General features: G+C 36.8%; 2 protein-coding genes across 2 annotated transcripts; one reads left to right on the forward strand and one right to left on the reverse strand.

Moving 5' to 3' along the window:
* The first annotated feature begins 20,632 nt into the window (after nucleotides 1-20,632).
* LOC113334776 (RAP domain-containing protein, chloroplastic-like) lies at nucleotides 20,633-24,135 on the forward strand. The gene is made up of 4 exons (XM_026580977.1): nucleotides 20,633-22,849; nucleotides 22,938-23,020; nucleotides 23,135-23,297; nucleotides 23,599-24,135. Exons 1-3 carry the CDS (start codon nucleotides 20,989-20,991, stop codon nucleotides 23,219-23,221), a joined length of 2,031 nt encoding a protein of 676 aa, XP_026436762.1. The 5' UTR covers nucleotides 20,633-20,988; the 3' UTR covers nucleotides 23,222-23,297; nucleotides 23,599-24,135.
* Nucleotides 24,136-25,104: 969 nt separating this feature from the next.
* LOC113335011 lies at nucleotides 25,105-32,855 on the reverse strand. Its single transcript, XM_026581235.1, has 6 exons — nucleotides 32,569-32,855; nucleotides 32,431-32,462; nucleotides 26,410-26,559; nucleotides 26,064-26,114; nucleotides 25,445-25,515; nucleotides 25,105-25,360 (listed from the first exon to the last, which is right to left on the reverse strand). Exons 1-6 carry the CDS (start codon nucleotides 32,640-32,642, stop codon nucleotides 25,307-25,309), a joined length of 432 nt encoding a protein of 143 aa, XP_026437020.1. The 5' UTR covers nucleotides 32,643-32,855; the 3' UTR covers nucleotides 25,105-25,306.
* Nucleotides 32,856-72,089: the final 39,234 nt, after the last annotated feature.

The raw sequence follows: 72,089 nt of genomic DNA on the forward strand, positions 1-72,089 counted from the left end.
CAGCATCAGTTATTGCATGGATTGTTGGAAAAAATTGGGTTTCACAAAGGATGAATGAATCAGAGAAGAAAGTGTTGCACTCCAAAACTTTCAAGGCTTGTATAAATTTCTTTTAGACAAATATTTCTACCCTCCCAATAACAATTGGCGATTACAACAGGTATGCGAAATATTGCCTTCAGGATACAATGAAAGCCCTGCAACGAAAACTGAATTCAAGGTTTGTACCCCTTGATTCAATCAAGAACACACAAAGAGATTTCTGATTTCTGATGATGCTTTTTGAAACAGAGAAAACAGATTGATTTTTCTTATATTTTTAAACGAAACTGGGAGAAGCTATTTATAAAGGGTTTTGCACCTGTTGGGAATAGGTTTTTATTCGCCAACAGGTTTCTATTCACGAAACGTCGGGTTCCTTCATCAACAGACATCAATGGTGTCTTTTGGATTCGAAATTTTCGAACAGGCTTTTATCGGCCAAATAAAACCGTCAGTTCGGTGTTGAAAATATTCCAACATGGATTGAGTCGGGAGAGCATCATCGTGAATGGAGCATTTCGTGTTTCTCAAGCAGCTGTCGTTCTTTTAAGTTTCGTTCTTAGTCAATGGACTTGATTAAATGGAATGGGATTGAGTTTGTCTGGGAGATTTCCTACGAGCTGTAGCCGAGATGGAGATGAATTGACAATAATGGGTTGAATACTCTCGGATTGGTGTTGTTTGGAGTTGATGGAGATCAACAGAAGCAGCCCTTGGCTCGATAACATCAACAACAAATATGGAGTTAGAGGAAGGTGTTACTGTCCATGGTTGGTTTTAATGGTTGCTGCTCTTGAGACAAGGATATGTTGGTGTTTCGATTTTTAACTCATTGGTGCTGATTGGAGTTGAGAGAAATCGATAAAAGTTCAGGCACTAGGCACTGTAGCTGAGACGGAGGATGGTTATGATGGTTGAAGTTTTGGTGGCACTGGTGATCTTTTTAGCAACTGGTAACCGGTGGTTCACTGGAGTTGGACGGACGGACAAAGAAGAAAAAGGAAAACTGGTGATATGGCATGAGTTTGAGAAGAGAACGATTATGTGGTTAGATTTGAAAGTGGTCTGGACGTTAGATACTGGCAATTGGCGTTGGGTGTTAGAATTGGGCCGGGCCTTGGTACCTACTTGCTAGGTGCAGAGTGATACTTCTACAGTCCAATTAGAGGACTTCGTGGCACATATATGTTCAGAGATTTAGAACAGAAAGAGGGGGGTTCCGAGAGGAGGCCGCCTGGAGTTGGGTGCTGCTGCTACAGAGTTATTTGACAGAGACTAGGGTTTGAAGTTTAATTTCTTTCATTTCGTTTTTGCTTAGCTAGTGTGGATTTTAATTTGTTTACGGCTTTTAAGAAAGCCATGTCTAGCTTGAGATATGTTAGGTTTTAGATAGAAGCCATATTTAATCTTACAAACTCTTCAATGATATTTCTAATAATGATTTGATTGATTATTAAATTATCTTTATAGCTTGGTATTCAATTATTAATTGTGATTTTCTTGATTACTTATGTTTTTCAATTGATATTCCACACTTTGGTTAAATCCCTTGACGTGATATGTTTTAGGATTGATAGGTAATGCTTTAGAATCACTACCCACGAAGCGAAGGAAATTATATCGGAACAACAATATTTTAGAATTTAATATACCATCTTCCGAGACATGAGATTGAGTTCGATATTTGTCTTGAATAATAAATAGAAATTAGTAGAGTTTTATATGATTAACTTGGTGGAGATCGAAAACCCTAATAACCCACTTCCTATTTTGTTTATTGTTAAGAACTATTTTACTTTGTTCTGAATTTCTAAAAAATCGTTAAAACATTATATTTTTGATTAGTCATTTTTGATATTAGTTAGTAGCAGTATTTTCACACTCATCGTGGGAACGACCTGTACTTGCCATTGTTCTACTCGTTAGACACTATGTACTTGCAGTAATTTATTGTAGGTTTCCGAGCCTACCAAGTTTTTGGCGCCGCTGCCGAGGAGTGGTTGCAGAATACTCTCTAGTTGATTTTTTTTGTACATAACTTATTTTTATTTTTTGTACATGATTTATTTTTATTTATTTTTAGATTTCTTTTAGTTCTCTTTATGCAGTTTGTTTGATTTTTTTAGGTACTTTAATCTGAAGTGCGGGCGAAAAGAATGTATGTACTCGCAAGATTTTTGCAAGAACAACTTGGAGGATCCATTAGAGGTTTGCTTAGCTCATTTTGGGTGTGATTTTGATGATGATAGTGTTATTTGTGAAGTCAATTCCTTGTTAGACTCCACATCGCTGCTAGACACTAATAAATGGAAGCCCAAACTAGAACTTCTAGTTATGCCCGAGTCTCGACCAGTTCCATCAGTCGAGAAAGCTCCGACCATGACCTTTACGCCATTAAGTTCTGAACTTTTTCGTCTTGATGATATTAATAATGAAACTTTTTTAGATGATAATGGGTCTATGAGACGTGATATTATTGCACCGTTGAGATCTGGTTCTGCGGATGAATTTGAACCAATATCAGTTGCGGAAGTTATTTCTACTGATTTAGAGCCTGATTTAGGACATGCATCTCAAAAAGAAGTTGTTGAACAATTTTTACCTCTTTGTGTGAATGAATTACTTATCCCGACAACGCATGGCTTGATTACTAAGGATTGTTTTGTATGGGGAATGGATTCACATATATGTTTGGATGATTATAGTGTTTGCAGGTGCATATCTTCAACTGACCGGGTTAGTTGGGTTGATCCCCAACTCTTCAGGCTCTCTATATATGATTCGCAGATTACCTTGGGGTACCAACCCCACATTGTTTGAGAACATGCTACTGGCAAGTAGAGAAACAAATATTTTTCTCTTCATGGGAGTTAACCCATCAGATTTGTTCCCCACCAAATCACTTAGAAACATATTTAAAAGAAAATAAAATAAAAAAAGAAGGTGAAAAGGATTCAGCGAGATATGGCGAAACTACCATGTTTTTTTTTTCCTAACACCTGAGATCTGTGCTTTTATGAATAGACTCTTTAGATGTTTCCATCTAATCAGATTGGTTCCTCAACTCCTACAACCAAGATGCTTCCATCCACTTAGATAGGTTACTGTCATCCTTAATAAGCGTGAATTTCTAGGCTCTGGAGTTTAATTATGCAACTAAAAAGTTTCACTCATACCCCCAAACTTAAATCTAATATTGTCCTCAATGTTCTAAAGATAAAATTAAAAGCATGAACAAGGAGAAATTGTTACCATTTGAAGCAAAAGAGTAAAGGAAAGATATTATCGTGTTCCATGAGCATGGGTTACCTCCCAAGAAGTGCTAAATTTAATGTCTTCAGCCAGACTAAGAAAGAATTAATCACCTCGAATCATATAGAAATAATCGAAACAATTGTGGATCATCTGCATCAAAAAGTGTTACCACGGATAAAAGGAAACTGCAACAAACCAAGAAAGTGAATAAACATAGCACACCCTTGCCTAGTTTCCTGTTTAAAACAACTACACCTAGTTGTGGTTCAGGTTCAGGTTCTATAACTAGGTCCAAATAAAATATTTTCATCGGTTGCATTGCCGCGTAGCTAAGATCCGATTCAGGTAGTAAAGTCTGCAAAAATTTAGAAGCACATAATAATAACCTGAATAATTGAGGATCCTCAAATTCAATCATATTTGACTCAAACAGTTGACCACAATGAAAGTGATGGTCATTCTTAAGCAGATGTGTCGTTTCTATTTTCCTAAAGTGTTTAGGTTTAGTCTCAGAACTTAATAACTGACACATTTCAAATTCAAACGGTCCCAAAATTGGAAAAAAAAAAAATTGGTGGGAAAACAAAATCAAACTGGGTATCATAGCCTGGGAAAACCACATAGCCCAGAGGATGGGTTTCTAACAACTAAACTTCCTTATGGACATCACTAGGTACAGGAAAATGTGTCTGAAGATGATTTTTTAAAATGGTAGAGGTACATATGTCAATATGAGATAAAGGTAAGGCACATGGAGAATGATAATCACCCCCAAACTTAGAGTTTTGGGTGTCTCTAGATAGACTAGCTACAATTTCCCTAATTTCTAGATCGTCAGAATCCTGAAAATAGTCAATTGCTTCTTCTAAGTTATACTCAGGTGATGCATCCTCACACAAATTTAAAAGCTCTACGAGTTCATCTTCTTTGTCTAAGACTATAGTTTTTAAATCATTGGACTCTAAAACAATATTCTCATAATAAACTCGTTCCTTTAAACGATCATCGGCTTCGTAATCAAAAAGAAATACTACATCGTCTAAAACGGGGGTATCTCTAGTCAAATCCCCGTCCTTTTGAATAGGTGAATAATCATTAAAATTATTTGGATTTGAACTAGAAATATCATTATCGTTATAAAGCTTAATTGGAGTAACAAATTCCTGATCATTATGCCTACATATTTCAAATTCTTCATCAACACTCTCCTCATCATAATCATCATTATAATAGCATGAAAATGGTTGAACCTCATCTAAACATGTAGTGTTATCAATTCTAACCTTGTCATCTTGATTATGTGAATAACTATCTTCATTTTCAAGGGTAATATTGGAAACACCATATTGGAAATTAAGCTTATTTCGAGCAATTCTTTCGTTCCTCTCTATCGCAAACCTATTTGTATTTTCAGCTAGTATCTTGAGAGACTCTTCTAGAGGAAGGATATGACCAGAATGATCCGCTATTATCTTGAGAGACTCTTCTAGAGGAAGAATAGGAACATAATGATCATAAGGACTAGTCTTTAACTTTTTAATTAAGTCTTCCAAAGACGAGGAGCTAGTACTATGATATTTCTTATTTTCTTGCTCGTAAGACCGGTACGCGTGCAGATAGTAATTGGTCTCACCATGGTATGGGCCATAACCTTGAATAGGTCGGTGCTCCCAATCAGTATTTACACTACGGTCAAAGTAATGTCCATTATGAAAATCAGTAGGATATTCATTGTATTGGCTATTGTAATACCAGTTCGACATAATTTTGTGTACGTGCAAATGTAGGGTCGACTAAAATCTTCTTCTTCATTATCGTAACTGTCGTCCTTCCCTGCAAACAGTTTTATTTAAATTTTTTTAACCCTTCCTTAGGGTTTAATAATAATGTCCAATTCCAAAATAAAGTCCAAAAAGATGTCCAAAAATAAAAAGAAAAATTACAACAAACCAAACCCTAATACAGTTTCCAAAAATAAAAAGAAATAAAATAATTATGTACAAAATCTTCTTCTTCATTCCTTTCGGATTCCTCTTTTCTTTCCTTTCTTTGGCGATGCTCTCCTTTTATAGCACTTTTTCTTTCCTTGTAGCTTCACTCCAAATCTGAAAAGAATCAAAAAATACCAAAGGCGTAAAAGAGAACAAAAAAAATCTAAATAATAAAATAAATCTAAAACCTAATACAAATCCGCGTTGGGGGCGCCAAAAACTGATGTAGTTTTGAAAGTGATAAGTAGAAGCTCGTTCAAAGACTTGTAAAGATTTGATTTCAGACTTAATTTTGATTTCACTTAATGTTACGAGAGACTGGGACTCAAGATTCCACCAATAAATTCATTCATGTGATTCATATATTTATTCTAGACAATTATAGCTCAAACAGAATATTGATTCTGTTTCTTTGCCAAGGTAGATTTTTGAAAAGAAACGACTGTAAATCTAAATCATGGGATATCAAAAGACTTAACCTAAGTATAACCCATTAATTGAAATCACATCCATTCAATAAAAACCATAAAACAATTAATAATCCATGCAAAAAGTCATGAAAGAATTAAATATAATTACCACACACATGAAATATGGCTTCCTCCATCATCCCAGTGTTGGGGTTTAGCTCCTCATATTATTCACGTGCTCAAAATAGTTGTTCATAGCTCAAATAGGTGGAAAACAAGAGAAAACTAATAAAGCAGATAGTTTGCAACGCTGTAACGGCATTACAAACAGCTATTACAACGGGTGTTGAACTGTTACAGAGAAAAGATGACAAGCTTATGATATATGTGATGTATTATTGTTGAACAGCGATACTTCTGTTGTGTTGTTTGAATAAGACTGCCTCTACGACTGTCCTCGCCTGTCCAATGTTCTTCAGCTTCTCTTCTTCACCAGCAGCAGGTGAATATTCCTACAACTTCACCTGCGCTTCTCTGCTCCGATTCTATCGACCCCAAACTCCCGATTCCTTCTCTGGGGTCTCTACAACTCTATATATGACCAACAGGTCCCGTAAAACTCAAGTTAATCCCAAAAATAACTCCTTTTTCTCCCTCGACCAAGTCACGAGAATAACTCTCTCTGTAACTTCTTTACGCGTCTTCTCACTTTACTAAACTCGTCCAAACTTGATAAATATGAGTCATAACAGAATATACTCTCGTCTCTCTCATGGAATTTCCAAATAAACCCAACTCCGATATACTTTTCTGTGGCCCCTCTTTTACAAGAAATCGATGCTAATTTCTTCTTTTACGTGACTCGTTCAGCTACCTTCCCTGTTTCACCCAAACGAGCCCAATCCAATCCAACTGGTCGAGAAAATCCGATTATATTTCTCCTAAAATATTTCCAGGAACTCACCCAAAAACCTAATACCCTGTTTTACTTCAACTCGAGTTTCTAACCAAATCCAGTCCAATAAAACACCCAAACCATTGTCGTATATCCATAACACGTCCAATCCATGAGAATCAGCGATTGAATCTCGTCAAATCACGTCCAACTTCCGAACCCTAAATCTGGCACTGTGAAAGAATTTTTCCCGCCAAATTGAATTTTCAAAAGTTGGGGGATGAGTGCCCCTTATCCAGACCATGGGTGTGAATAGAAGGTGGTCTCCCCTTAGTAATTTGGTTACCCCTTATCCACTGTTGGGGTCCCTTTAGAAATTTTTTTTGGGATGTCAATATAAATTTTCAGGGGCGTCTCCAACATACTTCCGGGGTTCCTGTAGTATTCTTTTAGGACCACGTTTCGAACCAATTTTGCCGCGAAAGCTTATTTCTCGAAAAACACCTACAGAACAATAAAATAACCAAATAAGTATAAAATCGAGCCTTATAAATACGTAGAATTGAGATCAAATCAGACACAAAAATGTGGCTATCAAATACCCCCAAACTTATTATTTGCTCGTCCTCGAGTAAATCAAATCTAGAAAATAAAAATCCTAACTCACTATCGCAGGCATCGTCGATTGCATTTAGCGTATGCAATAAGCCATTAAACTCCTAGGTGGCCCTAGTGGACGAGTTATAGTCTCGGGAGGGCTTACCAGAGATATACCCACAAAACCTTTACGCCAGACCCTAGCTATCTACGCGGAACCTTGGAAGGCACTAAAGAATCTCCTTGGTTGGCATACTTATTGATTACAGGAGGAAGTACCCTGATGCGAAATTCCAATTGTTGTACACGAGTTTGTACTCAAGCATACTAAAATTCATATATAAGTGACAGAGCTCTACTCTGATAGTTTCTGAACATCATAACCGGAGTCAACCAATCATATGGATATATTAAGAAGATGGATGTAGAGAAAAAAGTAGATGGTTTTGATGTTGACTAAGGTGAACGGTGTTTCCCATATCTGTCTGAAGGCCACTGCCAAAACGAACCTATCCTAATGGACTGAGATACTGGTCTGGACTAATATCAACACACTGGCATATACAAGGGAACCAGTGGTCGATAATCCTAACTCTAGGTCAACTCAACTGACATATACAAGGGTACCAGTGGTCGACTTTATTGACTTTATTCTGGTTGGCCTGATGGTTTGGTCTCAATTTCTTTTTTCTTTTTTTTTTTTTTTAATTTTTTTTTTTTTTGTATCTCGGTCACTCTACTTCATCTTAGCAGTGGTAACAACTTGATTCGTGTGCTCCACCAAATCAGATAACCAGCTTATTTGGTTATTTTATTGCTGACTCAGATAACCAGTTTTGGACGGAAAAAGTAACGAGGGAAGGTTTCAATAATTTTATTCTTGTAGGGGAGATAACGCTAATTATAATCTTGATCAGGGGAGGCTTCACAAATTACCCCATTTTATTTTTTATTTTTTAGTACATCATTAATCAGTGATTTTCTCTTCTTTTATATTGTCTTTTCGTAGTCCATGAAATGAATTTTGATCGAGCACCGAAAAAAAACAAAGAATTTTTTTAATCCTATATAAGTACAGACTATATAAAATCTCATCCCTAGCTTGTTAGGTGGTTTTATCGAGGTTGCTATAATGAGGGTACCAATTACGTCCCAAGAATTTTCACTTTTGTTATAGGGAGGAGGAGTTCTTGTCAAGGGAGTGGAAGAATCAGATTTAACTCACTGATTCATAAATGAGTTAGAAATTAACTCATTTGTGACAAAAATGCCCTTCAAACTTGACTCGGCTAACTAATTACCATTTAACCTAGTTTTAACTACTCTCAGCAACCAAAACATAAACGCTAAAAACCCAATTATGCATAGAGCTACTTTGTAAAATCATCAAGGTTTTACGCACTTTATCACTTTATCAAGACTGTGAAGGCGGGGAAGATGACACTTCGATTTCCGATTCCAAACATAAGAGAATCAACTAAAATAATGTTTGAATCTTATCCCTAAATTTCCCTGAGTTTAATCAAAACAGAGGATCTTTCATTATCATAAGAGCATGATTATCTTGTTTTACGTAGTATAGAACTACAGATGAAAAAGATCGGTATGCATGACCTTGGTTCGTTTGGATCAAAGGTAGTGAAAAGATGCATTCACATGCACATTTCAAAACATGAATGCTTGATATCTTTACCAGGTTAGTGGAGGTGAAAACTAACAGTTCATTTCCACCCAAGTTACAGCAAAACAAAAACATTTCACTTCCAGTCAAGTAATGGTGAAATACAATATTTCATTGTTGTTTTATTTCCGTCAAGGTTCTTCCATTTGCAATTCTCTCTGGCAATGAATAAAATCATCATATGCCCTTGCAACCAATTGCATTTCCAATCTATAGCACCACCAACATTCAAAAGGTGAAAGTACTGGAAGAGCACAGGGTGTTAAGTCTAAAAAGCAACTTGTAAAATTCATGTTAAGGGTGAAATGCTACCACATGAGCCATTTTTCTATGATCATGTTGAAAAAGTTGCGGCAACTATGGAGTGATATCAGTAAACGGAGAGGAGAAAAAGGAACCATGAAATTCCAGCAGCCGAAAACAAAGACGAGGAGAGACTTGGACAACGAGTGGTGGTGTTGCGTAACTAATATGTTCACCGTCACTTGAGTGGCAGTGAAATGCTCTATTTCACGGGTAGTCAAGTGGTAGAGAAATATTATGTTTTACCTTAACTACATGCTTGAAAAATTTGGTATTCAAATTCTGTATTGTAAACGAGAATGTTCCGTTTCTCTTCAACTAATATGACCGAACCAAGAGTTAATGGACTTTTAAAAAAATTAAAAAAAAATCATGATACAATTACTTGGGTACCTAAAATTTATCGTTTCCAACAAATAATAGGTGTTTAAAACACCTGATTTTATATCTAGTATTTATGCTTTCTTTGTTATTATCCTTGTGAATTGCATATCTTATGTTTGTTTTTGAGAGTTTAGGTACGTTGGAGTCATTAGGAGCAAAAGAAGAGGAAATTGTCCACTTGGAGCATAAAATGCAAAAAGATCAATTCACAGACGAGTGATACATGGAGCCGGCTAAGGTCGCAAAAAAGAGTGAAGAATTAGGCTGTCGGTTATCCACAACCAACAAGCCAAATAATTTCTGGAGGCCCTTATCCAAAGCTGGGGAGTGTAAATCAAGTTTCCTACAAAGTACCAACTTTCAGTGAAGAAATCATTTTTCTCCTTCTGCTTGAAATGAGATGGCGGCTCAGAGAGGTTGCTGTTGTCGAAGTGAAGTCAGGGATGATTCTGCTGCTGGTGGAAGAAATTCAGAGGTTGGAAATGATTTTACCGACAGAAAAGAAGAAGATGATGCTGGATTGAAGTACAAACGAGATATGTTGCTGTTGAAATAAAGATGAGCAATTTGAAATCCAGATCCAGACGGGGTTAGGAGTGAATCTGAGTTGAGCAATGAAGAACATGAAATTGCAGATTTATATGAATGATTAGGACATTGGTTATCTCATATTTGAACTCAAAGCGAAGTTATGGTGCTGATGATTTAGAAAGTTAAGCCTGTAGGGGTTTGTGTGGATGTTAGGGTTTGAGATGGTGTAGCCATGAATGAGCAGAGATCGTTGGGGTGTTAATGAGATTTGGGTTGGTGTTTGAGCTCATGGGGGAGATGGGTTGATTTGATGCTGGTGATAACTGAGTTTTGAGGCTGAAAAAGGGTTTGATGTCGAGAACAAGATGCTGCTGCTATGAGCTGACGAATGACTGCAATGGAAGAAGTGATGAGGATTTGGAGTCCAAGGGTATGTTCAAGGAATTGGACATGAAGAGAATCAGTTGCTGTCACCTAATTTGGGTTTTATTGTGGTTCATTGAGATGATGGCGATGCTGCTTCAAGGAACTGGAATGGGCTGAGATGCAAAGGAATGGTGTTGCAATTCGGAGATGGAAGTCAGTCTGTTAAGCTATGTTGCAGGTGGTGCAAACTGGTGATTGTTGCAGCAGAAACTGTGATGATTTGCTGCCAGAACAAGGAAGAGATGAATTTGTGCTTCAATATAGATTCAGGTTCTTGAACATAGTGAGAAGTTGGAGCTGCTGCTACCAGTTTAAGAGATTTGTTTGAGCTACAGATTGAAGATGGGTGCTTACAGTGAGAAATGGAGAAGGAACTGATGTTGTATTGTGATGCAGTTGTTGTGGCTCGAATGAAGGAATGAAAGCTTTGCAGGTTATGGGACTGGTGCTGGTCATGACAGTGTGGAGAAGAATTTCATTGGAGGAAGTTTGTGTTGCTGCTTCCAGTTGTTGCTGCTGCAATGGCAGAATTGGAAATAATGGTCGATACAGTCACAGAAGTGAACTGAAACAAGGTGATGCAGGTGCCGGTGATTGCAAATGAGCTGGTTTTAGAAGGCTTGAAACGGGTTAGTTGTTTGAGTTTTGGGATGTGTTTACAAGGAGTCTGATGTTTGCATTTGGGTGCGAAAGAATTGGAAAATGGGTGAAGTCTGGAATGGAGAAGACCGTGACATTGGTTTAGCCGAGAGACTGGCCTGAGATTGAGCAAGATCAGAAGGGAAGGTTGAAATGAATATATTAGATGAATGTTTAGGACAGATTGCTTTTGCCGTGACTCGGCTGTAGAAGAAAATGAAAGTTACTGATGGAGGAAACAACTAGAGAGTTGCAAGTCTTAATGCACAGAAATGTAGGGCATAGCAGGATGGTTGCAGTTGAAACAGTGTTAGAATGGAACCACATGAGATGATTCTTGCTGTGAGCTAATGGGTTTGAGGCGCTGGTGATGCTTCGATGAGATGAACTACGGAGGGGATCCCAGTTTGACTGAGAGTAGGAGCAGGTCTGAGTTTGCAGGGAGTGTGGGAGAAGTATGACATGAAGGCGATGCTCGTAGGGACTGAATTGGCGCAATTGAGCTGAGAACTGAGGTCAAAACACTGGAGTTGCAGTCGTGTAACAAAGGCAGTGGTGGAATTGGAGCTACAAGGAAGTGATGCAGTTGAAATGGCACAATTGAGTGAATGGGTTGAGCTGAAAAGATAGGTGTATGCTAGGAATGTAATTGTGCAGGGAATAAGTGAAAGAATGACCAGAAAATTGGGTCGGAAACTTAACAAAAGCAACCACAACTCGGCTGGGTTCCCATTCAGGCGAGTTGACCCGCAGATTCAGATGAGCTGACTCGGATGGACTTGGACCTATTTTGGATGGGCTTCACTCATGGGCTGGTTCAGACGACACAAGGCGAAGGCAGAAGAGTATAAAAAAAAAAAAAGAGTCTCTGATCTTTATCTTTACTTCTACTTTTGTTTTAGGATTTTACAACATGAAAGCTTTTCTTTTTCTTCTTGTTATGAGCTCCATGAACATGAGCTAGATTATTATTATTGGTTATGGAATAATTGGATTTCACATGATATTTTTTTTGATATGATAAATTAGTTTTGTCTCCATATTATCGATTATAATTCACTATTTATATTGTTACATCATTTGAATGCTTGTTTGACCGAGTCGCGAATCGGTTGAGTTTGTTTTCATCTCTAATGCTAAATTAGGATTTGTTATACGCAAAAGTGATAGATTCCTGATTACATGTAGCATAAATATGGTTATAGCTTGTAGTGATGCATCCTTGTAATCATATGTGAACCATAACCTTTGTTAAATCGGATTGGTGCTTTTACACGTTCGATTGCTTTGATTGGCCTGATTTCATAGAACTTAATGCATTTAGGGAATTAAACTTGATTAGTGCTTTTACACGTTAGGTTGTTCTCTAAGATAGTATTCATATTCGCATCTTTTAATGTGTTTATTGATGACAAGAGGAGATTTGCGGGATGAACTTGCGATCAAGGTATCCTAGGGCCTTTGATAAAAGTTGAGATTAAAATATCAATTCTAGTTATTGTGTCGAAAACATGTTTGTGAATGAAGATGAAAACCTTAACCAATATCTTTATATCTTTGATTTGCTTGTTTATTTCTTTGTTTGCTTTATTTTATTTTAGTTTATTAAAAATCAGAAAAATCCCCCTTGTTATTTATAGGAAACCGAAAATATATTGACAACCTAGTCCTCTCTGTGGGAACGATCCTTTCTTACCCTTGCTATATTATATATTTTGAGTAGTGAGAAAGTAATTTATTTTTGACGCATACGACAGCGATCAAATTTTGGCGTCGGTGCCGGGGAGGCAGCAGTTGTCACTTGTTTTTGGTTTCTTATTTTTGTTTTTGTATTTATTTTTGGGTTTTTAACCTTGTTTTGAGAATCTTGTTTCAGGTACCAATTTTTTCATGGATGGAGCACATTGGAACTATCGATACGGCTTCCAACCTCAACAATATGGAAATTACCAATCATCTCAGGGATATAATCAAAACCAATTAATTGGTTATGATCAATATCCTGCGGAATATTGTGGTCCTTATACATATCAACAACCTTATGGAGGGTATGTGTGCGAACAACCACAAGGATTGGAGGATTCTTATGCTCGTGAACAACAAGTCTCTAACTTGTTAGAAAACTTCTCCAATTTTGTACGACAATAGTTTCAAAAAGATAAAGAGGCTACAAACGAGCAACTCCAAGAACTTCGTGAAGGTATGGCTAACTTACGAAGAGATATTGATCAATATAAGGAAGAAAGGTATGAAGAAGAACTTTGTTTTCAAAGCAATAACTATTTTAATGTGCCTGTGGTTTGTGATGAATATTTGATTGATGCTAATGTTGAAAAGGGCCAACTTTTGGGGTCTTTAGTTGATAATTGTGTAGTTAACTCAACTCTTGATCTTAATAATGATCATTCACCTATTCAAAAGGATGATATTGAGACTAGCAACACTAAATTCAGTGACGACCAACTTTATGTTAACTATGAAAGTGAAGATGATTATGAAGATACATGAGTCAAAGCAATTCATGGTGACATTTCCCAAAGGTGTACAACAGAATCTTTCCGGGATCAAGATGAAGACGAAGAGGACTATGATGACACTTATGTAGATTACTCAAGCATTGATCTTAATAATGATCAAGAGCCTATTCAATGGAGCATGAGGATGATGCATTTTTGAATGTTCTAAAAAAATTCCTCATAGTGAAATTTGGATCCGCGGTAGAGTATGTGCCTTGCAACGAAGAGGAGTATGTTGAAAATGAAACCGGTTTGACCAATATTGTGGAAGACCCAATTAAGCTTGCAAAGGTTTGTAATGAAAATGTTGTTGCCGAGATTTTGGTTAAGGCATAAACGGACGAAGAATGGTTGCAAGGTTTGATAGAGGACCATGATATGCAAGAGGTGAATAATTCACTTGAATTTTTCAAGGATGAAGAGGATTTCGTGCTACAAGAGATAGTGCAAGGTTTGTCTAACCCTTTGCATATTGTTTATTCTCATTTACCTCTTATTGGTTTGAATGTATGTGCTTCGAGAACATTGCTAAATGACTTTGTTTCTCGATATCCTCCATTAGAGACACTTGATTCTCATACTATGCAGGTTTGCAAAGAAGAAAGCATAGAAGTTCCTGATTTTTATGTTCTTTATACACTTCTAAGTGCAGAAAAGAATAAGTGTGGGGGAAACTTCTATGGGGCGATAGCTTCACTTCTGTTTTCTTGTACTAATATTTGTGTGAAGCGAGTATTTGCAAAACAGGTTACATGGAAGGATCCCCAACTTTTCAGATTGTTGGTATATGGGGAATGAATCTTACAAGGATATAGTCGGGATGACGACTTTAAACCAAGCGCTGCATGGGAGCCAACCCACTGGTTTTGTATCTCTTATCTTTTAGTTTTTTCTTGTCTTGTATTTAGTTTTCTGATTTCTTGTCGCATATCATTGTATGATTTCCCACCTTGACTTTCTTTGGACGATTCAATTTACATTGAGGACAATGTAAAGTTTAAGTGTGGGGGAGTGGTTAAGCATTTGCATTGTAAATTTTTCAAAATTTTCAAATTTCGTGTAAATTAGTGCATGAAAAACTCCAACTTGTAGTTAGTTTAGAGCCACATAGTATACATGTCGCTAAGGTTACATCGAGATTCTCATAAGAGTGACTGAACTTAGAGATGACAGAGAACGTGATCAGGTTTCTTACTTGTATGAGAGTTAAAGTTGGTTTTAACCATGCCAGTGACAAATGAGGTGCAGACCGAATTCGGTATTAGAGTTGTGATCCCCAATAGTGGAGACTACCTATTGTTACATCATGCGAGGCACCGACCTTCAATTCTTTGTACGTGTCTAAATATGTGCTTTTAGAGTGTGTGTCACCGTACGTAAACTCTGGGTAGAATGGTGCGCTACCCGACCTCCCACCAATATAAGCACTACTTTGATCTCTTGAGTGCTATTTTGTCAATCATGACTGTGACATCGAATTGCTAACTTACATAACACTTGTAATCTTGTTCGCAATTAGCACCATCCACTTTATCTCTCTCTACACCAACAGGTCCATAGAAACACCATCATCATCAACAAGAGGAGGATCACAAACTCGAAGGAAAGTTGAAGACGCTCAAAATTTACAAGCAACGGTACATAAATGAGCAGATTTCAGATTCAAGTAAAGCAACAAGATAAGGAGCAGAATTTTTACAAGTTGAAGACTTATGTACAAGAGCGAAGATTATCAAGATGAGAGTTTAAGAAGTTTATGATCTCGAGACATACAAGTTGTGAAGAATCAAGTGGTAAAATACTTACACCATGGCCTTTGTACGTGCATTTTTATTTTATCTTATTTGTTAAATTGTATTTTATTTTCTCTTGTCTCTTAAAAAAAAATTCTTGGGACATAGTCATCATTATGCTACGTCTCTTGTCAAAAAGAAAAAAAAAAAGACAAGAGAAATTTTTTAGGTTCATTATTAGTTTTATTTTGTTTTGTTTTCATTTTGTATTTGTTTTATTTTTCTTGTCTCAACTGAAAAAAAAGACAAGAAAAATTTGTTGTATCATATTTTGGTTTGTTTAGTTCATTTTTAGTTTTGTGTTCTTTTAATAAAGCCAATGGAAAGAAGGAATATCCATAATGAAGTTTCAAGCAACAAGGAATTAGAGAAAAGTGTTACATTGTCAAGATTCTATGAAGTTCAAGAGTTATCATCGACAGTTGAAGACCTGAGACAAAGATGAAGACAAGGACTGAAGACCGAAGACGTTTCTATGGATGCTGTGAGAGTGGAGCTAACTGCAGGTTGAACGGATAACGAGGTAAGTAAGCATATTCCCACCTTCGTCAAGTGGTTGATTTCCTTTCTTAGAGATCGTCAGAAAAAAAAAGGGTTTTCAAAATGAATAAAAGATGTGGGTTTTCAAAACAATTCGGAGGGTTTGGCCTTCCTACTATTCAACGTGTCACAAGATTCTCTCTCCATTCCTACCTGGACACATGTGTGACCTATAAAAAGTTATTTATTATTGAGAGCAACTTCATAAAACCCTTTCTTGTGAGGCAGAGTCGAGACTTTCGATCACTCCGAACCCGAATTTCTTTCGATAAGGGATGGTTATTTCTCTCTCAACTTTTAAGGATGAGATTGTGTTCATATTTGTGTTTAACTTCTTACGACTAGTGTGCAAAATTTCTATGTCTTCTTAGCGCGTTGGATGCTATCATTTCAGAGAACTAGTAAGTTGGTAAAATAGGTTTTGTGAGTATATCTCGAGTAAGCCCTCACGAGACTATAACTCGTCCACTAGGGACACCTAGGGGTTCAAAGGCTTGTTATACATGCTAAGTGTGACCGTAGCCTCGACGACACGGAGTTGTATGTATGTTTTAGAATTGTTTTGTTTGATTTGTTCGAGGACTAGCAAAGTCTAAGTGTGGGGGATTTGATAGGTGTTTAAAACACCTAATTTTATATCTAGTATTTATGCTTTCTTTGCTATTATCCTTGTGAATTGCATATCTTATGTTTGTTTTTGAGTGTTTAGATACTTTGGAGTAATTTGGAGCAAAAAAAGGGGAAATTGTCCACTTGGAGCGTAAAATGCAAAAAAATCAATTCACAGACGAGTGATACATGGAGCCGGCTAAGGTCGCAAGGAGTGAAAAATTAGGCTGTCGGTTATCCACAACCAACAAGCCAAATAATTTCTGGAGGCCCTTATCCAAAGCTGGGGAGTGTAAATCAAGTTTCCTACAAAGTACCTAAACTTTCAGTGAAGAAATCATTTTTCTTCTTCTGCTTGAAATGAGATGGCGGCTCAGATAGGTTGCTGTTGTCGAAGTGAAGCCATGGATGATTCTGCTGCTGGTGGAAGAAATTCAGAGGTTGGAAATGATTTTACCGACAGAGAAGAAGATGATGATGCTGGATTGAAGTAGAAACGAGATATGTTGTTGTTGAAATAAAGAGGAGCAATTTGAAATCCAGATCCAGACGGGGTTAGGAGTGAATCTGAGTTGAGCAGTGAAGAACATGAAAATGTAGATTTAGATGAATGATTAAGACATGGGTTATCTCAGATTTGAAATCAAATCGAAGTTATGGTGCTGATGCTTGAGAAAGTGAAGCATGTAGGGGTTTGTGTGGATGTTAGGGTTTGAGATGGTGTAGCCATGAATGAGCAGAGATCGTTGGGGTGTTAATGAGATTTGGGTTGGTGTTTGAGCTCATGGAGGAGATGGGTTGATTTGATGCTGGTGATAACTGAGTTTTGAGGCTGAAAAGGGGTTTGATGTCGAGAACAAGGTGCTGCTGCTATGAGCTGATGAATGACTGCAATGGAAGAAGTGATGAGGATTTGGAGTCCAAGGAATTGGACATGAAGAGAATGAGTTGCTGTCACCTAATTTGGGTTTTATTGTGGTTCAATGAGATGATGGCGATGCTGCTTCAAGGAACTGGAATGCGCTGAGCTGCAAAGGAATGGTGTTGCAATTCGGAGATGGAAGTGAGTCTGTTGAGCTATGTTGCATGTGGTGCAAACTGGTGATTGTTGCAGCAGAAACTGTGATTATTTGCTGCCAGAACAAGGAAGAGATGAATTTGTGCTTCAATATAGATTCAGGTTCTTGAACATAGTGAGCAGTTGGAGCTGCTGCTACCAGTTGAAGAGATTTGTTTGAGCTGTAGATTGAAGATGGGTGCTTACAGTGAGAAATGGAGAAGGAACTGATGTTGTATTGTGATGCAGTTTTTGTGGCTCGAATGAAGGAATGAAAGCTTTGCAGGTTATGTGACTGGTGCTGGTCATGACAGTGTGGAGAAGAAGTCCATTGCAGGAAGTTTGTGTTGCTGCTTCCAGTTGTTGCTGCTGCAATGGCAGAATTGGAAATAATGGTCGATACAGTCACAGAAGTGAACTGAAACAAGGTGATGCAGGTGCCGGTGATTGCAAATGAGCTGGTTGTAGAAGGCTTGAAACGGGTTAGTTGTTTGAGTTCTGGGATGTGTTTACAAAGAGTCTGATGTTTGCAGTTGGGTGCGAAAGAATTGGAAAATGGGTGAAGTCTGGAATGGAGAAGACCGTGACATTGGTTTAGCCGAGAGACTGGCCTGAGATTGAGCAAGATCAGAAGGGAAGGTTGAAATGAATATATTAGATGAATGTTTAGGACAGATTTCTTTTGCCATGACTCGGCTGTAGAAGAAAATGAAAGTTGCTGATGGAGGAAACAGCTGGAGAGTTGCAAGTCTTAATGCACAGAAATGTAGGGCATAGCAGGATGGTTGCAGTTGAAGCAGTGTTAGAATGGAACCACGGGAGATGATTCTTGTTGTGAGCTAATGGGTTTGAGGCGCTGGTGATGCTTCGATGAGCTGAACTACGGAGGGGATCCCAGTTTGACTGTGAGTATGAGCAGGTCTGAGTTTGCAGGGAGTGTGGCAGAAGTATGACATGAAGGCGATGCTCAGAGGGACTGAATTGGCGCAATTGAGCTGAGAACTGAGGTCAAAACACTGGAGTTGCAATCGTGTAAGAAAGGCAGTGGTGGAATTGGAGCTACAAGGAAGTGATGCAGTTCAAATGGCATAATTGAGTGAATGGGTTGAGCTGAAAAGATAGGTGTATGCTAGGAATGTAATTGTGCAGGGAATGAGTGAAAGAATGACCAGAAAATTGGGCCGAAAACTTAACAAAAGCAACCACAACTCGGCTGGGATTCCCATTCAGGCGAGTTGACCCGCAGATTCAGGTGAGCTGACTCGGATGGACTTGGACCTGTTTTGGACGGGCTTCACTCATGGGCTGGTTCAGACGACACAAGGTGAAGGCAGAAGAGTATAAAAAAGAAAAGAAAAGTCTCTGATCTTTATCTTTACTTCTACTTTTGTTCTAGGGTTTTACAACATGAAAGCTTTTCTTTTTCTTCTTGTTATGAGCTCCATGAACATGAGCTAGATTATTATTATTGGTTATGGAATAATTGGATTTCACATGATATTCTTTTTGATATGATAAATTAGTTTTGTCTCCATATTATCGATTATGATTCAATATTTATATTGTTACATGATTTGAATGCTTGTTTGATCGAGTCGCGAATTGGTTGAGTTTGTTTTCATCTCTAATGCTAAATTAGGATTTGTTATACGCAAAAGTGATAGATTCCTGATTACATGTAGCATAAATATGGTTATAGCTTGTAGTGATGCATCCTTGTAATCATATGTGAACCATAACCTTTGTTAAATCAGATTAGTGCTTTTACACGTTCGATTGCTTTGATTGGCCAGATTTCATAGAACTTAATGCATCTAGGAAATTAAACTTGATTAGTGCTTTTACACGTTAGGTTGTTCTCTAAGATAGTATTTATATTCGCATCTTTTAATGTGTTTATAGATGACAAGAGGGGATTTGCGGGATAAATTTGCGATCAAGGTATCCTAAGACCTTTGATAAAAGTTGAGATTAACATATCAATCTAATTATTATGTCGAAAACATGTTTGTGAATGAAGATGAAAACCTTAACCAATATCTTTACATCTTTGATTTGCTTGTTTATTTCTTTGTTTGCTTTATTTTAGTTTAGTTTATTAAAAATCAGAAAAATCCCCCTTGTTATTTATAGGAAACCGAAAATATATTGACAACCTAGCCCTCTCTGTGGGAACGATCATTTCTTACCGTTGCTATATTATATATTTTGAGTAGTGAGAAAATAATTTATTTTTAACGCATATGACAACTATCAGCAAACTCAGGCAATCTGAAGACAGAGATTCACAAAATGTTTCATTTGACTTCGTTGGCTTTGAAAATTGGTTCCTAACTTCATATAGTCTAGGTATTTTCCCATCATTGTAATCGTACATTTATCAAAGATATAGTTTCAATGATGAAGCGTGTGAAATCTTGATGGCTTTACATCAGATAAATCATACATGAAATTGGGATTTTAGGGTTTGTGAATATTCCTCACGGTTAATAGGAAGAAGAGAAAGAAAGAAGGTTAATTTGTTCTGAAACGGGGTTTTGTAAGAGGGTAGCTTTGTCGTACTTGTAGGAAAATGGCCGTACTAGGTAGGTAAGTTGAGTACGATTTTTTCACTCCCTTGATCCACTAGCCCCCTCCTTATAACAAAAATGAGAATTTTCTCTAATGACACACAAAGTGGTGGGACCAAAAACCCATCTCCATAATTCCAAAACTGCTAATGGGGGTGTCCGGTCTAGTAGGAATGTACCAAGCCAAGACAAAAACTGTTTTGTCCTATATGAAAATCTGTTTTGTCTTATTATAGTTTTGTCTTATTATAATTTTGGTACACCCCGACTTAATCTGGTACCTATCATAATTCCTCGAAATGGCTTAAGGAGCTGTGTGTATCGGTCAGTGTAGCATCCCTCGTACCAAATTTGACAAGGGTTACCAAATCTTTTCGAAACAAAATATTCCTCCTCCTGGGAATTTGGTGGTGTAGGGCTATGATGAAGTTAGTCGCGGACACAATTTTGGGATAGGAGCTGTAGAATGGATTTCTACTGTTCTACCCTTATCCTCCTCCTTCCCTCGCTCGACCTTCCCAGTTCCTAGTCTTGCTTACGGCAACAAGGGTTTAAACGGAACAGACTGAGGAAGCAATGCCTCCCGCCATTTTATCTTCCTACCAAATTATCACCATCAAAACCCTAAATCTGTATTACTGATAAAGTGAGTCTTTCGTTGTTTTCTTTATTACTTGTCTTTCCAGTTTCAATTTCTCTGCTGTACTTATTAATCTTTGATTATCTGTATTTAGTGTGAAAATCTCGTCATGGATGTATTATTATTCACAACCTTCGCACCCCAAAGGTGTTTACAACCTCTCAATTTATCAAAACATAAAACTTTTAAAAACCCTTTAATGTTCTTAGAGTTAGGAACTAGGTTCACTTGTCGTAAACTGGAAGTAGGTTTTGTTCCATGGATTTGTAGAAATGTAAGCCGAGATATGTCAGTTGTTGATAGTGCTGAAGAAAGGGAAGAGGAGGAGGATGAACAAAAAGAATCTAATTTAGATTGGGAAGCAGAATTTCTAGGGGAGCTCAATCCATTAGGTTTCCAGCGACCGATTAAGAAAAAAACACGTCGAAAAACAAAATTGGTTGAAGATAGTCAGGGAATGGATTGGTGTATGAAGGCAAGGCTAGTCGCACTGAAATCGATTGAGTCACGGGGTTTAACACGTTCAATGGAAGATCTGACAACAGTTAAGAAGAAGAAGAAAAAGGATAAGAAGAAAAAGGATGTAGTTAGCAAGAAGGAGAAGCTTGCTGCTAAGAAAATTAAGTTGGACGAGGACGAAGAGGATTTTGATGAATTGGAAGATGACACTTTTTCTATAGAGGCAGCGATGGACGGAGATGGCACAAAACATCTTAGAAAGACGGTAAGCAATTTGGGTGGCGGTATGTATGAAGAAAAGCGAGAGAGAACAATGGAAACTTTAGTGCAAAGACTCTCCCAATTTTCTGGACCTTCAGACCGAAGAAAAGAAATTACCTTGAATAGAGCTATCTTAGATGCACAGACTGCAGAAGAAGTATTAGAACTTACATCTGAGGTAATATCTGCAGTTGGAAAAGGGCTGAATCCTTCACCTCTTACTCCATTGAATATAGCCACCTCTCTCCACCGCATTGCTAAAAACATGGAGAAAGTGTCAATGACAAGAAGTCGTAGGTTGGCATTTGCCCGTCAAAGTGAAATGTCTATGCTCGTGGGTATGGCTATGGCAGCCTTACCTGAATGCTCGGCGCAGGGTGTATCAAATATTGCTTGGGCATTGTCAAAGATAGGAGGTGAATTGCTTTATTTGTCAGAGATGGATAGAGTTGCAGAGGTAGCAACTACAAAGGTAAATGAATTTAATTCACAAAATGTTGCAAACGTGGCTGGTGCATTTGCTTCGATGCAGCACTCTGCTTCGGAGCTCTTCCTGGAACTGTCAAATAGGGCATCAGATATAATTCGAACTTTTCGAGAGCAAGAGCTTGCTCAAGTTTTATGGGCCTTTGCTTCTTTATATGAACCTGCAGACCCATTGTTCGATTCTCTGGATAGTGTCTCTAAGGATGCAGGAAAACTAACCTGCTGCATAGCAGGAGAAAAATCCAGCAGTAAAGAAGGAAGAGACGTAGTAGAAAGCATTGGAGATCTTGTTCTAGCAAATGATACATTAGATACCCATGTGCTTAGTTTTAACAGGGACCAACTTGGTAATATAGCTTGGTCATATGCTGTTCTTGGTAAATTGGATCGGGTTTTCTTCTCCCACCTTTGGAAGAATTTGAGGAACTTTGAGGAACAAAGGATTTCAGAGCAGTATAGGGAGGATATCATGTTTGTGTCACAAATTCATCTTGTAAACCAGTGCCTGAAGCTTGAACACCCGGATCTTCACTTACATCTAGCGAGTGATCTGGAGGAGAAAATAGCACGTTTGGGAAACACGAAGAGATTCAACCAGAAAATCACTTCTTCATTCCAAAAGGAGGTCGCCCGCCTTCTTGTTAGCATGGGTCTGGAATGGGTTAGAGAACATTCGGTTGATGGGTACAGTTTGGATGCAGCCTTGGTTGATAAGAAACTTGCTTTAGAAATTGACGGCCCCACTCATTTCTCAAGGAACTTGGGTAAGATCTCTTACACTGTTGCATTTCCATACACGTCATTTTACTTTTTCTTTATAGGTTGTTGAGGGATTTATCTATTTCTTTGCAGGCAATCCTTTAGGCCATACAATGCTAAAACGGCGCTATGTTAGTGCAGCTGGTTGGGAACTAGTATCCTTATGCCATCAAGAGGTGAGTTTCTGCATGAGTGACTAACTACCCAATCATTGTTAATATGCAAATTTTCCCTCAGTTTAATTTATTCTGTTGCATGGGAACCAACTAATAAATTCTCTATTCTGTCAGTGGGAAGAACTTCAAGGTGAGTTTGAGCAGCTAGACTATCTAAGGGAGATTCTCAAGGATGGGCTTATGGAAGAACCTTGCACCTGAACTGTATATAGAAAACTAAGAGATGAAGGTCAGACCATTGAGGAATTAGTCAGCGAGTACGGTATATTAGGAAAAGGTAAAAAGGATTTAAGTAACTGCTCTTTGTCCTCTTTATGTTATGTTAGGAAAGGGTTTCTATTACGTTATGGAATCAGTGTGGCATAATGGATCACTCTTGGGTGATCCTTCTCATGTTCTATCTTCTATATCTCTTGGTGACATATCTACTACTTGTCTATCTCCCACGCATTTTAATATAAATCCTTCCAGTTAAAGTGCTGTATGAAGTCGAAAGTTCGCTAATCTCAATTCATTTTAATCAGAATTCTTAGTATGTACAAGTACATTCACGGTTTTCTCAATGATTATGAAAACAGGTCGAGATTTTGCGTGGAAGACTTTGCTTCAGGGGATCCTGATTTTCTGCAGTAAGATCTAAAGATGAAGAAATAAGTCACATGGGTGGTAGAATTGTAGTAGAGTGAGGATACTTATTTATTTTCCTAAACGTCTTTCCTACACATCGACTACTTACAGTGGGCAGGCACGAATGTTTCGTCCAACTGCTGATGGGTGTATATGCGAGGATCTGGGGTGCATAGGTACTGGTACGGTATCTGATACCGATACGTATTGGAGAATCCGATTTGGCATTTTCAAAAATGGCGGATACGGATGCCGACCGTTACGGCATATAATTTTGTTGGTGTAATTTTATAGGAATCAATAATGTCACTGTACACCTATATCTCACAACATTTCAATCCCATGTTGTTATCACTCTCAACCCTCTTTATGAGGGAAGTAAACTCCATTTTCTTTTTAAAGTGTTTCTCCGTTTCACATGTACAAAGCACGTGAAAGCAAGAGAGGCCTTTAAAAAGACATTTGAATAGAACACCTTTAGAAAAACAGATATTTTTGATAAGCCTTTTGGGGAGTATTTGAAGGTGTCGTATCCGATTCGGGTAGCGGAGAATCTGATTCAGTCTTTGTTATTAGTACTGCGACATTGTTGCTTACATATTGTAGTAGTCTTGCTAGCACATAACAGTTTGTATACAAAGAAGAGGATCAACAAGTCTTGTAGTCATAGAAAGTATTTGGCAAAAACTTGTTAGTTACAGCAGCATTCTGGATACCAACAACTGGCTTGGGATCCGAATGGTTTGTTTCGACTATTTACATCAATGCATGGTAATTGGTAGAAAAACCTTCTAGAAGAATCTGAATTTTTATACAGTCAGAACCCTATAGGTGAGGGTATCGTCCTCACTAGGCATGCTATCATATCATATACCTGTGAACCCCCAAATAATCGTGTAAAACAACTCAATTTTGAAAGCTTGTGATGAATATCTCTATATGATTTAGGCATTGAAGACATGAAGCTTAAACCCCATTCTTGAAATATTAAAGTCATCTCTTGGTACAATCCAGATCCCAACTCCCATGGGATAGCTTCGATTATTTAAGCTCTTCAAACTGTTTTTCCATCTCCACTGAAACATAAATTTGACGTTCCGGAATCTTTTCTTATCTTTATTAATTATAAAATTTTATTTTCTTATCTGTTGAGTATAACTATAAACTTCAAAAACAACAACCAGACCATTGAGCTTCAAAGTTCAAACCGAGCCAGTTCGTGGATCCCTCCCTCAACGAAGATAACTTACCGTGGCAAACAAAAGTTATCGCTTAAGTTGTTCAGCCCGCTTATAAAACAAAAGAAAATGAAGGATTTATTTGATCAATAGTTTCACAATTTAGTGATACGACTTAAGAAATGATCTAGATTTTTACATGTCGATCTAATAGATAGGATGTCGTTCGCAAGACATACTAGACCTGCAATCAATCATCCACATTTTTACACCCCGATATCCTGTAAAAGAACTCATGCATAAGATGAATATACTCCTATATGTAGAATATTAGATTACATAAAATACAAAATCTGAACTGATCTTGATACACAACATTAGTTTCAAAACTATCCCAAATGGTCACCATGGTAGACAAATTTAAAGTTAAAAACTCCTTCAGATAGTTTGGAGTGGCCCGACTGAGTTCTTGAGCACCTGCCTAAGCGCTCGCGTTTGCACGTATTGCTCGTCTAAGCTCTGCCAAGAAGTCCATCTGCTGACGAAAGTAAACGTTGAGAAATCACAGAAACCCATGGAAATGAAATAATGAAGGGAAAATCTCATGTGCCATTTTCACCTGCTGAGGAGGTCTCGGCTGTCCCTGTCCCCAAGTCGATGCACCAGTTCCTGAATACATCACCGGTCTTTCTAGCACCCACAAAACAAAAGGAGTTGTTATAGAAACCATAGGTTATAGCTGAAAAAACACAATGCAACAAAATTGAGAGCACTATTGTTTTACCCTTCATTAATCCCTTCTTTGAAAAAATACCCCTGAAGGTAAAAAATAAATTTAATGAAACTAACCTAATTCTTTCTTGACACGCGAAAAGTGAAAACGTCAGCCCAAGGGTATGTTTTCTTGATTTGAGTTAATCTAATGATATATGTGAAGTGTGAACCAAGAACAAGATCCCAAAACTTATTTTATTTTACCCACCTTGAGGGTATTTCGAAGGATCCTGAAAAGTGAAAAGTACCTTTCCAATTCCCTCGGACCAAAATCATACATCCTAGATAACAACATCCTAGCAATAAATAAAAAGCTGCTTGTTGCACAAAGCCTAGGTATAAAATGAAAGTGGAGGAGATACAAAACTTGCCATCTACATGTGGTAGTATAACTAAACAAGATACGCTCATAATCAGGCAAATCCAAAGATCAAATACTGAAAACTTTATTTTTAGTTACTAACCAGTTAAATCAAGTGGCGGATCATTGAAGGCGTGCATAGCAGCTTCCCATCCTACATTAAAGAGCACAGGCAAAGTAAGTAATGTACATAAAACAACATTAAGAACATCAATAACACAATACCTCATAGGAAACTTCAACTTGACATTGTATTATCGGAGCCGTTGCACAAGACAATAAGGAGGAAAAAAATGTATGTATAACGGAGAGTACCGAGTTCTTTTCTCGCAAAAGCAACCTCTTAAATTTATGCAATGCAGATTATTAAATATTATTTCCAACAACGGAAGAAGTAAAGTCTATTTAAGATGAATAGAAAGGGCATAATAAGGTGACGAAGCACTTACGATTATTTAAAAGCTGGACGGCCTCACTGTTAGAACAGCCATCTAAAGGTATGAGCACTCCTTGTGGGTAAAACTTGCTACTACCTGCGTCCCCCTGATCAGTGATCATAATGTTCTTTGAAGCAGCTTGATTCTTATCCCCATCAATTCCTTCAAAATTAAACCACACATTAAACAAACAAACAAAAAGCATCCAGTCATATCCATTGGCTGTATTTGTTTTATCAAATCAACCATTACGATAATTGCCCATTCAGGAAATTATCTAAGTTATGAGCTAAGGATATCTCTCCACAGGTCATGGACACACACCACTTGCCGACAAAGATGTGTGGCATTTGGTAAGCCTACTCTCAAACTGTAGGAATCATTTAAAGATTTCTAAGGACATCATAAACCACTTCAACTTCTATCTCCTAGAGCCAGATATTAATTTGAAGCTGGACCTTTTGTAAGGATGAGTATCAACATACTGAGTTGTGGCTAACATATTGCCATAACAGTTGGCATCTGTTAAACCTTTAAAACTAAGTTTGATGCTTAATATGGATGATCGTGTATCCATCAATTTATGTTGTTATATCACTGCGTTAGCATATCAAAATATTAAAATATGCACATTTAACAAAAATCAGCTGTCTGATGTAGAGCAAAACATGCCTTGGAAATGAGCCCCTTGTGTCCCTCATTTCCTTTTTCTTTTCATACAATGCTTCACCCAAAAAAGAAAATTGGATGATAGACGTTTTAGCTATCATACTACCTAGAGCAATTACAAGGGTGCCTAACACAATTAGGTTAAGCCAGTTCACTTCAATAATACCCTCGAATGACCTTTTGAGCCAGCGGCTACTTGTAATTCTTGACTACAGTGTAGCATACCATACATATTTTTCTTTATTTGTATTATACACGAAATCACTCTAACCAAGTCTTTCTATCAGCTAATGTGCCGAAGTCACCTATTCGGTACTTAAAGATACATAATGCTTACCTCTTGAGTGAGAATGAATGAGAATTATAAAGCAAGACTTGTATATTATGTAATTAACTCCACCTGAATGCTTTTCTGAGTCTCCACGGACTCAGAAAGCATTGAAGAGTAAAAGGACAATTAAGTTTGATATGAATCTAACAGAATCCAAAGCTAGACATTGCATTTGAGCCTCTCTACATAGCTGTGATTGACTGTAGTATATGACTGGATTCGATTGTCACAGAAAATGTTGCGAAAATGCACCTACATAAACATGAGAGATGGCATATGCAGAACTCAACTCAGTGGACAGCACTTAAATAAAACTATGAATATAGCATAAGACGCACCCTTGCATAGAAATTTACTATTTTGTCTACAGATACAGCAGAAAACAGCACTGAGAAAGAAAACTACATACCGCCAACCATGTATCTCGGCATTGCATCAACCTTACTAAAGATGTGAACTACATACTTATTACTACCATTCTTTCTTTTGACTTGGGAACTTTCTCCTAGAATTCAGAAATCTAAGCGGAAAGTGAATACAAATACATTATGTAGTTGGAAAAGCAACAATAAACTGGCAAGCAAGGTTATCCTGGAGATGTTTTCAATATTAACGCACAAGTAAACCTAATCTGCAATTTAAATGTGTAAAAGCAGAGTTTTAAATTTAAGTGATTATCACATGAACAGATTTCAAATCTCATCTTTCAACTTAATTTACTGCCGGACTCTTTAAAATTAGCAATTAATAAACCATTTATACATATACCACCCCACCCACCCATCACACACATCACTTGCCCACAAAGCTGCGTAACATTTAGTAAGGTTCTTCATGAACCGAGGGAATCATTTTGAGATTTCTAAGGACATCACGAATCACTTCAACTTCCATCTCATAGTGCAAGATAGATTTTGAAGCCTGACTTTTTGTAAGGAAGAAGTATCAACATAATGGGGTGTATCGAACATCTGATGAACATAACGGTTCGGATACGCTGAACCTATAAAACTAACCTTAGTGCTTAATTATGGACGAGAGTGTGACCATCAAGCTGCTTTCTCAAATCGCTGCATTAGCATACCCAAAGATACAATATGCAAATTTAATGAGGTTCAGCTGTCTATAGAGCAAAATGGGCAATGGGAATGAACCCATTGTGTACCTCATTTCCTTTTCTTCTTCATGCAATCCTTCAATACAAGAAGAAAAAGCAAAGCAACATGAAAAACAAACTGATAGTATACATTTCAACTACTATACTACCAAGATTCAAGAGCCATTAAGAGGTGGCCTGAATGACCTTATGAGTCCACGTTTACAGTATACTTGAAACTCTACAACCTAATACACCCAATAATTTAATTTTATTATTATTTGTACTCAAAAAGAAATCACTCTTATCAAATTTTCCTACCAGCTAATGTGCCAAAGTCACCTATTTGGAACTTAAAGTTACATACTAATTACTTCCGATTGATTTGAAAATCAAGATTTCCATATTATTTATGCAAACCTACCAGAATGCAACTCCAAGGACTCGAAGAATCATACAACAATAAAAAGCGAATCAAGTTTGATGTACACCAGAATCCAAAGTTAGACATTGCCTTGAGGCTCTCTATTCCATGTTACTAGATGAGAATATAGAGTGCCAAGTATTTGCAATAATTTCATCCAAAAAAACTGGATTCAATCATCAGAAAGAGTATGGAGAAAATGGACCTGAACATGTGATGCAGGGGCATTTTATGCCTCTTTAGGAATGTTTTTAATCTAGGAATGTTCTACAAAATAGGGACGTTTTTAGTTGTTTCCGTATTTAGTTTAGGGTTTCTTTCCGTAAGGGTTATCTTTCTAGTATAAATAGGCTATAGGGTTTTCTTTAGGAGGTAGACTTTGATTATATATTTTCTTAAGCTTTAATCTGCGGATTATAGAAGAGTAATGGGTTTTTAACCTAGACTCAGTTATCTACGTTCTTATTGTTATCAATCCTATGTTCAATTCAATGATCTTTGTTCTACTTGCCCTAATTTATGGTTATAGTTTCTAGAACTGCATCATTTGGCGCTAGAACGAAACACACTAGCAAACCCTAGTTTCTACAATGGTAGGTAGAGACAGAGGTGGTGATAGAGGTGATAGAAACACTGATGTTCCTGAATTACGAACCTTGGTTGAGGACGTGTTGCCACGGTTGGAACGGCTGGAGCATAGAAGCAAGTTGAAGAACTTGTTGCGACGGTTGGAAAGGCTAGAGCGACAGGGCGTGCGAGAGCCCGAATGGAGATACCGGAAGGCCGACGCAACCCTTTAGATTCACCGGAAGGAGTTTCTAAAGTATATGAACATGAAGATGCAGTAGTCGATGAAAGTCTTTTTCATAGACCTGTTATTCATGAGGAAACACCATTCTCATTGTGTGAGAGTGAAGACGGACTTGTTGTTCGTGAGGAAACACCATTCTCATTGTGTGAGGGTGAAGAAGATAGAGTTGTTGTGGATTGGGACTTAGCACCAGTCTACGATAGTTACCCGGATGATGAGGTTGAAGACACGGTGTTGCTTGCTTCTGTTGGTATTAATCCTTTTATCAAGGAAGACAGCTAGCCAGAAGTTGAAGAAGAAGTTGTTCATACATCTGCTGAGGTTGATACTTTTGTCAGGGAAGACACAAGAATTGTAGGTATTCCTGTAAACCAAACCTATTTAGTTTACAAGAATCAAGCTACATGTCCAGTAGACCATCTTGGTTCGAGATCAGGTATTTATGAGCAAGAGGGAATGATGGTGTGTCGTACTAAAACTGGTGGAGAGAATTATATCAGTAGGATCCAGGGGAGAGTTTTCTCGAACTCCGAGAGGATAACAATAGCGGAAGATTTATCAGCAGAATTAAGAAGCAACACGAGTCATATGACAGCCTATCGCGACATCAATACTTACATGAAGGACACTGTTGTGCGATGGCCTGGAACAAAAGGTATAGGATGTGTAACTATGAGTCTAACCCCCGGCACTGAAGATGAAATCTTATCGTCTGTGCTGGATCCATTTATGATGTTTATGCTAAATGATGGATACGACTCATGGCATGGAGATTTCATGGCCGTAGCAAAGCGGGCTCACAGAGGTGACTGCATAATTACTATTGCTACACATAATTCGGTTGTCAGGGCGTTTACTTTTAACAAGGACACACAGCTAAGTAGAGTTCGAGGGAGAATTTTCAAGAATACCGGTGGAGAAGCTATAGCTGAAAAGCTATCAGGAAATTTGGGAAGTATCATGTGCTATTCAAGTGCAGCATATCCCAATACTGATATTCACACAGAAGAAGTGTGTGTGCAATGGCTTGCAACAAGTATAAGATGGGCAATGATTATTCACGGTGATGAACTACATGCGGAAAATCACATGAGTAAAATGCGACAGATTTTGTCTAACACTGGTGGAAACTATATGGAGGTATATCTACTGGAAACACTTGGAACTGAGATGGAAAGAGTACTGTTGTATTTTAACTCTTACAAGGGGTCTCACTATATGGTGCACTCAAAGGGAGTTTCCATCACAATTAGATGGGACATCAAGTGATGAAATCACTGTTGATTTGAATAAGTCATATGCTGACACGTCGAGATTACTGGTAAGCGAAGTCTACTGTTGGGAAAAGTCATATGTAGATGCAGTGATGGAATCAATGCTTACTGACATACCTAAGTCGGGAATCAGAAATGAAGATTTGGGTTTCGTGTTTGATCGTGGGAAAGCAGCGTGGATATCCTGTGACACGGACAATATTACTTGTTTATTGCGTTTCAGGATTTCTAAGGCTTTGGGTTTTGTTTTCGATCGTGGGAAGGTCGAAGTGACAACAAAGATATATGCTGAATTCATATATCATCTCATCGGAGCTGAGATTTCTTTCAACCTGGGGTGATTGATGCAGGGGCATTTTTATGTCTCTTTAGGAATGTTTTTAATCTAGGAATGTTCTACAAAATAGGGACGTTTTTAGTTGTCCGTATTTAGTTTAGGGTTTCTTTCCGTAAGGGTTATCTTTCTAGTATAAATAGGCTATAGGGTTTTCTTTAGGAGGTAGACTTTGATTATATATTTTCTTAAGCTTTAATCTGCGGATTATAGAAGAGTAATGGGTTTTTAACCTAGACTCAGTTATCTACGTTCTTATTGTTATCAATCCTATGTTCAATTCAATGATCTTTGTTCTACTTGCCCTAATTTATGGTTATAGTTTCTAGAACTGCATCAACATGTCATATGTGTGTGTATGTGTGTGTGTGTGTGTGTGTGTGTGTGTGAGAGAGAGAGAGAGAGAGAGAGAGAGAGAGAGTTATGCCAAACTCAACTAGGTGGACAGCAGCGGCAGCAGTTCAATAAGGGATTTGGAGTTCTATGATTACAACATAGGACGCTATCTTCAATTAAATAAGCAGACTTACTTCCACTGATAGATCTTTAAAAATGCTACTATCTTGTCTAAAAAAACAGAAGAGAAATAACACGTCCAAGCATTGGCGTTGAATCAAACTTTCTTAAGGATGTGAAGAAAATACCTAACACTACCATTTTCCTACTGAATTGGGAAACACAATAGTCTCTCCACATAAGCAATGTGAAATAAGCAGAAGATGAATAATGTAGTGGCAGAAAAACAATAAAAAAGAAAAAAGTAAGTAGGTATATCACAGAGATGTCCACTGTATTGATGCGCAAGTAATTATAACGTCCGATTTCAATGCCTATAGGCCGGGCTTTGAATTCCAGTGGTTATTGCATAAACAAAATTCCAAATTTCATGTCTGAACAAATTTTACTCGCATACTCTTAAATTAGCAATTAATAACCACTAACACATTATACCTCAACAACCCATTTCTACTAAAATATATACTCCATTTCCATCTCTTTGTCTCAATAAACTTTCTCTTTTCTTACTTGTACAAATGAAGACGAAATTGATAAGAATATCTACTAATACCAGATTAAGAAACTGAGATTCTCACCTCCAGATTTTCGCCTACTGAGTCCACGATTCCTAATTCAAATCGAAATTCAGCCACTCAGCCCAGCTGGATCCAATCAAGAACTTTACAAAATAAAAAAAAAAAATAGTGATAATGTAAGAAGTGATTTGAAATTACCTTTGATTAGGAGGAGCATATCGCTTCACAGAAGCAGAAACAGGGATAGTAGAATCGTTAGGGTTTTCAAGCATATCTTTTTTATTAAATGTATGTAAAGTTGGTGGTGAAGAGAGAGAGAGGGGTAGTAAAGAAAAAAGAAGAAGAATTTACCCTCTTTTTTTCTTCCAATTCCCTCTTCTTCTTCCTCCTCTCCTCCTTGTACAAAATTTCAGGTTATTTTGGAATATTTTCTTCTCACTCCCGCCGTGGCGTCGGGGATATGTACGAAAAGTTTCTAATTCTACAAATGCAACAGCAATGAAATTTACCAATTATGCCCTTTTCTTCTTTACAGACATTTACATACAAGGTCGCTTTTCAAGTCACAATTTCTATTTTTAACCCTGAACGTTTATGCTAATTCGGAACCTGGTTAATTTTGGGTCTTTTAAAAAAGAAAAAAATTTAAGAAAAGACTTGGGCCTGGAAAGCACGGGAAGAATACACGCTAGAGTTAGAGCAGTTCTTATGGACTCAACAAACATGAAGTTTGTTCATTTTGCCCCCACTATGGACTCAACAAACATGAAAAACGGATGGGTAAACTAACAAATTTGAAGGTTTGTTCATTGCGGCAGTAGACCAAACACGCGTTTGACGAAAAACCGCGCGACTGCACTAAACACGCTGGCGTGTGATCCAAAACCGCCAGTTTTTCCTTCACACAGCGTCTGTAGTGAATCCTCTAGCGTGTGCTCCAAAACCGGTAACGGCTGAAATATCTTGTCATGCAACGACTAGAATTTTGAGTTCTATAAATACTCCTCATTTCAACTCCAAATTCACACATTCTACACCTCTAGTCTTTTTTACTCTTCTTCTCTGAGCTTAAAAAATTTCTTCAATTCAAATAATTTCTTCAAAGAAGATGTATCGGCCCTTATTAGTTCGACGAGCTCCATATACTGAAGAAGAAGATGAATCTATCTGCAGAAACTATGTTTTTTTATTTACTCAGATTGCTTCAACAAACTATGCATGGGTGAATTTATGGGAGGTTATTCACGACGGCATCTGCAGTGACATAGAAAGTCGTTTTCGTACAATTAAAAAATAAGTAAGTGAGTTTATAACTTTAACTATGCAAGTCAATCGATATAGACTGAGAGGTGAAACTGATGCTGAGATGGTAACAAGATCTTTGGCTGAATGGAGAAGATGGAAATATATGGATTTTTGTTTCAAATTTTTTTTCGAAATCCTTAAGGTGTTGAACAATTTCAACCCCTTCCTCGTAGTTGAGGTTCCACCCAGTACTTCTCATCAGTGATACTAATATAAAACGCTTAATTTTAAACATATGTAATTCAGTGAAGCTAATGTAAAACGCTTAATTTTAAAAGTATGTAATTTCATTTAAACAAATTGTCGTACTTTTAATTTATTAAAACTATAATTACAAATGTAGCAGAATTAAAAATTATAGTCTCTCTAATATCGCTCATCGTTAACTCGCTCATCGTTATCTTCGGGGCCTGGAGTCGGCCATTCTCCGAGGCTGGGATATCCCCACTTGCCAACATATTTGCCAAAATTTCCATAAGGGGAAAATACTGGTTGAAAAATACTAGGCGATTGGAAAGCACTCGGTCCTCCAAACATATAAGATGTTTGTTGTTGTGGTGGTGGTGTAACAGTGTAGCAAGCATCATTTGGGTTGAAGGCCGAGAATGATGATGAAATGCGCCTAGGATCTGAATGAATTACTTGAGATTGAGATACATGCACAGTTGTGGTGAAGTACTGTGACATACTTATGGTGAAGTATTGTGTCGTACTTGTGTTTCTCCCACCACTGTATCACTCTCGTGCCATGATATGTTGCTCATGGTAGAATCAGAAGACCGTGAATCAGCATTTACAGTTGGACTCAATCCAAACATTGTGTTCGTCTGCCATTTCCGACACACAAGTGTATAGCCTCCATTTACCGGTTCATCCAATACCTATCGTTAAGTTGTCTCTTCAACTCTTCGGTACTGGCAGCCACATTGTAGTAAGGATAATCACGTTTCTTAGCTTGGAAAACAATGGGGATCATGGTTGGCTCACCTTGTGAAGTAATACTTGGCATCTCCCAACAGATTTCGAGCATATTTAACGAAGATGATGACAACTTGCACTATTGGAGGGGTAAGTCATAAAGAATGGATCTTCCGGAGGCGGCTGGTTAGGAACGATATTTGCATCATGAGCCAGGCTTGATAACCCTGGGAAATCAAACCCAGAACTTTGAAGGTCGAAACTTGGCCGGGAACTAGCCATAATACAGACAACCCTCTACGGACGTTCTGTTCCCGATGTCGAAATCGCGATTCAGGTGACCAGGCGATGACTGATCCATCCATGTGACTCAGTTGAGTAAGAAAATTCAGACCAGTCAGATAGTTGACTGACTTGGCCGACTGCCTATCTCTTGACCCTTTGACTACCAGTTTGACCGTTAACTATGACGGTATCATAAAGAAATATTCTATTGACGGAGAAGAATCTCATAGACCGACAGTGATTTTAGGTACCTTTATGGCCGGATTCCGGTGATCCCAGGATTTTTCCGGTGACCCAATTTTACACAAAATTTTGTAACGAGTATCTCAAAGGCATAGAATTGGAATTGTATGAAGAATTGGGCTTGATTTTGGAAAGAGAAGATGGAAGGATTTGATAAAGACTTGGACTTGGAAATTGAATTATTATGGGAAATGGATCTTATTTCTAAGAACATTGCAAGCAAATTGAAGCTTATAAATAGAGAAGTTCTCTACAACCTTTCTCGATACCTCTACACACACAACACTTTGATTTTTGCTTGCTTTCACATCTTTTCTTCTTCTAAGTATTTGTGAGAACTCCAAATTATGTGTGGTTAATTTTCTTATGATTGAGGATGAATTCCTAGTTCTTAACATGATTTAAGTTATTGTTTTAATTATACTTTGAAGTTTTCACATGATTATCGATTTTTTCACTAATAATAATGTTTATGATTGTTTGATAGGTTGTTTAGAGTGCATGCTAAATCGATTTGTTAATTCAATCTAAAGCTAGTAAATATTAGGGGATAAGTAATCGTTTATTGACTCTTTACACAAGTATAAAATATGAGACCTTGTAGAGGGATTCTGTGGAGCAATTGTGTCTGAAAACAATGCTAGAAAGTGGACCAAGCGAACCGTGTTTAAATACTAGTATCAAACCTAAATTCATAAATTTTAATGCATTCAATTGAATTACATCTTGTAATAGAACCTCAAGGTGGTTCTTCAGAATGGAATCTGATAACTAAGCGAGCCTATTATTCAGTGGAACAAAGAATTTTGGGGTTAGCTAAGCGAACATGTTAACCTATGGTTGGTAATAATTTGTGACTAATAACAACTAGATGAAACATAATTTGAATCATTGTTTTGCAACGAATAACGATTCCTTGATTGTATTTCTCTTATAGATTGCCCTTTATCTTTCAATTGCTTTGTTTATTTATTTTGCTTTATAAAAACTGAAACTAAACCCCCCCTTTGTTGCGACACTCTCTTGCTCCTCGTGGGAACGAACTTGAGTAAGCTATATTACTTGTTAATTAAGTGGAAATATATTCACTAATATTTTGTGGTTACGACACGCATCAGTGACCAAAAGGTCGAAGACGTAGGAATACCGAGGGAACTAAGTAATTAGGGTAGTTTACTTGGTCTCAACTATACGAAGTTGGATTTTGTTCTTTGTATAACAACTTAATTCTGAGAGTACTCAAAACTAGACTAGGTCCCAGGGTTTTTCTGCATTTGCGGTTTCCTCGTTAAGAAAATCTTGTTGTGTCATTTACTTTACTTCCGCATTATAATTGTATTATTATAATAAAGTAAATTACACTTGTACGTTAATCCTGATCAATCAGTTTTGTACCATAATTATTGTCAAGTGAATATTGATATAATTTTGAAGTGGTAAGAATAAGGTTCGTTTCTCGGAATTGTTAAGATTCGATTTCAAAAATAATAAAGAAAATATATACAAAAGATGTCACAATATCGAGAGGTACTGAGACTTGGGATTCCACCGAACTTATAACATAAGGTTCAAATATTAATTCTTTTAATAATTATAGCTCAATAAACAAAGACATGGACTCTTATTTTTGCCAAGGTAGGTTCTCAAAATATTAGTTGTAAATCTTAAGCATGGGACATCAAAACATCTAAGCAAGCATGACCCATCAAATAAGATGACAACTAATTAATCAAAATCATAATTCAATTTTAATTAGTGCAAAAGTCATATAAGAATTAAATATAATTACCCACGTATGATATTAGGCTTCCTCCGTCGTCCCAGTGATGGGGTTTAGCTCATCACAGTGAAAACACACTCAAAATAATAACTCATGGTTGAATAAGTGTTTTATTGAAGAAAAATAATATTACAGCGAATCTGTAACAAATATAATTGTTACAGAATCCACTGTTACGGAAATTGTTGCAAATTGAAGATAATTGTTACTAATGGACTGTTACAGGATTTGAAATTTAAGACTCTAAGAACGACTGTCCTGCACAGCTTTATGTTCTTCAGCTTCGTCTTTTTCCTGCTGCAACTCTTCTTGCAGCTTAAATTTCGGCTCTGCAGCGTCGCAGCAACTTCCCCAAACTCTCGATACCCTGGTGTGACAGCAAACACCTATATTTATACTTGTCAGGGAAAATAATATCGATAATTTCTTCCCAATCTTTCTCTGCCTTTCCACCCAAGTTACGGGATTTCATTCTATTTTTATTCTCTTCTTTACTTTCTTACGCGGCTTCTTAGTCAACCCAGACTGTCCAAACTCTCTCTGTGACTGAATCAAATCTCACAAAAGAGATTCTTTCCTATTCTTCACGTATCATTCCAAACCCGAGATAAGTCACTCTCTGTTTTCACGAGAACTGTAACTTTCTTTCCTTTTTTATGTAAACAATTCTATTAGCAACCCTGGTTTGCCGAAACAGGTTCATTTCCATACAAACTGCATAAAATCTCCGAGTAAATCTGAACCAAAAGCCCGATATTCTCACTGCCCTGTTTTATAGAAAGTCTATCGTAATCTTCCTTTTTCTTCGAATCTAATGCATCTACTAGTCCTGTTTCGATAAAACGGGATAATAAAAATCCAAATCCATGCATAACTCCGGTTAAATATCTCCATAGTTCTCGCCTGAATGTCTCAACAAACCCGAGAAAAGTATTCCCCTGTTTCGTCGAGAATTGATTTTCCAGCCCAGTTTTTGCGAATCCAACAGACATACGAACCCTGTTTAATCCAAACAGGCCCAACGCAACTGAAATCCGTGATTGAATCTCTCTACAGAAGCTTCAAAATTCGAACCAAAATTTTGTTCGTGACTTGATAAATTTCCCGCCAAATTCATATTTTTAAACTGTTGAAGATGGAGTGCCTTTATCCTCTGATGGGGTGCGGATAGTGAATTTTCTGGGGTTACCCCTTATCCATTTAAGGAGTGCAAATAACAAATGTCTTGGGGTGCCTTCAACAACTCCCCCGGGTGCCTTCAGTAATTTTATCCCGGGAGTCAAAATACCGCTTCTCGAGCCAATTTCGCTGCAAAAAATTTATTTCTCCAAAAACACCTACAAAAATATAAAATAATCAAATAAATACAAAAATGGGTACTAACAATATAGAAAATCGAGATGAAAATAGACACATAAATTCGTCTATCAAATATCAAGTTGTCGTATTGTCTCGACTATTGTCCATAGACGATCACACTTGGTATCAGACTTATAGGTTGAAATTAAACGATTGTGGTGTATTTGGGCACCCTCGTATCAATTTTCTACTTCATTCAAAGAAATTCTTACTCATCATTCACTACTTCACTGAGAAAAAATCCCTCGACAACGTCAAATCCATCATCAACATTTTCTAAGTCAATTGTTGTAATGGAATAAGATATACTCAAGAGAAACAAACGAGTTAATCCATCATCATCACCTAACAAATATATTGTTGCCGTGGAGAATTTTTACGTAAAAGAAGCAAACAAATAACTCCAAAAAAAAGTTACATCATAATAACTACTAAGTCGAGTACTGCTACGGAAGAAAAAGAAGAGATATAAAAGAGAAACAAAGAAATTAAAAACCAATTCAGACTAAGGAATAAAAAAAGGAAGTTGCAGAAGAGGTCGATATGGGCTAAAAAAATTACATCGTTAAGGATCTTCTCGAAGAACATCGACATGAGAGTATATTATGGAATCAAGTTGCAACAGGTCGTTTCATTCCCAAGTTGGACGGTAAGTATAGGAAACCACGCCATATTACAGACCAGAGTACGTTTTTTCAAGGACCAGTATAACATGTTTGGATACCAGTCCAGAAATTGCTTTTTGACTTCTGAAAGCAAAAAAGTCAGAAGTTAGTTTGGTTACACAATTTCAGAATGACTTCTAGAAGTAGAAAAGTTAACTTTTTTATGATGAAAAAACATTTTTCTTTTGACTTCTAATTCTGGAAAAGCAACAACACTTCTGTTTCTTCTATCTAAACGCCCTATTAATGTTAAGAAATTGTGATACAAGTACAACAAGTTTCTCGCTAGGCACAAAGGGGACAAGTTTGCGGCACAGGCAGTATATACCAAATAAAGAGGAGAGTCGTTTTATCATTTTGAAGCCACCTTAAATTCTTTCCTTTTTTGTGGCCTATCAATTTGGGTAGGTGGTCTACCCGTCGGCGATCACTTAGGTGGTTCTTCAACCGATACCATATGGGAGTTAGCAGCGAGTATCGAGTAGTGTACCAAGACTTGTCATCCAAAACTATCTTTCTTCATGTATTTCTTGATTATTTATTTTCCTATATCTGTGTCTACAAAGGATTCGGTTAGAGCTTCAGTTGAGGGTGGCGTGAAAGTAAGTTACTTTCAAAATGGATCAATAATCTCAAACGAAATGGATCAATACCTAGCAATCATGTGATGACACGAGAATCCCTTGGCCGTCATCTTCATACACGAGCATACAATCTTCTCTCTCTAAAGCTCGTTATCCTTATAATATTTGAATTCCTTCATCATAAAATTGATTGCCCAGTGCGACAACTTATAAGCGAAACCCTTAAGCAACCAACGGTAATCGGAGTATGCCATTTATCATGTTATCTTGATGATATCATTCTTGGTGTATTGATGGATAAATTCTTATACCGTAACCACATTGTTTTGATTCCCATTAAGTAGTTTTTTCAAAATTTATGAAACCCTTCCGCTATACTTGTCGCTTCATTCTTATATTGTATGTGTTATTAGGTGTACGCATACACAATTTTTTCTTTATACGGGTCCAACAACTTCTTCAAGCAATAAACCACGGCTTTATCGTGATCCTTTTTCCAAATCCCAATGAAACTCTCGAATTAAGATTTGCATTCCGCCTGGGACATTGAATGTATTATCAAATCCCAATGATGTTAAAAAGTCTTCCACTTTAACTCACTCTCTTCGTACTCTTTTGTGCTTTTCTTTTCCTCCTCCTTTCGTTGTTCCGGAGTTAGTTTATTAAGACGCCCATCTTCAGCCATCTCACGAGTAGTACCCTTTTGAGGCTTTGGATTGATTTTGGATACGACCCCTGCAATACTTCTGGTAATGCATTGTATGTCCATGTGCAAACAAAATGCTTCACATCCAGGAAAACTATTGTTGATAATTGTCTTTGTTTTAGGGAAGATTCTGGAAAGCTCTGGAACCCACTAGAGATTGTTATTTTAGGGAAATACAAGGTTTCCTAGTTTGACAAAATTTATGTATGGAGATAGGTTACCTAAATTACATTGGGTAAATTTATTAAATACCCTTAGTTTTGACACCCAACAAATATACCTTATACAAAAATAAATATACCCCTATCATTTAAAAACAACGCTTAATTGGGGGCTCTGGAAAATAATTGGGGGGCTCACCAAATTTATACCCACACTATAAAAGTTTGGAGGCTTCCAAAATGATGGTGAAATACCATTTTATCCTTTTCTAAAAACTAACCCTAAAATCCTATTAACACTTAAGATAGGCCCCCAATTTTCATTCGAACCCAAAACTCTTCTTCTTCTCCTCCCCTCCCTCTCCCTATCGTCCCCATTTTCTCCATTAGTGACTGCGGAGAAATTTTTTTTTCATCTGATTTATAATTGCAGTTTCAGAAAAAAGGTCGTTAACATCGAAGTTTTGTTGCTTAACGATTTTTGATTTGCATGTGGAGTCTATGAAAAATCGTTAACCATTAGGGTGGAGGTGAAAACGACCCTACCAATAATTTTTTCCCTAGTTTTGAGTCGTTGTTACGAAGTTTTTTTTCTTAACTATTCTTGAACTGCATGTTTCATTCATGATAAGTCGTTAACCATTATGTATAGGTGAAAACAATTCTTTCGACGACCCTTTTTAATCATCAACGACTCTGTGTTTATGCCAAACCACCTCTCTGTTCGAAAAAATGAAAGGGTCGTCAATTGATTAATAATTTGTTAATGATCCTATGTTGACGACCAATTTATAAAATTAACGACTCAGTACCCTTCATATACAACTCCTTTGTCAACAAAAGTGTAAGTGTCTTCAATAGAAAGCAATTGAATCGTCAATTTTACTTTGAGAATCGTTAATGAATAATCAGAGTCGTCAATTATTTCTAAGGGTCGTTTTAGCTTCTTTTTTTTCTAACGACCCTTGAACTTTTTTTTTTTAGAGTCGTCGGATTCCAAACATATTAAGTTAATGACTCTAGATGACCTAACTAGCTGGAGTCATCAATGCTATCACACTTGGTTGACGATTTTTCATAACTTGTAAAAGTTGCAGGTTGGATTCGTCAACTGTTGTGACAAATCATTGACGACTCATCAGGGTCGTTGGTTTATTACCCTCTCGACCTAAAAACCCTCACATTGAGTAGTTGCATGGTGTCCATGAATCGACCACTTGGAGCACCATTCATGCAATTTGAAGAATATAGGAAGTTTACCTGATTGTTTTGAGCTCCGGAGTCTTCATATGGAGGATTGCTTCCTCCATTTTGAGCAATAAGATCTTCATTTGCATCATTTATCAAAGCTTCCTCTATTAACATCTCTTCATCAAACATCAAATCCATAGGATTAGTTGAGACAATCTCACCATCAACACAATCATGTATGTTGTTTGAATCTTCACATACATCATTTCCTCCACTAGAATCACTCATTTCAAATAACCTAAATTTTCCCCCAAAATTCACTTTCTTCCTCTCTCCAACACAAAAAGACAATTTTTCTATTATGAAAATTTAATCCTTAAATCTGATTTTAATCTAACTAAATTAATTACCAATTAATTAGCTTAACTTAATTACTAATTACCACTGATGATTTGGGGTAGTTTAACCATTTAAAAAAATTAGGGATAAGGGATAACCCCCAATTACTATTTCATGACCTTTTTTGTCCTGTAGCTAGGGGTCCCTGATTATTTTCCAGGGCCCCCAATTTAGCGGTGTTTAAAAACATTATCCATTAAAAATTAGATTACCTTAATACCCTCATTCATATAATATATTTCTTTATTTTAAAATAATAAAAATTTGTATCTACCATGTCACCGCCATCACCACCACTAGCACCACCAAATATCCCACCCCACCAACATTCAACTATCATTCCACCACCACTTACCAACCGCCACCACCACCAGTCCACCACCGCCCGCCATCACCACCACCATTCCACCACCGTCCACCACCACCACCACCGTCGCCGCCAGTGGCGTCAACAATCTAAGTTGATCCCCAAAAACAAAAATCATAAAATAAGAAAGAAAAAAATTTATATAATGTCAACAACCAAAGTTGATCCCAGAATCTGGTGTCAACAACTGAAGTTGATCCCTAAAACAAAACTAAAAAAAATAATCATGAAAAGGTAATATAGCGCCAACAACCGAAGTTGATCCCAAAATCCAGTGTCAACAACCATAGTTGATCTCCAAAACAAAACCCAAAAAAATCATAAAAAGGTAAAAATAACATGGCGTCAACAACCGAAGTTAATCCCAAAATCTGGTGTCAACAACCGAAGTTGATCCCTAAAAACAAAAATCAAAAGCTCATAACAAAACAATATGGCATTAACAACCGAAGTTGATCAAAAATCTGGTGTCAACAACCGAAGTTGATCATCAAAGAAAAAAATAAAGAAATAAAGTAAATAAATATAAAATAATATGGCCTCAACAACCTAATTTAACATCATAATATGGTGTCAACAACCGAAGTTGATCCCAAAATATGGTGTCAACAACCAAAGTTGATCCCAAAAGTCAACAACCAAAGTTGATCGATTTCCTTTGTTGACACAATAAGTGAAAAAATACTCCAACTTTTTTGGATCAACAATGGATGTTGATCCCATTCACTGGGATCAACAGTGGAAGTTGATCCCAGTGAACGGGTCAACAATCAAAGTTGATCTATAAAATTGATGTACTAAAATTAGTGAACCTGACGTGATTCGAACATGCATCTTCTGACGTGGAGCCAGGTGTGTTACCATTACACCACAAGTTCGTCTAATACACCTCAACCCTGCCAAAAACCACTTTACATAAATCACACAAAGAAATTTGAAATATAACATTATTGTAAATCAGCGAACTATCCTAGGTGTTCAACTATAAGCAAGAAAACAAACATACTTTTTACGTATTGTGCTTTACACATGGAATTTTATCATAAGACGCCTAGGTATTATGTATGGAAAATAAGTGTCCAATTTATGGAGTTCCGATAGACTAATCCTATTCACTTAATCAAAATATGAGCTTACCTTGCATTTCTCCAATAACTGAAAAAAATACACGAGCTTTTTTGAGTCAACAATGGAAGTTAATCCCAGTGAATGGAGTCAACAACCAAAGTTGACACAAATAACTAAAAATATTCTAATTCAATTGTGTCAACAATGGAAGTTGATCCCAGTAAATGGAATCAACAACCAAAATTGACACAAATAACTAAAAAATATTCTAATTCAATTGTGTCAACAATGGAAGTTGATCCCAGTAAATGGAATTAACAACCAAAGTTTGAAACAAAAAAACAAAAAATGACATATATGAATGAGTGAATTTGGCGTGAGTTGAACACGCATCATCTGACGTGGAATCAATCATGTTATCATTGCACCACAAATTCAAAATTTAAAGAACTTTAAAGCTATAAAATCCAACAAAACCACCACTATTATCAGTCGAACAACAATACACAAACACAAAGCAGCAAGAAATTAAGCTAAATTTTTTAACAAACATGATTTAAACTACAAACATGACTATACTAATCCAAGGAAATGCTATCAACAATAAGAGTCGGTAGTTGATCCCATAAAAAATGTTGTCAATTACAGGAGTTGATCCCATATATGGGACCAACAACAGTAGTTGATCCATAAAAAATGGTGTCACAACAATAGTTGATGCCATAAATGGGATCAACAACAGTTGTTGACCATATATTGTAGGGATAAAATGACTATTTAGATCATGCAGGGATGCACACAAACACCATATGTTGCAGGGATAAAAAAAAATGCACGACAAGGAAGTATATTCAACAAGCAAACATGGTGATTATCTATCGCAAAATTTCCATTCACATAAATGTTTCGAGAATTTTACACTGTGGTACAAATACGAGAGTATGCACATCAACCTGATATGCTCCTCTCTTTTTCTTCTTCCTCCTTGGCTTGTACAACGTCTTTTCAAGCACCTGGTAAGCTCAAGAAAATATTTAAGTACCCAAAAATACAAACAAAAGAAAGACACAAGCACATTATCTTATTACTGCGGATCAGAAAGTGAAATAGTATAATACAGAGAAACAATAACTTTTGGCCAATAATTAGCTATAAACAAGAAGTTAATTTATTTTACATTTAAGTTACTAAAGACTACTAACTTGCAGAACTACCTTATGCCAGTTTTGAAACACCCTATCAGCACTAAGTCAAGCTAAAAAAATGGAAAGAAAGAAATCTAAGCAACTGTGTAATCTAAATTAAAAACTGAAAAAGCAAAACTTAAAAATTCAACCACCAAGATTATGTAAAAAGCAACCATTAACGCATTCTTATGATAAAAATACATGCCACGGAAGCACGGGACCAAACATACATCGAAATTCATTCATATTTAGAGCTAAGCGCTAGTGGCATCATCTAGGAGCACATTTGCTGGTTCACTATTGGAACAATAGAATCAATTATCCAAAATGACTTAAAGCTGCAAATTATAAATAGTAGAACATTAGTTCAGTAATAGGTGAATCATAATGTACCTAACCCTCGATCATAATTTTGCAAACATCCGATTCACTTGGAGATAAAAAAATAATTCTCTTGTATACGAAATCAGTGGCTTCGGGTATCCCATCAGTAAATCAAGTCATTATCCAAAATTAAGCATCAGTAAAAAAAGTAGATAGCAAAAGGTATTAGTTATCATTATCAATGCCAGAACTAAGCATCAAGTCATTATCCAAAACTAAGCATCAATCACAAAAGAGTAAGATAGCAATAGATATCATTTTCAATGCCAGAACTAAGCATCATGTCATTATCCAAAACTGAGCATTAATCACAAAAGAGTAAGATAGCAAAAGGTAAAAATTGTTGCAAACAAAAACAACAACCAGAATCATGATGTGCTGCTGTTTCCTTTGTGGTACAACATGTGATTCTTAATAATCTCCAGGTCAATCCTAGAGAAATTGCAACCCCAACAACATAATAATATAATTACCATCGTCCTCTACACAACAATCCCCAGTATAAATCTCAACAAAAAAATCTGAACAATCCCCAAATCTTAGTTCACCATCACCACCGCCTGCACCACCAAAACCACCGCTAGGATTAGGTATTAATTTCTCGATAAGATTGGTTACTGAACTTCAATAAACCAAAAATGCAAATCTTAAAAGCGAAAATTACCAGGAATTGAAATCTTTAATTAAATATCTCCATCCCCTAAATCTTAACTTATATAGGAAAAATTAGTGATAAACGAGTTCCAATTCAACGAAGAAGAACTTTTAATTTTTTCACTTGATGAAGATCGACAGAGGTATCTCTTCCGTTGTTTTCACTGAGATCAGATATTCAATGAGATTTTCATGGTAGTGAATTTTGAGAAGTTGCAACGAACAAATTTTTCTCGATTCCCCTTGGGTTTAAAATTTCTCTCGATCTTGTGACGGAGGTGAAGACTGCGATGGGGTGGTGGTAATGGCAGACGTGGTGGTGGTGAAGTCGACAGAGAAGGAAAAAGAAGAAAGATATTTTTTTTTTCAGATCTGAAATTAAAATGATTGATTTCTATTGTGAAGAGAGGGTAAATATGGAAAAGAAAAAAATCGTTAATGGACCTAAGTGGGGTTATAGATGGAGAGGGTATTTTAATTGTAGGATAAGGATATTTGTGAAGCCCATGAGAAGGGAGGACATTTATATAATTCCCACAATTACATCAGGTCTCCTAGTTGGTTAAACTTTCCTTTCCAAGTAGACTAATACTTGGGAATCAAGTTATGAATATTATATAAGGAGGCTTATATGGTGATTCTTAGACATGGAATTTAGTAGGGAGTTAGATAATACACAATGTAGTTCTTTAAGGTTTTGAGGGATTCCATCCCACTTCTTGGGGTGGACTTTAGAGAAGAGAGACCATTCTCGGGTGTTGTAAGATACATCATTGATGTTGAGAGAGTGCATCGTTATGGTTTTAGGGACAATAGTTCATTGAAGAATTGTTCGTTATGAAGATGTGGAAGACATCGTTTAGTGAAGAGAAGATCGCCTTGTTCATTGATGGTGAAAAAGACATGTTGGAAGAGACATCGTTTAGAAGGTGATCATCTCGTTATGTGAGATAAGTATTATCTTGTTTGGTTAGACATTTTTCAGTAATTTTGGAGTGTTTTGTTCATGAGAGTTATTTTAGGGTTCATGATCAACACAATGTTTGATCATAGTTGTTGATTGATTCGTCAATCATTAAGTGTGATTATGTGTTAGTGGTTCCATAATAATTACGAAGTCGTACCCATTTTGGTGGATGTAGGAATATTTCCGAACCACGTTAAATCCTGTGTGCTTTACTTATTGCTTCTTATGTTTGTTTGCATCGATTATATTTTATTCTACGTCGATCCAAAGATTTAGTATCTTGTGGGTAAATTCGAGTTGGATTTCCCTAACAAGTGGTGCAGTTAAGTGATAGTTTCCACAACAACTACCTCTATGATGTTTATTAGTGCTTTATCCTTATCTGTTACTATGATCCCCACTTTAAATATCCTTCAAAGTTTCTAGCATCCAAATAAAACTATTATCATTCAACCAATCTAGAAAACCTTACGCCAACATGAAACATTGTTTATCCGAAGTGTGAAAAGAAATGCAAAACAATGACATGTTGTACTTGTTTGAATTGTAAGTACAATCTATTAACAAAACTTGATAGAAGCATTGGGCCAATTTGGTCATCTCTGGATACGCCAAGAAAATACAAGTCACTTTATCGCCCATCACGGTCTTCCTCATTGTCTAGTTGTGTTGCTCGGATAACCATTGAGATTGTTCTGTAACCGCTCTACCCTACCATTACGGTCTTCCTTTTGCGACGTAAATTTCCTCAAAACGAACAATTTATTCTCATCCTCCTCCTTAATATTCCTAAAGGATGTTGGTTAATGTACACGCCTTCATTAAATTTACCGTTTTTCTTTCATGTGGTTTAAATCACAAACAACATAATGTCCAATAAAAGATTCCGGATCATCATGATTATGACGACCATTTATTAGTTTAGAAAGCTTGTATACACCATTGGGTTTATTTACTATAATATTAAACGGGCAATCATCCTTCTTTGTAAAATGACGACGGTACCAAATACACCACAATCTTTTCGATATTCACCTATAAGTCTGATACCTTGTGTGATATAATATAGAAAAAGGTTGTCAAGAAGATAGAAAACCAGAAGGTATACATTGGTATATAGTATTAGTTCGAAACCGAGCGCAACTATAGGGATCAACCCAAGTGTTGGATTTTCGTACAATGTATTTACTTTTAATAATAACTAAGACAATAATTATAATTGCGAAAGTAAAAGTTAAGACATTTTTAACGAGGAAGCCACAAATGCAGAAAAAACCCGGTACCTAGTCCAGTTTTGAATACTCTTAGAATTAAGCCGCTATACAAAGAAAACTACTAACTTCGTATAGTTGAGACCAAGTAAACTACCCCTAGTTACCTAGTTTCCTCAGTATCCCTGCGCCTACAACCAATATGGACAATGCTCGCAAATCCTAAGATAAATTCCATTATCTTAAGTTGCTTCTGCCGTTGTGAATACTTCTAGCATTTAACTCCTTTGGATCGTCTTCCGAAACAGTAAAGGACTAATTTGTTCGGTAACCACTCTTCTAATCTTACGAAGTAAATCAGAGATTATATAGTTGAGTTCAACAAAGGATCTTCCATTTAATCTAATAAACTCCTTTGTTGGGTAAAATCTACTAAGATCCATATTATCGAAATAACCAGATCTAGGTATACAAACTATCAAATTTGAATACTAAAGAATAACGCCAAATGATAGATTGTCGATCTAATACGACTATGAATCAATTTTTTATCAAAGATAAACAAGATCTAGTCGGATCCCAGCGGATCAAGTTTGTGCATGAAGTTAAATCACAAAGATACGAAACCAATAAGAAATCTTCTTGTCTTAAAATTTTCAATGTCTTCTTCTGTAACTGCATAACCAAACTTGATTCCAACTTATGGTCGATCGCGCACATAACGAAGTCTGTTAACAATGGATGATCACAAGCCAACGTCAGATCTAAAGACATATCTGAACTACTGTTAATCCCTTGATCTAGTTTGAGTGACCTTATGTCAGAAGATAAGGCTCTCAGGAATAATCAAACTAGGTGCAATCAAGGTTTAACAACCATCAGTCAATCAAATTAATAGTCGAAAACTAAAATAACGATGCAAATTCTAATTTCCCACCAACGGTAATAGTAAATGATTTTTGATCCCAGAGAAGTATTTAAACTAGCAGACGTAAGAGATTCACCTAATTAGGTTACTTTCCTCTCCAAGATAGTATTACGAGTAATACTATTAGTCGGCTGCAGCAGTGATTACAAAATGAAGTGCCTACCTCAGGATGAGTTTGTAAGAAGGACAAACTTCACTATTTATAGACCAAGGTAGTTTGGACACCACGGAATTTCCATAATCGAAAATATTCTCAAAATATGCAATAAGCACTTATTCGATTTTGTCTAACTCCAACCAATATCCAACTGTCATATCGAAATCCCCCTTGGACAACTCAATATCAGCTAGCGCTTAACTAATATATCTTCCAGAGATATGTTTTGCTTCCTGGAAAAATAAAACATATATATTCAAAAATCTTAATAAAAAGATTCTCAAACATTTTGGTTTGAGATCTCACCTTGAGTATCAAGGAATGTCAATAAAATACAAAATTTGTACACATGTTCAAATTACTCACTATGTCGACATCTTGAAATTTCCTATTTTGCAAATCCAATTTCCAAAACCACACAAACCCTAAAGTGTGTGTGACAATAGAAATCAGTTTTTCTTATAGGGATCTGTTATACCTTAGTTCCCAATGCAGGTAAGGATCGATTCTACCTTAGTTCACCGTATATGTAAGGATTGCTTCTGCCATGGTTCCCAACGTAAGTAGGGATTGGTTGTACTGTGATTCCCTGTATAAGTAGGGATTGGTTGTATCATGATTTCCAATATAAGTAGGATTTGGTCATGTCTTAGTTCTAGGCTTTGGTCTAACATTTGTCCAATACTATGCTTTGGTCTAATATTTGTCCAACGTTAGGGTTTGGCACCTGGACCAGACATTGACCTACATTGACTGTTTATAACCAGACTTTAATAAATTTGTAAAATAAAAATATTTTAAAAATAACGAGTTTATAAGTGTACCCTTCGGGTAGGTTTATTCCCTAAAAATAGGTCGAGAACCGAGATTATCTATTCCCAATTCTTCTCCTCCCTACTCTTTGCTGCAGCTGCAAATCAATATTGAGGAAGAATTGTGCTTGACTATTACAAGAACTTTGTTGGTGTCACTGCCATGAAGACGAATTGTTAATTTAGAAGAAATAAGCACTGGTTTGAATCAGTGAACAGGAAGAAAATAATAAATTAGGGTTTACAGATATTGGAGATGAGTTTTGATGGAGGAGATCAAGGATGAAGACTCGAACAAATAGGGGATGTGTCTGTGTTGATTTCGGGGGTAAGATTTAGATGGGATTTGAAAGATTGTGGTTGAATCGAAGATGGTGGTTGATTTAATGGTTGATTTAATGGTTGATTGATTTGCTGAAGGTGGATTAGAGAACGATGAAACATGATCTGTAGTCATTGAGTAAAGTAGTGAATAAAAGAGATCGAACGGTTTCTTTAACTGAGATTTGAAGCTAGTGATGATAAATCCACAATCTCGAAAGAAAACTCTTCTGGTACTTCAGGAAACTATCGAAATACGCATAAAAACAGTCGGTGTTGGATTGATGATGAAGACAAGAGGGGTAACTAATCAATCTCCTATTACGTGATCCAATTACTGTAATTAATGGCAGATTTATGACAAACCCCATCTAAAAATTGCATCAGTGTTTTGATTGAAAAGGGAAAACCTCATGAAATTTCCGATTTCAGACTCAATAAGAGTTGATTCTCTTCTTAGTCTCGGCTAGAGCAGATAAGTGATGATGAGCACTAAGGGTATTGATCTTCAACGAGGTACTAAAAATGGCAGAGGTGTAATTTCTATGAGGAGTTTTTTTGTTTGCTAGTGATATTAGAAGAAATGCAGCTTTCTTCATCATTTTACTCAAAGCAATCGCCATTTTTGCAAAGGTTTTGTCTCGATGTTTTGATGTTCCGTAGGGTTTTAGAAGGAAGAGAACCCTTATTGTAATTAGGAGTCTGATAAGGGTTTGATGGTTAGATTTATGAATGAAATCAGTGAATGGGTTAAGCTTGAATATGAGTATTGCGGATCGAGAGATGTTATTGTTGGTCTGAGATGGATGCAATCAAGGATATTTGTGATGTTTATGAGTGGGGAAGATCCACATAACCAACAGTTGGATAAGAGATAGAATAAGTGGAATGAGATTTTTTTTTTTGAAAGATTTTAAAAATAATTGGTAAGATTGATGTTGCACCATGGATTCTCTGTATTGAGAAGCTAAGAAGAAGTTGAGAATTTTGTAAATATCAAAAAAGCAGAAGGGTTTTATAGTAAACACATTAATAGTTAAATTTTATATTAATTTCTTAATAATTACTAAACAGAAGTTAGGACTTAACCTAGTCAATGTGGGTCAACGTCTGGTCCAGGTACCCAGCCCTTACGTTGGACAAATGTTGGACCAAAGCCTAGTGTTGGACAAAACATGAGTACCAAAATCTAATTATCCTTTAATGAAAACGAACCACCAATCCATTTGATTTCTTTCAACTACGAAACAAGTTCATAATTCTACTTTATCGAATTCATGTAATCAAGCATAGTTTTCTAGACATGAAATCAATATTAAGTTCATTACACAATCTAGTAACAATTTACGAAGATTATATCTATGTCGCATTTACGAAGTTCAAAAGATAAACGTTATACTTCGTAGTTCAATATATCAAGGTTATAAAACAACTTGTATATTCTTCCTTGAAACTTTAGTCACAACAAGATGATCAAGCCTCTAATACTAGAGTTTCATGTTTATAACTTCGCATATTATGTTTTCAATCTAAACGACTTGACAGTAACGATATAGAAATAGAAACAAGTCAAGTTTTATATTACTAACCTCAAGTAAAAGGATAATGTCTTCGTTGATGTCGATACGTCTTCGGATTCTTCAGGTCTTCAGAGTCACACTTGTATGTCTCAACATTTATATATTTCCTAGTCTAACCTAACAAAGTTGACTCTAATAATTGTTAGAGCACTGCTCGGCCGAACTCACAAGCTTTGTTATCTCAAGCTTGTTTGTCTATGTTAGTGATCAAAACTATAAGTCTTGATTTCTAGTCTACTTATAGTAATGTCTCGGACTAAGATATATTGTGTAGTTGAGCATTAGAATTCACGACGTTCATCAATTGAAGACGAAGAACTACTAAGGAGAGCTTGTGGAACTTCATCAACAAAAGGTATGTGGAGACTAAAACTCATCTATCACTTGGAAATTCTATTTATACTCTATCTCTTATATTGAGACAAAAGTCGTATTACTATATAGTATTCGATTATGCACATTTGAGATTTCGAGCTGAGTTTAACTCGCTTACATATTTGTCGAAATATGTGTTGGTAAGCTTTCGCTTCAACCAAGTTCATCTTATATTCTCGACGAAAGTCAAAAGATGATCATGTGAAAATTTCCGAGTAACATCTTAAATGGTTTGTGTGATACAATAATTTGGTGTAGACTTGGAATGTTTCGTTATGATTATTTCAATAACTTGAAAATTTCTTTGGTGCTAATAGTATCTGAAAACGGCTATTTTCATCCTCTAAGAAAGTTTCAATGATTGAAATAGAGTTTAGAACTATTGTATTATGAACATAGTATGTATTCTTGCATGTATGTGATCCATGATCGGAACTATAGTATGCATACCCGTATGTGTACTTGTAGTTGTGGAATTCCGGGTGCCAAGTACACATACCGGTATGTGTACTTGCGTAAGGTATAGGTCCGGGAATTTCTGTTGGGTTTTGGAAGTGTACTAAGGTATGCGTACCCATAAGCATACTTGAGTGGTTAAAGTTCTAAAATCGGTTTGTTCATGAGCTAATACATTTATATATTAAGGAATGCATTCTTTACAAACCATGGCTATAATTTTCATGAATTGATTCGAGTGAATCAAACCGATCTTGATTCAATTATGTTCATGTATACTTCTATTAGAATATAGCAATTGAACAACTTTGTAACTAGTTTCACTTGAGTCATTTGAACTAGTTGTGGTTAAGATGAATAAGGTTGATATGAGAGTGTTCATATAGCTAACCTCGGTTAACTACTGTTGAGCCAACATGGTGTACACGTTTAGGCATGGTTACTCAACTTAAATGAGGGTACAATTTATTTGTGTATAACAAGCTAAGTTCTATCTAACGGTTGAAAGATATTAGCTTGAGTCTAATCAGGTTTTCATCTAACAGTGAATATTGAATGCTTTGTTACCAAGGTAACTTAGCTTGCAAACCCTGATTTGAAAACTATATAAGGAAAACTCTAGCAACTGGGAAACCTAATCCCCACACCTCCTGTGTGATACTAGTGGCGACTAAAGTCGATTCTCCTTTAACCTTAGGTTTTTCACGAAACCCTGTAGGTTAACGACTTGAAGACTTCATTGGGATTGTGAAGACAGACCCAACTATTTTCTCTGATCTTGCCGTGTTCTGATCTTGCCATGTTCTATCGTATTGAGTACTATCTTCTCTAAGATTTACTCAAGACTGATTATCCGATAGGCAAGATAAAAAGTAGTCACAACATATTCGTCTCACCGTTTGTGATTCCACAATATCTTGTTTCTCTACCATACGATTAAGATTATTGTGAGGTGATTGATAATACTAGGCTGTTCTTCGGGAATATAAGTCTGGTTTATCAACTGGTTCCTGTGCACCTTGATTTATCAAAAGACGGAACAAAACTCGTAGTTTTTCTGTGGGAGAAAGATTTATCTATTCCAATAGGCTTTTCTGTGTGAGACAGATTTGTTTATCAAGTCTTCGACTTTGGGTCGTAGAAACTCTTGGTTGTGTGTGAGATAAACTAAGGGAATCAAGTGCGTAGAATCCTGCTGGGGTTCAGAGACGTAAGGAGCGCAATTGTACCTTGATCAGTGTGAGATTGATTAGGGCTCAACTACATTCCAGTCCGAAGTTCATTGGTAGTAGGCTAGTGTATGTAGTGGCTTAATACATTGTGGTGTTCAAAGCTGGACTAGGTCCCGGGGTTTTTCTGCATTTGCAGTTTTCCTCGTTAACAAAATTTTGGTGTCTGTGTTATTTTTTTCCTGCATTATATTTTGTTGTATGATAGAAATATCACAGGTTGTGCGTTGAGATCAATCAATTAGATGATCCAACCTTTGGTTGTTGATATAAATTGATTAACACTTGAACATTGGTCTTTGGTGCCGTTCAAGTTATTTATCTTATTCAATCGGGCTCGCAGATTCCTATTTGCTGATTGCGGATTGAATTGAGAAACTGAGATATAAACTCTGATATACTTTTCTCTAAATTGAGTCTGACTGTCTAGTTGATTCTCTTGAAAGTATATTGGAGTTTGTCTATTCAGATTGCCGAACGAAATATTGGGTGTGGTTGTTAGATCCCCACTTTTTCAGTAATCTAATCAAGCGACTTTTGAGTTTTGCTGCTAAAATATGACAATCAACCATACAAACGCTTGGAGGGTTCAACCGAGCAATGTTCTAACACTTTGATTTAATCATAAAGACCCTCAATGTCTTATTCATATACATGTTGTCCCTTTCCCAGTGACTTTCTTGTTATCCATTGAATGATGGCCTAAAACTAATGCGCGTTGATCTCTATGCCTTTCCCATTGAAAACCCAACGTTGTCGGATAACCGCAGTGTCTAAATGGAGACAATTTCGATGTAGGTTGGGTCATTACAGTTGTCTTCCAACTTTTTTATAATTGCTATAAAGCTAAGCACCCAAGTAGACATAAACTCGCTATTAAGCTAAACCGCAAGAAAATAGATATTCGTTAGAGCACTGCTCGGTTGAACTTGCAAGTTTTGCTATCTCAAGCTTTTTGTCAATGTTGGATGCACAAAACTATATCTTGATTTGTAATCTACTAAACCAAATCTCGGACTAGGACTAGAGTATTGTTGTTGAATATCATATATCACTGAATAACCCTCGAACATTGAAGACTGAAGATCAAACAAAGACATTTAGAGAACTTCATCGACAAAGAGGTATGTGAATTCTTATATACTCACGACATTTACCATTCGATCTTTATGAGATTATGTCGTATAATTTTAGTAGATTTCGTATTGCTAAGAAGAAATTTCGAGTCAATCATGTCTTATTAAATATATCAAAATACAATTCAAGCAACATATGTTCATAGATCCCCAGTAATGTTAGTTAAGAACAATTTGTTGTTCATCGGCTATTTGTTTTCTTCAAGATTGATAATTTGGAAATTTCCCAAGCAGTGATATTCATATCTATGGTGATTGATAATATTTCAAAGTGTTTTAAGAGAGTTTTCAGAACTATTTCTTGACACAGGGTAGTACGCATACACAATACGCGTACCCTAGATATTTGAGTTCCGGAATGGGGGGTAGGTAATTATACCTAGTACACGTACCCTAAATTATGAATTCATGAATCGGGGGAGGTATGCATACCCAGTACACTTACTCTAAGGGTCTGAATTCATGAATGGCTAAGGGTATGCAAACCCAGTATGCGTGCCCTAATATCTTGAATTCACGAAGTGGTCCATAGGTATGCGTACCCTTACACATACTTAACCCGTACGAATTAAGCAGATGCTCATAAACTATTTTCACAAATATGTTTGTCATTGCTACAAATCTCATAAACACTTCTAAGACAACTTTGATCAAAACATCAAGTTGTGTTTGTGAATCATGATTTAAGTCTTGAGTGTTAATGAATATGATTATGCTTATAACTTCATAAGGCATATTTGCTAAGCACTATAATTGTACATGGTTCCAGAACCCTAGACCATAATGTATATTCTTTTGTGTAATTTTAAGACACACTTCTCACATGCTTACATGAATTCTTAATAAGAATTTCATCTAAACTGAGAAAGTGTTTGCTTGAATCTCAAGTTATCTTAACTTGAATTCAAAGGTACCTATAGTATTGAAAGTCTATAAATAGAGAGACTCGAAGAACTAGGAATTCCAATCCATGACACTTATGTGTCCTAGTTACCTAGTTTTCTCTGAGAAACGTAATTAGGTTTACGACTAAGAGACTTCACTTAGGGAATCGTGAATCCAGGTCCGACTTTATTTATCTTGGTAGTTCGTGTATCCTAATCTTGTTTTTGTTGATCATCGTAGTTTTGTAAATCTCCGATCAGGAACAAGATAGATAGAAATCACAAAGTTCTCTTCGTCCCAGACTTTGTGATTCTTCAAGATAGATATCTAAAAATCTTCTTTATTAATTGGTTAAAGATGATTCCTGAGAGGTTAGTCAGTAATCCAGGATTCTCAGCTAACTGAGTATAAGTGTTCGAGATTCATGAGGTTTGCTAGTTTTGTCTATTGCAAATATATTTCCAAGCCTTGATCTAAACGGTCTAAAGGGAAATCAAATAGTATTATCTATTAGAGGCAGATTGGTATCAATAGTTTTCACTTAGGTTGAAGCAATTCTTAGGCTGTAAATGACGTCAGTTTAGGGAATCAATTATGTTGAGCTTTGCGAGGTTCAAGATACATAAGGAGCACGACTGCAACTCAATTGATTGGAGGGCTAATTCGGTTTCTATTACATTTCAGTCTAAAGTCTGATAGTAGTCTAGTGTCTTTAACAACTTAATACAACTTGGTGTTCGAAGCTTGACATTGTCCCGTGGTTTTTCTGCAAGTGCAGTGTCCTCTTTGACAAAATTCTTATGTGTGTATCCTTTTACTTTTCCTCATCTTTGGATTTTTAAAAGTACTACACGGGGTCATACTCCTATCAAACGGAAAAATTTGTGGTGTTTTTGGTACCCTCTCATTTTCAATTAGTATCAGAGCATGTTCGTGTACCCTGGTATAACTACTGACATGATGATCTCTTGCTTTGATATTAGCAACTCGTGTACAACTTCTGAGTGTTTTCTAGAAACCATCAATGACAATATGTGTATCAATTTGAATAAGGTTATCAATAATCTTTGTCATGAGAAACAACGAATCATAAGGAAAATTGATGGACTTGATAGCGATCTATATATCAAGAATTCAAATCTCCGAGAAGGATTTGAAAGAGAAAGGATTCTTCAAAAAGGATTGGATGATTAAATCCAGACAAAAAAGATTGGATGATTAAATCAAAAAGAAACTGTTGCCAAGCTAGCTGATTCACAGAATGCCTCAGCGAAAGCTCTTGTGAATTTGAAACCTGAAAAGGGAAGCATCCAATTTCTCAAAGGATCTGAATCGTCAATCTCCCGATTCTTGTTTTAAAAATTATCGTTGAACAAGAGATAAATGAGGACTTGGCTTTGTGAAACTTGATTAGACTTAACATGGTGTTATAACCTTCACATCAGTTTCCTCATGTATATTTTGTGGTTCATGCAATCACTATCAACTTACATGTAAGCTTTTCCGACAAAAGATTAAGAGAGTGGTGATCGGTAGCCATCATGGCATATCATTGGTTGACCCAAATTAAATCTAAGATGGTCAAATCAACTAGCCAAGTTGGATGGCTGAGATGATTTGCGACAGTTTTTGGCTATCGTTTAACTTATTTAAGACTCTTACGAGCCTTGTGACTAGCCTATTTTATGCGATGATTGAGAGAAAAGCAGGTAGGCTAGGAGCGCCCTGATTGGCAGGAATAGTAGGGGACCCACAGGTGTGTTAGAGCATTGTTCGATCGAACTCGCATGCGTTTCTATCTCAAGCATGTTTTTCAATGTTAGTGATCAAAACTATAAGTCTTGATTTCTAGTCTACTATAGCTAAGGTCTCGGACTAGGATAGAAAGTGTAGTCGAGCTCAAGAACTCCATGAAAATCATCATACAAGACGAAGGACTACTCAAGGAACTGGTGGATCTTCATCGACTGAAAGGTATGTGGAGACTTGAACTTATCTATCCCTCAAAAGTCTATTTATCTCGTATCTTGAGACAAAAGTCGTTTTGCTATATAGACTTAGATTATACACATTTAGTATATCGAGCCGAGTTTATCTCGCCTATCTATTTCTCGAAATATGTATTGATAAGCTTTCACTTTGGCCAAGTTCATATTTACCTAGTGAATAAAGTCATGTTATGTTTCAATCACTTTGAAAATTGCTCTGACGAAAAACGGTTTGTGAATAACAACTATATAACATCCTATGAGAATGTTTCAATGATTGAAATGAGAGTTTATATTATATAACCATTGATGAATATAAGCATTATTGTGGTAACACATATATGTATAAGTTATATTCCTTGAACCGAAGTTTGTGAACTTTGTTGATCAAGAGAACCGGAAGTTTGCAGAGTTTGCAAACTCAGTCCGCGAACTGGCGGAAGTTCTCGACCCGAGAATATCTGCTGGAGTTTGAGAACTCACTCAGCAAACTCAGTCCGCGAACTCAGTCCGCAAACTGACGATAGTTCTCGACCCGAGAATATCTTTTGGAGTTTGAAAATTCTTTTCGGGAACTTAAGTCCGTGAACCCAGTCCGCGAACTTGAGTAGGTTATATCTAAAAAAACGGTTGTTCTTGAACTCGTCTTTATATTGACTAAGGAATGCTTTTGCAAACCATGGCTATAAAGTTCATGAACTGATTTGAGTGAATCAAATCTTTTTTGCTTCGATTGTGTGTTGTGAAGTTACATAAGATCTAAGCAATTGAACAACTCTCTAACTAGTTCAGTTGAGTCATTTGAACTAGTTATGGTGAAGAAGAATATGGTTGATATGAAAGTGATCATATGGCTAACCATTTGGTTAACTATTGTTGAAACAACTAATGTACATGTTTGGGTACGGTTAGACAAGCCCAAGAACATGCATTTCATTTGTGTATAACAAGCCATGTTTTCGATCTAACAGTTGATAAATATTAGCTTGAATCTAATCAGGTTTTCATCTAACGGTGAATATTGAATGCTTTGTTACTAAGCTAACATTGATTGCAAACCCTGATTTGAAAGATTATATAAGGGAGAACTCTAGCAACTTGGAAACCTAATCCCCGCACATTCTGTGTGATACTATTTGTGCTAAGCTAGAGTCGATTCTCCTTTAACCTTTGGTTTCTTCTTCTAAACCAGGCTAACGACTTAAAGACTTCATTGGGATTGTGAATCCATGCCGATACTACTTTTCTTGTAGTTGTGTGATATGATCTTGCTGTTTCTATCGTACGAGTACAATTGTAATAATTGTATTGAGATTTCTATCTCCGATAGGCAAGATAAAAAGTAATCACAAACATCTTCGTCTCATCGTCTGTGATTCCACAATATCTTTTTTCGCTGCGTCGATTAAGACTATTATGAGGTGATTGATAATACTAGGTTGTTCTTCGGTAATATAAGACCGATTTATCAATTAGTTCCTGTTCACCTTGATTTATCAAAAGTGGAACAAAACTCATAGGTATATTCGTGGGAGACGTATTTATCTATTGTCATAGACTTTTCTGTGTGATACATATTTGTTTATTAAAGTCTTCGACTTTGGGTCGTAGCAACTCTTAGTTGTGGGTGAGATCATCTAAGGGAATCAAGTACGTAGCATCCTGTTGGGATCATAGATGTAGGAGCATAACTGTACCTTGGATCAGTGTGAGATTGTTTGGGTTCAACTACAGTCCAGACCGAAGTTAGTTTGGAGTAGGCTAGTGTCTGTAGCGTCTTAATACAGTGTGTGTTCAATCTGGACTAGGTTCGGGGTTTTTATGCATTTGCGGTTTTCTCGTTAACAAAATTCCGGTGTCTGTGTTATTTCTATTCCGCATTATATTTTGTTATATAATTGAAATATCACAGGTTGTGCGTTGTTCAATCAATTAGAATATCCAACCTTTTGGTTGTTGATTTAAATTGATTGAAACTTGGATATTGGTCTTTGGTACCATCCAAGTTATCTCTCTGGTATTTGATAAAGACTCGCAGATTTCTATTTGCTTGAGTATATATCAAATCGAGAGATTGAGATATTAACTCTTTGATATACTTTTTTATCTAGATTGAGTTTGACTGTCTAGTTGATTCTCTAGAAAGTATATTGGAGTTTGTACATACAGATTGCTAAGTGAAATATTGGGTGTGGTTGTTGTACCCTCGCTTTTTCAATTGGTATCAGAGCAGGAAAACACGTTAATGACCTTATAAGTCTGTGTTTGTAGCGATCTGATTATGGACGAGTCTATCTCTAATAACGTACCAGTTCAGAAATTACAAAGTGAATCTAAAATCTTGGATTTACCCGAGAGAACTGTCACATCTAAGTTAATATCTAAACATTCTATTGATGTAAAAACTGTTGATTGGGAAACTCTCCTAGAAGAACAGTTGGATGAACTTTTTGATGAAGGTGATTCAGATATTGATAGAGATGTTGATGAAGAAGTCTCAGAGTATGTTAAGTTTTTGGATTCGTGGAATATGAAGAATATTACAACTTCTCATGTCTCACCTCTTCTGACTCCTCTCTGCCGAGAAAACAAAAAATTGAGAAGATGTTACGCAGGTGTTTATTTTTCGAATCGTTCTAACGAATAGATCCTCAAGGATTCTGAGGAAAACCTACGTATGAAGTCACTTGAATGTGATAATATTTATCAAAAGTACTTTTTGTTGGAAGAAAAACTTGCAGAATCCGAATCAAGGTTTAACTCTCAACAAATTAGTTTTGATGACAGAGAAAGTGCTTGTCTCGCTCGAAAAAAACGCCTTGAGGCTGATTTAGCTGCTGCTCTTGATAAAATTAAGATGTTGGAAGATGACTTGAAAAAGTTCAATACTAGTTCAAGAAAATTAAACACTATGCTAGGAGCAAGTAAAAATCATCGTGATACACGAGGATTGGGCTATAAGGGAATAGATGCTCCAAGTATTGGCAAAGAGGTAAAATTTGTCAAGGCTAGTGATTCTTCTCAACAAAAGGTTTCCACTGATGGCAAAAGTGAAATACCTTCACCGGCAATTAAGGTTCGAAAGAGCAAAGTATATCAACCTCCAAAGTCAGCACATACGGGTCGAGGTAAGAACATTCCTTATGTTTGCCACTATTGCGGAAATAAAGGTCACCTAGAAATAAGATGTCGTTTCCGTATAAGGAATGAGAAACTTCATGATGTTCTTGTTTGGGCATCACAAGAAGTTGTGAAACCAAGATCGTATGTTAAGGCTAATCCCCTTAATTCTACAGGTTGTAACTGTCCAACCTTTAGGCAAATGAATCAGTGTTGTGATAAACCTATTTTTGCATATAAACGTCATACGAATCCTTTTCACAATCGTAATGGTTATCAAAAGGATAACTTCATAAAGACGAAGACAAGATCCGATGTTCCCATTTGGAGAAAGACTAACTTGCAAAAGAATAGTAAATCCAATCCTCTTTCGAGAAATCTTGAAGAGAGTAACGATAAGAAGGTTCCGGTTGTTTCTAAACGCACTCATAAGTGGGTTCCAAAGAAATTCAATGAACCTTTGAGTGTGAAAAGGAATGATCTCCCAGAAAATTCCATGACTATGGAGAAGGCAGTATCCATGATGTTGGAACTTAAAGAGTTCTTTGGAAAGATGGATTTGGATGTGAAAGGTTCTAAAAGTGATCTCTTTCATGATAATCCAAAAGTCACTTGTGGTGAGCAAGACATTGTTCACCTCAACAGAACTTGAGTGTGTTTTAAGTGCATTATGTATACGGTGAGGAAAGCACGGAAATTGGGGCGCATTAAATTATGTTTGGTAAGGCTATAGAATTCAAATTGGATTCATCTAAAAAGGTATGTCTATAAACTTGAGCAAGATTTTTGCTTTTATTTGCTTAGAGAACTTATAATGATTCACGTACCTTTCTTATCGTTCTTTTCTACCTAACTTGATCTGTGTTTAAGGTTCTTAAATGTTTAGGTTTGAAAATAATAGTTCAGGACGTTTAGACTACATGGTACACATACCAGGTATGCATAACATCATTTAAAATCAAAATCCAGGGGTTTAGGTACGCAAACCCGTATGCATACTTGACGTCGATATTCGGTAAATTTGTTTTGGACGTAACTTCTTCGTCCGAACTCGGAATGACCACATTATTTTTGCATTCTCTTCCTCTTTGAATTATATTAAAAATGGTGATGAGAAATCCTAAATGTGAATGAGTTGAGGTTGGTCTTTGTCCCGTATCTTGTTTTTGAGTGTTTTGCTCCGTTTCGTCGCACATGTTCTACTGGACTTGGACACTTGGATTCTTGGATTAATTCTCTTCTAAGATCATTTGTAGCTTTTACAAGAATGATGTTGGTGAATCACAAGGAAGGAAATTCAAGAATGGGCATTAGTATGCATTGCTATGGGATTCTTGAATATTCACAATCATCTTATGTGAATTATGATGCATGGTCTTTAATGACTTTATATGTTCTTCTTTGTTAAGAAAATCTTTTTATACGCTTCTGGTAACCACTCTTGGTGTAAATACGTGCGAAAAAAGATTGATTCTACCTTCTAAGGACAAATATTGAGTTTTGTAGTATTAATCTTTATGATTTTATATACTGCAATTCTTATGGGATATGTGTGTTTATGTCCGTGAACTATTATTGTCCCATATCTTGTCAAAAGTAAAGTCCTTTATATGTCGATATGCATGTGTTGATAAAAGAAGGAATGAACTTTTGACAAATACAAAAGTTAAGCCTATTATGTCAATTATTGATGGAAGATAGGTTAAAATCTTTTGTTTACAAGGATTATGTCTATTGTATGTCATTATGCAAATGGTGATGGAGAATAGAATGAGTCCTTGTTTATTCCACGGTATTGGGTCGATCTCCGGTCCACAACTTTTGTGTATATACTGTGTTGTTCCATAAGGTGTCTTATGTTGAGCATTATCGACTGAGTTGATTATTTTCTTATGATTAACTTAGTTATTGCTCCGTGAGGTACTTTATGTCGAGCATTTTCAACTAAATTAATCATCTTGTTTGGTTATTTAGTTGTTGATCCGTAAGTTTTCTTATGTCGAGCATGACCAATTAAATTGATTACTTTTGTGATTAGTTTGGTTGTGTATTCCGATTAAATTAATCATGGGTTCTCTTGTGGTTAATTTAATTGAATATTTTGGATTCAAATTCATACTTGTATGTGATTTGTTATGTCCAAAGAAATCCTTTTTTTTTTTTGAAATTAAGGTCGCTCTTGTTGTTCTTTCGGGAATGACATATAATGGGGGAGAGTTCTTTTGAACTTGTGCTTAATTGCCAAATTTTTGTGGGGAGTGCGGCTGTGGAATATTTTAGGGGTTATCTTGTATCTTAATAGACTCCTTGATGAATGTATTTATCTTTGGCTTTATGATTGCATCTAAATAAGATGATATATGCTTTCTTTTGGTCATGAAATGTCTCTTTCGGAAATTTCATTAGGATCCCGTTCTTGTACCTTTACTAACTTTATTGACAAAATGGAGAGAATTAATATGTAGTTAACACTACAAATACATATGGTTTTCGGATCATTATGTAAGGGGGAGTGGTTTCCATGTGAGATGGAGTATTGACTAAGGGGGAGTGACATATCATCATAGTATTGTTGTTAAAATTGTGATACAATTAAACTTTGACGCCGTGTAATGATATTATGACACTGTATAACAATGATTGAGAACTCTTGTTTTCTCGTTGTTATAGCTACGGATTTTCAACAACTCTGATGCTAAACCTACAACCTTTGGGATCATTGGAGTACTTGGAAGTGACGAAGATTTCAAGTAATGTTAAAGATTAGGCATGTGGAATAGGAGCTACAAAAGTTTATTTATATATTTTTTGTATTCCATATGTATTGATAGTTTTGTCACTAAAATTGACAAAGAGGGAGATTGTTAGAGCATTGCTCGGCCGAACTCGCATGCGTTGCTATCTAAAGCATGTTTGTCAATGTTAATGATCAAAACTATAAGTCTTGATTTCTAGTCTACTATAGCTAAGGTCTCGGACTAGGATAGAAAGTATAGTTGAGCTCAAGAACTCCATGGAAATCGTCATACAAGACGAAGGACTACTCAAGGAACTGGTGGATCTTCATCGACTAAAAGGTATGTGGAGACTTGAACTTATCTATCACTCAAAAGTCTATTTATCTCCTATCTTGAGACAAAATCCGTTTTGCTATATAGACTTAGATTGTACACATTTGGTATTTCAAGCCGAGTTTATCTCGCCTATTTATTTCTCGAAATATGTGTTGGTAAGCTTTCTCTTTAGCCAAGTTCATCTTTACCTAGTGACGAAAGTCATGTTATGTTTCAATCACTTTGAAAATTGCTCTGATGAAAAATGGTTTGTGAATAACAACTATATAACGTCCTCTGAGAATGTTTTAATGATTGAAATAAGAGTTTAGATTATATAACCATTGATAGATATAAGCATTGTTGTGGAAACACATATATGTATAAGTCTTATTCCTTGAACCGAAGTTTGCGAACTTTTTTGATAAAAAGAAACAGAAGTTTGCACAGTTTGCAAACTCAGTCCGCGAACTGGCGGAAGTTCTCGACCCGAGAATATCTGCTGGAGTTTGAGAACTCACTCAGTAAACCAGTCCGCGAACTGATGAGCACGAAAGTGCGGCGCATTTTCACCCATAAATACATTAGCCGAGACTCATTTTATCGCTAATAAACTTATTTTAGTTGTTTTTGGAAGAATAAGCTCTTGTGGAGAATTAACTCGAAAAATGTTATTTGCACCCGGAGGACACGTGTTATTCGTACTCTCAGTTTTGGATAAGGGACACCTCAATTTATAAGGGGCACCTTCTTTACTATTTGCACCCAGGGCGACAACTATTATTCGCACTCCCATCTCTGTTAAGGGGCACCTTCATCTCATACCTTTTGAAATCAGTTTTTGGCGGGAAAAATCAAGGTTCACTCTGGCAGAATTAGGGTTTGTAATTTGGACCAGTTTTAGTGAGATTAAAGCCCTGAAATCGATTGGGGTTATTAATTTAATCTAAACAGGGATGATATTGGCTTTTGATTCGCCTACAATTGACTGGTTTATCGGGAAAAATTGTTGTTGTCACCTGCCGGAATTAGGGTTGAAGAATTGGATGTGTTCCACTGAGATTCAATTGCTGAAACTAAATGGGTTTGTTCGAATGTTCCTTACAGGGTTGGTATAGGTGTCCGAATCGTTGAAGTTTGGCTGGAATGCAGGATTTGAAGAAAATATGAGTCTCGGGTTTATTCTTCTCCGAGAAAATTTGTTTGGACCTGTGAAGAGATTGGGTGAGATTCAAGTACCGCAATTCATTGGGATAAGCCTGTTAGGATCAAACAGGACTGGTAAGTCCCTTAGAATCGAGAAAATATGAAGCAGTACGTGATTTGGACAAAACAGAGGTTCAGAGGATATTCACGGGATTGTGTTAGGTGGAAACGTGTACTGCACATGTCAGAGGTACTCGAGCAACAGTTTGGAGTATGAAGAAAGGAAAATATGTCGTGAAATCAACACCAGCAGATTCGTGAGAATAAAAATCAAAGAAATAAGAGGAAATAAAACCGTGGAAAAATAATGGAGAATATTTTGTGATTAACACGAGAGATTTCTTTTTGCAAGGTATAAATAGCCTGCTGGGATGTCTTAGAGAGGTATCAAGAGTTGGGGATAGGCTACAGAGAAGAATAAGAAGCCGTAGAGAAGGAGAAGCTGAAGAACAATAAACTGATAAGAACTGTCGTTCTTGACCGTCACATATCCAAACCATAAACGACAGTTCTTCTGCGACACCATATAACTATAGTTCTTCGCAACAGTTGTAACAGTGAGTTGTAACGACCATTAAGCGTTGCAAACTGCTGGTTTATATTATTTTCCTCCCTTTTCTTCTTTGTAAACACCATTCGAGCTATAAAAATATATTTTGAGCGTGTTTTTCATTATGTGGAGCTAAAGCTTTCTCTGGGACGCGGAGGAAACCAAAATTCATAAATTCATTTAATTCTTTATATGACTATTTGCATTGAATTAAAATAGAAAAAAATATTTTTCTTAATCAATTGTCATTTCATTTGATGGTTTATGCTTAAGATTAATTCTTTTGATATGCCATGCTAAAGATTTACAATTAATATTTTAAGAATCTACTTTAGGCAAAGAAATAGAGTCAAAATTCTTATTGAATGAGATATAATGGTTTAGAATAAATAGGTGAATCGCATGAATTTGAATATTTGGTGGAATCCTAGTCCCAGTACCTCTTGCCTTTTTTTATTATTTTATTTAAACCTTTAAATTTAATCTTCACAAATCTTAGAGTTCGAATCTTTATTACTACAACACTTCAAAAATCCCATCACGAACTCAGTCCGCGAACTGACGATAGTTCTCGACCCGAGAATATCTGCTGGAGTTTGAAAACTCTTTCCGGGAACTTAAGTCCGCGAACTTGAGTAGGTTATATCTAAAGAACGATTGTTCTTGAACTCATCTTTATATTGACTAAGGAATGCTTTTGCAAACTATGGCTATAAAGTTCATGAACTGATTCGAGTGAATCAAATCGTTTTTGCTTCGATTGTGTGTTGTGAAGTTACATAAGATCTAAGCAATTGAACAACTCTCTAACTAGTTCAGTTGAGTCATTTGAACTAGTTATGGTGAAGAAGAATATGGTTGATATGAAAGTGATCATATGGCTAACCATTTGGTTAACTATTGTTGAAACAACTAATGTACATGTTTGGGTACGGTTAGACAAGCCCAAGAACATGCATTTCATTTGTGTATAACAAGCCATGTTTTCGATCTAACAGTTGATAAATATTAGCTTGAATCTAATCAGGTTTTCATCTAACGGTGAATATTGAATGCTTTGTTACTAAGCTAACATTGATTGCAAACCCTGATTTGAAAGATTATATAAGGGAGAACTCTAGCAACTTGGAAACCTAATCCCCGCACATTCTGTGTGATACTATTTGTGCTAAGCTAGAGTCGATTCTCCTTTAACCTTTGGTTTCTTCTTCTAAACCAGGCTAACGACTTAAAGACTTCATTGGGATTGTGAAGCCAGACCGATAATACTTTTCTTGTAGTTGTGTGATCTGATTTTGCTGTTTCTATCGTACGAGTACAATTGTAATAATTGGCTTGAGATTTCTATCTCCGATAGGCAAGATAAAAAGTAATCACAAACATCTTCGTCTCATCGTCTGTGATTCCACAATATCTTTTTTCTCTGCGTCGATTAAGACTATTATGAGGTGATTGATAATACTAGGTTGTTCTTCGGTAATATAAGAACAGTTTATCAATTAGTTCATGTTCACCTTGATTTATCAAAAGACGGAACAAAACTCATAGGTATATTTGTGGGAGACGGATTTATCTATTATCATAGACTTTTCTGTATGATACAGATTTGTTTATTAAAGTCTTCGACTTTGGGTCGTAGCAACTCTTAGTTGTGGGTGAGATCAGCTAAGGGAATCAAGTACGTAACATCCTGCTGGGATCAGAGACGTAGGAGCATAACTGTACCTTGGATCAGTGTGAGATTGGTTGGGGTTCAACTACAGTCCAGACCGGAGTTAGTTTGGAGTAGGCTAGTGTATGTAGCGGCTTAATACAGTGTGTGTTCAATCTGGACTAGGTCCCGGGGTTTTTCTGCATTTGCGGTTTCCTCGTTAACAAAATTCTGGTGTCTGTGTTATTTCTATTCCGCATTATATTTTGTTATATAATTGAAATATCACAGGTTGTGCGTTGTTCAATTAATTAGAATATCCGACCTTTTGGTTGTTGATTTAAATTGATTGACACATGGATATTGGTCTTTGGTACCATCCAAGTTATCTCTCTAGTATTTGATAAAGACTCGCATATTTCTATTTGCTTGAGTATATATCAAATCGAGAGATTGAGATATATACTCTTTGATATACTTTTTATCTAGATTGAGTCTGACTGCCTAGTTGATTCTCTAGAAAGTATATTGGAGTTTGTCCATACAGATTGCTATTGAAATATTGGGTGTGGTTGTTGTACCCCCGCTTTTTCATGGTGCACATCATGGAGATTTCTCGGACACGCCAGGAGGGAGCCAAGCTTGTTAAATCGACCGGCCAAGTTGTGTGGTCGTGATCGTTCCGCGACTGTCTTGGACGGTCTAGATTTGATTCTTATATAAACGAGCAGCTCGACTAGCCTGCTTTGGCCAATGATTTGGAGTAGAGCATGTAGGCTAGGAGCGATGTGATTGGTCGAGGCAATAGATGGGTGTTCGGTCATCTCAACATCATCCTATTTACCGAGCTTGTATAAGTTTAGGCTAATTAATGGATTTGGCCAAGTCGTGTGGTCGTGATCAATTTGCGACCGACTTGGGCGGCCATGATTTATTTTCTTAAGAAATTAAACGCGTCGACCACTTCTATCTTTAATTAAAAGCGGATCTTATAGCATAGAAGCAATGTGATTAGGCGATAGGAAAGAGGGGAATGCAGACATCAATATGGAGCAAGGACGGTCGGCCACGGGAGGCGTAAGCTAAGGCAAGTCGACCGGCCAAGTGGCGCGGCCGTGCCCCTTTTGCCACCTCCCCAATTAGTCGCAATTTCGCCTTTTCCCTATTTTCCAACTTTTGGTAAGATTTTGCTCATACTAGCTATATTCCTATCTTGCTTAGGTTTTAGTCTCGACCAATAGGGATCAAGATATCGTGCTTGCTCCGTTGTAGGGCAAAAAATCTAATTTTTTGTGAGTTGACACAAAATTAGGTTAAAAATTGAATTTTGTGAATTGACAATACTTACAAGCTGGAAGGATCCTCGCTTTTCTATTATGTATCCATGAGCGTCCCAGAGCCTATTGTAGTTTGGGTCTTCTTTAACAATATGAAACTTGGTGGTGTTAGGACATCTCCTACCTTTATCTCAAGATTGATGTATCCATAGGCATTCCTGAACTCTCCTTCTGAGTTTTTGATCACAGTTGGGTAGTGAACAACTACTCGCTTTGAAATTCCTGCAGCTCTCAGAGTCTGGATAGTGACAATGTTAAGTCGGTGGCTGCATCAATCAGTGCACTCTCGAACTCGACACCTTTGATGTGAGCATTGCTTAGGAGCAACTTCTCCAACGGAAAACAGTCGCTTTCCTGACACGACAAGATTAAGGGCTGTGAATATATCTTGACGTTGTGCCTTGGAGAAATAAGGAATTTCACATACATGCTCCATCATGGACTGCACAATTTTTGGACAGAGTCCCCAAATTACATGCAGCTTCTAACAAAAAGAGGGTCTTTGTGTACTCCTTCAGTGCCTAGTTAAAGTTCTCCTAAGTCCACCTTATCTTTGAAGATGCGCTTCAATCTGTTGCAGTCCCTGGTTGGATGATTGTCGAACCTATGGAAACGATAGTACTTGGGTTCTTCCATTTCTTTTTCATTTGGTGGACGTCTGATAGGAGGTAGCTTGATGGAACCATCTTGTATCAATGCTTCTAAGATTTAAATTACCTCTTCAATTGGAAGTGGAAAGTCTGGAGCAGCAGCCTCTCCCTGTTGTCGAGCCGGAGGCTTATCTGCAACCTCTTGATTAGCCTTTCGAGGTTGTCGAACCGGTATTGGTGCTGCACGTTTGGGTTGTTGCTCCATAGTCGGAGCTTTCCTCTTTCCTCTTTCTCTCACCACACTTACAGAGGGTTGAACATTGTATTGTTTGTTAATGAGACGTCTACTTCCTCGAGTCTCACGTGCATATTCATTATTGGCAGGCCTGGTTCTTTCTAGCAAGGAACGTGTTGTTGTAACTTAGCGCTTATCAGCTTCATGGAGTTCAGAGAATGTACGGAAGCGCAGGTTCTTAAGCAAAGCACGATAGACCGACACCATCCCATTGATGCATAATTCTACCAATTGTTGTTCAATCACGTTTGGATCGTGATAATATAGTGTATGGATTCTGAATATCTTGATATAATCATTTGGATGCTCATTGTTTCGCTGAAACATCCTTTCTAGGTATGAAAGAGTGATTTGCTCGGACACAAAGAAATTTTTCTTGTCGAAGGCGTTAACCATGTCATATCAATTGGCTATGTTGTTTGGTGCAATGTTGTTGTACCAGGTGTATTCTCTCCCAGTAAGTGATTTTGAGAATTCCTTCAGGCAGAGGACATGGTTGTATTCATGCTCTCCCAATGATTCCAAAAAATGAGAGATGTGTTCACGAGCATTACCAGTACCGTCATAAATGGAGAATTGAGGAGAGGAATATCCTTTTGGAAGAGGAATTCTTTGCACTTCAAGAGGATAAGGAGGTTGATATTGATGAATGGTGGCTGAACCTTCTTTTCCTCGATTTTGAATGAGTCGTTCTAGGTCTTCTCGTGTGATGAAATTGGATTTTTGATTCCTTCCCGATGGAAATTCTAAAATAACACGAGCTTTTTCATCTATAAAGGCACGCCATGTTGAAGTGCTTGCACCAGGGGTCATGAAAGCATTCATTGCCTGCTCCGTATGATGTTGACGTTGTTTAGGTGATAGTCGCTCTGTCAGTGTCTTGAGAAAAATGAGTACCTCCTTCTGGGTTGTAGCCATGTTTGTATGAGCTCTAGCGAGAACGTCTTGCCTTTCCATCAAATCAGTAATGGTAATTGGAGGCTGGTTGTCTCGGTTTCTTCCAGCATCATGTCTTGACGGAGGAATGTTAGCAGCTCTAGTAATGGGAGGTGTCATACTCGAATATGCATTAGGAATGGCAGAAGCATCTTTGGCTCTTGCGGCAGGAGGTGTTACACTATAGGAGATGTTACCAGTGCCAGTGGTTTTTATGGTGGAAGATGTAACACCATGGGGTGTGTTGACGGTGACAGATGATGCATTGGTGTCAGCAGCAGGAAGAGTGGCGCCAGGAGTATTGTCAGCACCGGCAACATTGGGGTTTGTTACCGATCTAGACCTGATATCCACCATTTTGAAATTGAGAAATTGATTTTGCAACCGAGAGATTAATCTCCCACTATGGTCGCCAATTTTTAGTAGGGTAAAAACTGATTCTGGAGAAAAGAGTAAAGTAAGTAAGTTGATGAGAAACGAGTTTATACCCTAAACAAATGTACTACACGTGAGTATTTTAGATTCGAGAGATCAATCTGTACAATTCTGACCTAAACCAAGAAATGGCGGTTCCAGTCTTGCTTCGGTCACAAAATGAAGGAGAAGGTTTGATCTTAGGGAGGGAAGCACATAAGGTGTTGAGATCAGAGAGATAGGCTCCGTAAGGTGTGGTTGTTTATGACTTATCTCAGAAAAATGAACTTTCTGCAAAAGATGGTAAACTACAAATTCTATGTGTTCTCTGGATACTTAGTTGATTGTTGCTTGAATAAATTGCAAATTTATTTATATCAAGTAATAATCGAACATCCTGATCTCGTAAGAAGTGGAAGTAGTTGAGTGGTGGAGAGGTAAAGATCGTGTAAAAATGGTGAGAACTATTTCCCTATTGTGAAGGGAAGACTGGTCGGTTTTACATCCACTACTCCTCTACTTTTGTCAAATGCCTTTCCTGACACTTTCTCATAATGGGCGTATTACACGCCGCACGATGTAAACCGCCAGAACAATACCCTGATGAACATCCCTCAGTTTTGTGATATGTTTGATGTCTCGAGTATTTTGGCAGAGAATAATACCTTGACTTGCATAATCATACTATTTGTATAGTAAAAATATATATGGTATGAAACAAGCTACATCACAACAAATGAAAGTGGAGCAAGTCCCGTATGGTAGTTGCTAAATGGGACTTGCTATGAATTAGTACTCTAAAATAGCATATAGTTGTTGATGGTGGTTTTTAGTTCTGGGCTAAAATTGTAAGACCCTGTATTTAATATGTCGTCATTCTGCAAAGAAACTGAGTCATTTAAAAGTAATGAGTGCCTAGGCCTCTTTACTTACATATGTATTGAGCAATTCAGTATGTTTATATATAAAATTTATCCAGAATGGTGCGTGCAGCAACAATCCCAAATATTCTGTAAATTTTTTATTAATCTCCCGCCTGCATTATTTACTAACGCATGGCTTACTGAGTATTTATTCCACGCTATGTTCCCACCCGAACTCTTGATATTGACATGACATGACAATTAATGTTCGCTCGCAACTGAGTAGCATGAATTTCCCGAAGTGTCAGGATTAAGATGTGCACAAAAGTACTCAATCAGAAGCACGTAATGCTGCTCTATGAAGCGTAATTAGTGATTTTGTGTGAACGCACAAAATTCACCA

Source organism: Papaver somniferum, unplaced genomic scaffold (genome assembly GCF_003573695.1).
Source record: "Papaver somniferum cultivar HN1 unplaced genomic scaffold, ASM357369v1 unplaced-scaffold_137, whole genome shotgun sequence".
Lineage (NCBI taxonomy): Eukaryota > Viridiplantae > Streptophyta > Magnoliopsida > Ranunculales > Papaveraceae > Papaver > Papaver somniferum.

Excerpts from the sequence above, each read along its gene's own strand:
- LOC113335011 (XM_026581235.1), bottom strand. The coding sequence starts at position 32,642 with ATGCTTGAAAACCCTAACGATTCTACTATCCCTGTTTCTGCTTCTGTG. Across the intron at positions 26,560-32,430 it reads CAGTAGGCGAAAATCTGGAG|GAATTGATGGGGATAAGAAT; the intron begins GTGAGAATCTCA and ends TTAATTTTGAAG. Across the intron at positions 26,115-26,409 it reads CGTCCAGCTTTTAAATAATC|GATGGGAAGCTGCTATGCAC; the intron begins GTAAGTGCTTCG and ends TCTTTAATGTAG.
- LOC113334776 (XM_026580977.1), top strand. The coding sequence starts at position 20,989 with ATGGATGTATTATTATTCACAACCTTCGCACCCCAAAGGTGTTTACAA. Across the intron at positions 22,850-22,937 it reads TCATTTCTCAAGGAACTTGG|GCAATCCTTTAGGCCATACA; the intron begins GTAAGATCTCTT and ends ATTTCTTTGCAG. Across the intron at positions 23,021-23,134 it reads TATCCTTATGCCATCAAGAG|TGGGAAGAACTTCAAGGTGA; the intron begins GTGAGTTTCTGC and ends CTATTCTGTCAG.